The sequence below is a fragment of the Grammomys surdaster genome, unplaced genomic scaffold (genome assembly GCF_004785775.1).
Source record: "Grammomys surdaster isolate TR1022 unplaced genomic scaffold, NIH_TR_1.0 126133, whole genome shotgun sequence".
In the NCBI taxonomy this organism is placed as follows: domain Eukaryota; kingdom Metazoa; phylum Chordata; class Mammalia; order Rodentia; family Muridae; genus Grammomys; species Grammomys surdaster.
In genome coordinates this window covers 6,788,050-6,850,737 of record NW_021620941.1, presented here as the reverse complement: position 1 = coordinate 6,850,737, position 62,688 = coordinate 6,788,050, and the positions used below count along the sequence as shown (strand labels likewise).

At 49.5% G+C, this 62,688-nt stretch overlaps 2 protein-coding genes across 4 annotated transcripts; one reads left to right on the top strand and one right to left on the bottom strand.

The window, feature by feature from the left end:
- Nucleotides 1-3,412: 3,412 nt before the first annotated feature.
- Nucleotides 3,413-3,984, top strand: Brd3os (BRD3 opposite strand). Its single transcript, XM_028756867.1, has one exon. The coding sequence runs from the start codon at nt 3,550-3,552 to the stop codon at nt 3,802-3,804; it is 255 nt and encodes an 84-aa protein (XP_028612700.1). The 5' UTR covers nt 3,413-3,549; the 3' UTR covers nt 3,805-3,984.
- A 1,734-nt stretch (nt 3,985-5,718) lies between these two features.
- On the bottom strand, nt 5,719-36,482 carry Brd3 (bromodomain containing 3). Of its 3 annotated transcripts, none has more exons than XM_028756999.1 (13): nt 36,415-36,482; nt 25,179-25,486; nt 24,151-24,288; nt 23,284-23,431; nt 22,338-22,552; nt 20,263-20,634; nt 17,659-17,787; nt 14,557-14,748; nt 13,681-13,731; nt 13,092-13,333; nt 10,551-10,843; nt 9,778-9,903; nt 5,719-8,650 (listed from the first exon to the last, which is right to left on the bottom strand). In XM_028756999.1, exons 2-13 carry the CDS (start codon nt 25,389-25,391, stop codon nt 8,535-8,537), a joined length of 2,235 nt encoding a protein of 744 aa, XP_028612832.1. In that variant the 5' UTR covers nt 25,392-25,486; nt 36,415-36,482; the 3' UTR covers nt 5,719-8,534. The 3 variants fall into 3 exon arrangements, with proteins under 3 accessions (XP_028612832.1, XP_028612833.1, XP_028612835.1); XM_028757000.1 differs by lacking the exon at nt 36,415-36,482 and adding an exon at nt 35,973-35,989; XM_028757002.1 differs by lacking the exon at nt 13,681-13,731.
- Nucleotides 36,483-62,688: the final 26,206 nt, after the last annotated feature.

The following is a 62,688-nucleotide window of genomic DNA, read 5'->3' as shown; positions in this document are numbered from 1 at the left end:
AAAAAAAAAAAAAAAAAAAAGAAAGAAAGAAAGAAAGAAAGGAAGAAAGAAAGAGAAAGAAAAATGAAAAACGGCAGGTACACAGAGAAACTCTGTCTGGAACTCCTCCTCAAAGAACTCAAGGAGGACATGGGCTCTCTGGGCTACACAGTGAAGCATTGTGAAGGAGGGACACTAGGGTGCTAGGAAAATGGTCCCATCAGTAATGGGTTTGCTACACAATCATAAGGATCTGGGTTTGTTCAATAATAATAAAGCCTGGCATGGTAGCATGCATCCATTACTGAGGAGGTAGGGACAGGACTATCCCTGACTAACTTGTTTTGCCAAATTGGTATGCTCTAAGTTCAGTGGAAGACATTGTTTCAAAAAGTAAGGTGCAGGGAATGTGAAGATGGTTCCCCAGGTACAGCTTTGCACAACCAAGCCTATCTAAGCGTGATCTCTAGAACTCATGTGGTAGAAGGAATCACCTCCTGCACATTGTTTTCTGACTTCCATATCTTCCATATGCACATGTGCCACCCCCTCCCCCCACACACACACAAATGAACACAGTGGAGGCCCAGGGACAAGACTCAGTAGGTGACATGGGTCAGTAAGTAAGGGAATGTGCCACCAATACTGACAACCTAAGTTTTATCCTTCAAGCTGTACTCTCATCTTCACATGTGTACCAATGGCATGTATATGACCACACATATGCACACACAAATAAACAGAAAGTCGGACAGACAGGCAAACAGATAAATGCCCACGTAAAGAATTAGTATTCCAAGTAGGGGAATGGTGGTACATGCCTTTAATCCCAGTGCTCAGGAGGCACAAGGCAGGTAGATCTCTGTGAGTTCAAGGACAGCCTGGTCAACAAAGCGAGTCCAGGACAGTCAGGGCTGTTACAGCAAGAAACCCTATCTTGAAAAACAAAACAACAACAACAAAATGGTATTCTGCAAGTTGATTCTGTTTTGGGGATGTTCATGGTGTCAATATTCTTTTTTCTTTTCTCTCTCTTATCTCTTTGAGACAAGGTCTCGATACATAGCCTTGGTTGACCTGAAACTCACGGCCTAGACTAAGCTGGTCTCAAATTCAGAGATCTGCCTTCCTCCGCCTCGCAAGTTCTGATCACCACCATTACATGCTGTTCCCTCTCCACCACTCACTGACGTCAATATTCTTTTTTTTTTTTTTTTTTTTTTTTTTTTTTTTGGTTTTTCAAGACAGGGTTTCTCTGTGTAGCCCTGGCTGTCCTGGAACTCACTCTGTAGACCAGGCTGGCCTCGAACTCAGAAATCCTCCTGCCTCTGCCTCCCAAGTGCTGGGATTAAAGGCGTGCGCCACCACCGCCCGGCGACGTCAATATTCTTTAAAGGAAATCTTTTTTTTTTTTTTAAGATTTATTTATTTATTATATGAATACACTGTAGCTGTCTTCAGACACCAGAAGAGAGCATCAGATCTCATTACAGATGGTTGTGAGCCACCATGTGGTTGCTGGGATATGAACTCAGGACCTCTGGAAGTGCAGTCATTGCTCTTAACCACTGAGCCATCTCTCCAGCCCGACGTCAATATTCTTAACTGGCATCGGACTAAACTATGAAAATAAAACCTTATGAAGAAAAACAATAGACAGGGCGTCAAAGTGTTTGGTCGGGTCTGCTGAATTTTCCTGGGGCTTTAGAACAATTCAAATGAACAGTATGTGGAATGGCGGAGTTTCATGGCTATTTTTGAAATGATGCATCCCACGACGCATTAAATAAGTTGAAAACAAGTGCGCTCATCATCTGAGTGGGATGTCAATAGTAACAGCAATAGGTCTGACAAGGAAACCGCACAAAGGGAATAATAAGGACTCAGGACAAAGCTTCGCCTTAGAGCACTTGCCTAACATGCCCAAGGCCGTGGAGTCAAACTCCAGACCACAGAATTCCCAACCCAAACATAAAAGCCTCAGGAACCATGTCAGGATCGAGAATTGGGAAGGTGCCTTAATGCTAACTCCTACTCCCTCTTCAGCATCTCCTTCAGGAGGCCTCCTAGCCGCTCCTCACTCTCCAGGCTCCCCCTCACACCTGCCCCCAAGCTCTTCTCCCCCAGCTCTTCACGCCCAAACCTGACTCCCGTGCGTCTTCCTAGGCTCCTTCTCTATCCTGGCTTCCACCTTTGTCTTTACCATCCCCTCCACCGACTCCGGCAATGCACCTTCTGCTCCCCCTAAACGCCTCTTCTTCCTCCGCCTCTTCAAGGCTCCTCCTCTCAATCCTCATCCTCTCCTCCCCAGCTCTTTCTTCTCCGGCTCCTTCCCAGCTTCTCCATTCCTCTCATGCTCCCCACTCCAGAGCCTCCCCATCTCCTAGATTCTTCCCCCACTACACACTCCCTATTTTCTCGGGATCCTCCTCTCTCCACTCTTTCCTTATCCTGGTTCTTGCTCTTCCTGACCTCTCTTGCCACTTTCTGCGGCTCCTCCCCTCTCCATTTTCTCTCGATCTCCTCCTCTCCCTCTTCTCTCCCGCCCCCTAAGTTCCTCCTCTCTCCCAGCTCCTCCTCCCTCCCAGTCCCTCCCCTTTCCTTCCTCACCGCTCTCTGGCCGCTCCTCCTCTCCGAGTCTTTGGCTCCGCCCCACAGAATGATCGATGGGTCCGTCCGCAGGCGGGTCCTCGGCGCTCGGCTCGCCACGCCTGCGACGCTGCCATGGAGACGTAGCCGCGGCCTCCTGGCTCTACCCGGGACCTGGATCCCTTGCGTCAGCAGGCCCACGCGTGTCCGCGAGCGCCGATGGCAAAGTCTGCTTCGCTGGAGCATCCGGGCAAGCGGTGACTTTGCCGGGCGCAGGGGCGTTGTGGCTCTCATTCTTCTTCCTCTCTGATCCATAGCTGAGGAACGCTTCTCTCACCAGCCGGGAGAAGACAACCATCCGTGGATTATTAAGGGACCTGAGATTGTCCAACCGCCTCATCCTTCCACTCAGCTCAGCTAGCTGCATCCGTGAGTAGCCTCGCTGAACTCTCTGACCCATAGAGGCTGCTCCTAGTGGCGAGGCCCATACTGGGCCTGTCCCTGTCTCCCTTCCCGACAGTTTCTCCCCTTTGCAATGTCACCCTTGGTAAGAGTGGAAGACTAGCTGGAAGAAAGGATCTGAATCAACGCTTAGTCCACATCCCCACTGTTTTGAGTGTCATCCCCTGCTGCAGGAACCCTGGATACATCTCTTTGAGCTCAGCAGTATTGCAGGGGCAGTGGACACCTGACAGGCTTCCCAGGAGTGGTGTGGCGTCACTGTCAACACTATAGCACTTTCTGTCTGGAATGGCTCTCACATGGCTTCTGAATGGTCAGAGATGTGTCTTGGATTCTCCTGCCTTCCTGAGGAGCTTTCCTATGGGAGGTCTGAGTCACCTACTTTCACTATTAAGTTGAACAAGGACTCCCAAACACAACACCTATCAAGGTTGTTGGCCAACTAGTTAACAAAGCAAAGCAGCCAGCTGTTTCTGGCCTTGGAGGGAAGTCAGGTGTGCAGGATCCTGGGCCTGTGGGATGAGTGGGCGAGTCCCGCTGGCAGAGAAGGCCCTGTCAGAATCCTATGCCCGCCTTCGGTACAGGGACACATCCTTGCTCATTTGGCAACAGCAGCAGCAGAAGTTGGAGTCTGTACCACCCAGTACATACCTGAGCAGAAGCCGCAGCATGTGGTACTCCCAGTATGGAAATGAGGCCATCTTAGTCCGAGACAAGAACCAGCTTGGAGTCTCTAGGGACACCGGACAGTCTAAGTTTTGCTCGATCATGTAATTCCAGGGAGAAGACCCTTCTTTGATGGCCATGAAGATCAAACCGTGGGTATAAAAGTCAACACCCAAGAATGTCATCCAACCCTTTATTAGTGGCACAGTGGGCACCTGGACGCTCCCCTCACTGCTCAGGCCCAGGAAATGCTTCTAAACAAAAGGGAAGCAAGAGAGACGTCCCACCCCCCACCCCTGCTCCTATGAGCTGCTGCCTGTTATAGAATGGGTCAAGTCCAGCGTAAGAAGACTCTCTTCTTGCAGGGTCCCAAATCTGTCAATTCACTGCAGTGACATGTGAAAGGAGGCCAGTGCTGGTAGTGACATTCCAGAACCAAGAGTTTTAGCGACCAGTTGGTCTGTATGTTGCTGCATCATGGTAGCATCCACACTGGCCACCAGATGTGGTCTCATATATAGGCATATCCTTAAGCAAAATGTGCCCTCGAAGTGATTCCAAGCCTAATCAAGTGTGGAAAAATCGGATTGTGATGGTGAAGCATTGGAGCCTCTCTTCTACCAGGTTGCAAAGGCACTCATTTAGAGGCTAGCACAGTCCACCCCATAGCTATGCAAATGCAAAACAGAGCTTTCTAAATAAACATCTTAAGACTCTTCTCTTTCTTTTTTTCTTGTGTGAAACCTTACCTAGCTTTCTTAAGTAACAGTAGTGGTGACGTGATTGCTAAGAGCCACCATCAGAGGGTTTGCATGTCTCCTCATTCTGCACTGTGCTGTCACTGCTCCAGAGGCACCAGCCCTCTCCGTGCACCTGGCTTGTGATGGATGCAAAAGGCAAGTCTCACCCATGGCTGTGTTCACTGTCCTGTGCATGTCTTTGCAGATGTGCACATTTGTGCTAGAACTATCAAGACACTGTGCATTCCTCATTACTTCACCCAGCCTGACTAGCTGCAGCCTCCTGAGGAGCCTAGGTCCTTTGGCTCAATCCCTGCTGAAATCCAGGGCATGGGTTGGACTTTTGTAGTATATCCCTGTAAATGTAGAGGAAACTCACCATACACTATGGGATGGTTGGCCTGACCTGGAAGCCTAACACTTGGAAATTGTTCCATGTTCATTACATTTTCAAGCCTTTCAGTTCAACTGCAGTCCTACAAGCAAACTGCATTATCTGGAATTCCCACCACCTGCTTACACATCACCCTAACCCAAGGCCGTCTGCATCCAGCAAAGCACATTGACTTGGAGACGGATCACGGACTGTGTTAGGAGTGTAAGCACTTGTGGGACAGCTGTCTTCAGGTGGCTAGCAGATATGGGTAGCACAAAGGCGTCATGCTCCATGTAGGACACTGGGAAGCCACTAAGCTACTTACACTACAGGAAGATGCCATCTGTGCTTAGGCCAGACCAGTGCTGGAAGACACTAGTCTGAGAAGGGTTAGAGTCAGCAAGAGTCCAAAGTAGCCTGATCCACTCTGGACGGGACAAACATCCGCTAGGACCCAACATGAACCTCCTCTCCAGGACTGATGCTAATGGCTGTGGCCACCTGGAATGTCTCATCCCTCCTTCGCTGTGTCTAAGCCACTCCACAGCCCACTTTTAGTGAGTAGTATAGGCTCTTTATATGTTCTAACCCACATTTCCACTGGGCCCACTACACTTGGAGGCCTATACTGCATCAAGGGGCAGGTGGAATGGACATAGTGAGACAACCTAAGGAGAGGCTTGACCTCACTTGGATGGCAGGCAGTGTAAATGAGGACTGCAAAGGACTCCCTGTACCTCAGCACCACGAGCACTCTGTGTGTTCTGGGAGGGCACCACCCTTACTGTGTTGTGTGGTCCTTAAAGAACTCAGTCCTCCCTGAGCTGCAGGAGGTGAGGTGTAAGGACCCTGCCATGTGCCCTTCTTACCAAGAGGCATTGCAGAAAAGAGCTCCACACAGACATAGTCTTTTTTCCCTTTCTTTTTATTATGAAAACAAAACAAACACCCTAGGAGAAAGGTTCATGATTACCAGAGACACCAGAGTACTTCCTAACACTTTTACTCTGTGGTGTTGAGGCCGGCATTGCAAAAAACAAGCTAAACTACTTACAATGGACTCATTTTCAGTAACTGACATTTACAGGAATATACTAGAAACGGCACTAAAAAGTTTAAGAAAAGTTACGGTAAACTTGCATGCACATCATACAGAAAAGAAACGTTTTAAATATATATATATATAGATATAGATATAGATATAAAAAAGGAAAGCTTCTGGAAGTGTTATGCCAGGAGCAGGGACAGTGATGAACAGGACAAAGCTTTAACAGTGGGCTTGCATTTCCCAGGTGACTATAAAGCCATGACAGCTGCAGAAAGACAAAACCCAGAAAACCACACAAGAAAATGTCTCCAGTCTGTAAGCAAACTGAGCTACCCAGCCTGCGGAGGTCTGAACCCCAAAGATTGCCAAGTGCCCACCCCAGCCCTGGATGTGACCCTTAAGGAAGCCTGTAGACAGCTGCCCTCCCACCTCTGCATAGGACAGTCTAAGTCCCTGTAACTCACAAGAAGGGAATGACAGTTACCCTGCAGCCTGGCATTGTGGGGACTGGGGTCCTCCAAAATTCTGAAGACAAAACAATTTAAGTCTGGACAGAAAGAAAAAAAAAAAAAGTTAAAAGCACCAATGACCAAGGCTGATCAGTAGGGACCACAGCCATAGGAATGCCAGACTCTCCACCCCATGCCCAGCTCTGTACCACCGCCCTGTTGTGGGGACATGACCCCAGGGCCAGGCTCTGCTTGCCTAACAGCTCACAGGGGCACTCGCTCTACACATACCCAGGCACTGTGTCTTGCCTAAGCACGCTGGCTAAGCTGTTATGGTAGGCCATCACTGAGACCTCACGTGAAGGCCTGTCAGTTTACTCTTATTTCTTTCAGTCACAGCTTAAATATTCTATTAAAGATCTGTTTAAAAAATACCTTTGAAAAACAAGGGTAACTTTTAAAAAATGGAACCTTAAAATCCACTTATATCTTTATTATAAACAAAACTGGCTTACACGTTTAACTGGCTGATAACTCACCAGGCGTCTAGACATGCCAGCCAGCCAGCCACTTCCCGAGCTGACACCCACCGCCTGTCTGCATCCAAGGCTGGTGGGATCGACTTTAGAAATTTTTTTAAATATGTCCCATGTAGGGATGGTGAGGCCGAGTCCTTGCCTCTGCCTAGAAGCAATGGAAGAAGCTGCAGGAACCAGCCCCAACCCAAGGAAAACCATACAACACAAGGCTCTGCACTTCGTGCTCTTAGGCGGGGGTCAGGAGAACCAGTCTTCTGAGCTAACTGAAAATTCTTGAACAGGGACCCATGTCAAAAGTAGACAGGTCAAGGAGAGCCTCTACAGACTACAGTGGCTGGTGCTTCCAGGCCTGGGAGGCTGGCCTGTGCGCTCCTGGCTGAGGCCACAATGCTCAGAACTAATCCAGGCTGACCCTGCATTCCTAAACCATTCAGCAGCCTCAAAAACAACAAACCGAACAGGACTTTCTGTTAAACTCTGTATATTATTACTTTTTACAATAGAAAATTAAATGTCAAGACCTTGGCCTGATATACATCACTTTTCTCTCAGCTTACACACAAAGCTCGTGTTGAAGAACCGAGGTTCCCTCCGTTGATGTCTTTTAAAAGACCAGAAATTAGTAAGAAAAAACTGAATAGATAACATAAGATGAAGATGCGCTGCAGCTGAAGGGTGTCTAAGTCCCCAAATTTCATTAAAAAAAAAAAAAAAAAAAAAAGGCAATGAGCCCAGAGAGGCCAGCTGTGATGAGCGCCTGCACTGAGGGCGCCACCATGGGATAGTCTCCTTGTCGCCAGAGGCCTACATCCTCAATGTTTCTCTCAATGCACTTATTTATGGTTTCTCTTCTTTTTTTTTTTTCTTTTTCATTTTTTAAAAAATGATCAATGATGTTAATAAATAAAGTATTTATATATACATAAAGCTGGGAGGTGGTTCAGAGTGTCAAGGGCGGCAGCCGGGCAGCGCAGGCAGAGTGGGGACGCTGGGCTGGAATTCTGTAGAAAATGGATGAACTTACAAAAAAGTGGTTTTTTTTAATCTTTTTTTGTTTGTTTTTATTCCCGTAAGTTGAGGTAAAAGTTTCGGTGTCCCGAAATCTGCACGCTGTACACACAGCCAAAGGACCAGAGAACTCAGCACCCCCTTTTCCTCCACACCCAACCCAGAGGTGTGAGGCTCTGGTCTGCAGCTACCAGGACCCTCCACTAGGGCCCAGGCTGGTTCCCATGGGCTGACACATCTGTCTTCAGCCCCTGTGGAGAGAAGTAACCTGCTGGTTAGTGTTCTAACAACTTTGAAACTCAGAACCCATTCCAGAGAAATACCCTTGAAAAGCTTCCTTCAAGTTACTGAGGGAGAGGCTGGGCCTGTGGAGGGATTGGGCAGGTCCAGCCACGCCTCCAGCCCGCCTTGTCTATTCCATCAGGTTAGCATCCCAGGCGCAGTCTCCAAACAACTAGACCAAGCTACAAAGGCATTTCCCCACAGAACTCGGCCCTCTCGTGGGGTCTGGTGCACATGTGAGGCTCTCCACCCTACCGGAGCACAGCTGGAAGAGATCATAACACTGAAGTAAAAGAAAACCTGCACACCATGGAACGAAAGTATATTAACCATAGGAGGGGACACTGCAGTTGGCGTGCGCCACGTCCATTTGTCCAGCTCTGTTCCAGTCCGAGTTCATTCTGAGTCACTGCTGTCGGAGCTCGATCCACTGGAGCTGCTGCTTGCAGACTCTGAGGAGCTGCTGCTGCTGAGCCTTGATGGGCCTCCTGAGGGAGCTGAGCCGGACTTCTCTGCAAGGGACACAGGAGTGGGAGAGACCCTTGCTGAGCAGTGCATCATCCAAGTGTGCATGCTTGGCTGGAGAGATGGCTCAGCGGTTAAGACCATGGGTCTGCTCTTCCAGAGGTACTGAGTTAAACTCCCAGCAACTACATGGTGGCTCACAACCATCTGTAATGAGATCTGATGCCCTCTTCTGGTGTGTCTGAAGATAGCAACAATGTACTCATGCACATAAAATAAGTAAATCTTTTTTTTTTTTTTTTTTTGGTTTTTCGAGACAGGGTTTCTCTGTGTAGCCCTGGCTGTCCTGGAACTCACTCTGTAGACCAGGCTGGCCTCGAACTCAGAAATCCTCCTGCCTCTGCCTCCCAAGTGCTGGGATTAAAGGCGTGCGCCACCACCGCCCGGCCTAAATAAATCTTAAAAAAAAAAAAAAAAAAAAGTGTGCATGCTAGCTACCACACTGTCACAAGTCGTATAAATATTTGAAGAATACCCATAAAATAGCATCCAGTGTGGCCCTGTTGGGCATAGGTGGGAGAGGAGATCCTTGGTCCCATTAAGGCTGGATGCCATGTGTAGGGGAATTCGAGGGTGGAGAAGTGGGAGTTGGAGGGTAGGTGGGGGCACATCCTCATAGAAGCAGGAGGAGGGGGGATGGGATAAGGGATTCCTGGGCAGGGGGTGAGGGAGGAGGAGGGAATGGGGTAAGGGGATACCATCTGAAATGTAAATAAAATATCCTAGAAAAAAAAATAGCATCCAGTGGCCACATGGTTGCACGAAGACATTTGTCTAGATAGGATCCCAAGTGACCACTGGTCCAGACTCTGACCACTGCCTACACATTCTGCTGTTCTACAGCATCTCTGAAGATAAAGGGAAAAAGGAAACACACCACTTTCTACAAAGTGGTGGCCAATGTTTAGGAGTAAGGAGGCAGCAGGAGTAGATCTCTCTTTCTTTCTTTCTCTCTCTCTCTCTCTCTCTCTCTCTCTCTCTCTCTCTCTCTGTCTCTGTCTCTCTGTCTCTCTGTCTCTCTCTCCTCCCCCCCTCCCCGCGCGCACACACACACACAGTGTTAGGAGGTTGACCATGTTCTCCTGCCCACACGATGAAAGACCTCAACGGTTACCTTTCTTAGTGGGTTTCTTGCTGTTCAGCTGTCCACTGACATCCTGTAGCCGCTTCTCCAGCTCCTTCTTCTTCTCCTGAGCTAGCTCCTCTTTCGATTTGGCTGCCTGCTTCTTCCCACTTGTTGCTGTGGAGTAAGTAAGCAGTCAGACATTTCCCTACCAAAAGCCAGCATTCAACCAGGTGCTCAGAAAGTCCCAGTCCTACACCCTAGTGCACGCATCACCTGCCTTGCTGCAGGGTCAAGTGTATCTCTGATACAGAGCTGGAGAAGCAGGAAATGGCAGGGTGACCTGGAACCACTAACACCACGTCACATCTACTGAGTCCTCATATATCCTCATCCCTCCTGCTACCTGGAGTCCAGAGCCTGGGTTGTGACCTGTTATCTATCTTTTCCCATGGGAAGGGCACAGACCCTGTCTCAGTCCTCCCTCAGCACAGCTACTCTTTCCTGCCTGAGCCACAGAGACTGCCATGGTCACTCCCTGGCCCCTGTATCATCATCGCCCTCAAGTCTGTTGTTCTGGAGTGATCAAGGACCAAACACACCTCCAGAGCCACAGGTAGGTTGGCATGAGCCTAGGTAGTGAGGGCTGCCTTGGGACTTTTCTTCCTCCCAGCTTCTAGCACCTGCAGACCCAGGCAGTGACTGATCCTGTCTGTTCTAACCATCAAATTCAGGATGCACTTTAGCTAGGGTCAGGGATGATTCTGACATGTGATCAGTGAAGGGAATGGGATACAAGCACCATGCTCTCCCACACAACTTACATAACGGTTTCCTTTGCTTTTTCTGTAAACAAGACTTGACATATCTCTCCAGTTCCCGCAGCGTGGTTGGCTTCAGGGTCTCAAAGTCAATTTCAATCTCGTCTGGATTTGAGTCCCGAAGTGAGGGCTCTCGAGACTGAATGATGTGCACCACACGTCCTAGCTTCTCACCAGGCAGCCGGTTGATGTCTAGGCTGAGTTGCCGCTTTTCATCATAGCTCATGGGCAGGCCCTCCTCCTCTTCCTCTGAGTCATAGGATGCAGATGCCTGCTTACCACCCTTCTTGAGCTGTCTGAGGCAGAAGACAGAGCCATGTGGTGTTGAGTCTCAGTTATATGTCCCACCACCTAGCCCCTTTCTCCGTCACTAAAGATTGTTCTCTTCCCTAGAGGTTACCCAAGGTTCCTCAGGAATAAGAGCTGGGCAAACTGTCTGAGGATGTCTAGTTTGCCTGCCAGAGACAGACAAGAGCCTACCTCAAGGTCAGAACAGCTGCTTCCTGGCCCAGGGTTCAGTCAGGAACTACCTACCACCTCTCAAACCTAATAGGTCAAAACCAGATATCTACATTCATACTATTTAAAATTTGGAAGGGAAAAAAGAAGCCAGGGACAGAGTGATGACATGGTCAATGGGGCCCAAGTGTGTCGGTTATTACATTGAGTGCAAGCGGCTGAGGGAGCAATGAAAGGAAGAGACGGTCACACGAGAAGCAAGACCTTCAGTGATAAAGTTACTAAGCTGGTAAAACACACCATGCAAACTCAACAGGCAAGATGGTAGTAAGTACCCTGTCTCTGAGATGGTGGGGAAAGCCAGACATGGCTATATTATACTTTTACAAAGGAGGCTACGGGGTTGGCGAGACAGCTTGGTGGGCGAAGGCCTATAAGCCCTACTTCAATCCCAGTATGTATGTACTTCAATGGGAGAACCCCTTCTTGTAAACTGCCCTCTGACCTCCACATGTATACTGTGGTGTATACAGACACAGACACACGCACACACAAACACATGTGATTTTCTGATTATTTATTGAGCCAGGTTCTCAATACATAGCTCTAGCTGGCCTGAAATGCATTATGTACACCAGACTGGCCTTGACCTCACAGAGATCATCTCTGCCTCCTGAGTGCTTGAATTAACAATGTGTGGCACCATACCCAGCACGACAAGTAATTTTAAAGAGTTTAAAAGGGGCCAAGAGCTCTGTTCTTACAGAAGTCTGGATCTCAGCACCCACACAGCAGCTCACGACTACCTCTGACTCCAGTTCCAGGGACCTGGTGTCTTTTATTGGCTTCTGAGGGGAATGCAAATACATGGTACATAGTCATACATGTAGGCAACACATAAAATAAATACTTCTTTTTTTAAAAAAATGTAAAAGCAAGTCAGGTGTGGTGGTGCACACCTTTGATCCCAGCACCCAGGAGGGAGACAGGTAGATCTCTGTGTGAGGCCAGCCTGGTCTACACAGTGAGCTCCAGGATAGAGACCCTGTCCCCAACAAAACAAAACAAAAGATTTAAAAGCAACAACAGGGAAGACTTCATGTCAAGGACTGTTATCTGGAAGAGACTGGATACTGACAAAGAGCCTCAACCATATGCCAACTGCCTACGAAGACACCTCAGTCCTGCAAATAGATGTATGCATTAAAGCCAGGCCCCAGAATGTCAAGTAGAAATAGAGAAAAAGTTAACAGTCTTCCTAAAAACTGTCCCTAATTACTCTGGAATATTATATCTCACCATTTTGGGGGTCAGCATTACATAGATTTCAAATCCAGACAAAAACAGTATATGAAAAAAATTGATTTCTCCACCCTTTCCAAGAAAGAGAGCAAAGAGACACAAAGGTATGTAGGAACAGAGACACTGCACCCTGCATGGTTCCAGGGCCACACACACCGTTCCTTCCCAGTCCATTCTCAAGCAGCCCTGTAAGCCATCAGCCCACTGCCACCAACCCCTGAAGCACCATTCCAAGGCAGTGTCCTTGCTTTCACGACCGACTGCTGCCCAAGAACTTGTCCTCCACAATGGCCAGAATGTGACCTTCCTCTGAGGATGCCTTACCAAAGCAGGGCACTCGGCAGTCTACATGTATCCTCTCCCAGTTTCCCCCAGGACTATCAATTCCACCCAAAGAAGCATGTCTGCGAGCCTCACCCAAGGCTCTGTGCGCAGCTTCTACCACCCAGCTACAGAGAAGCCTCTTCTCCTGCTCTTTCTTAACAGGTGTACCAGAAATTAGAGTGCCTGGCTCCACCGTGAAGCTCCTTGGTCCACATCAGGAAAAGGTCCCAAATACCTAAAGCAACAGATGCCTCCTCCAATAGTGCAAATGCTTTAACATCCAGCACCAGAGTGAGCCAGACGGGTGAGGGTGACCCCCCAGAAGGCCTCACAGGCCCTCAGTTACCCCGAAGCCCTACTCCAGTTTCTATGAAGTTTCTACGGACAAGGCTCCATGCCTTAGATCTGGCAGTCCTTGTACCCTAAGGTGGTCTGAGGACCTGGCAGGTGACCACCCACCTGCTGGCTGTGGTTGTGCTATTGGCCTTCTTGGTGGGAGCCTTCTTCTGCTGGGTCTGCTTGGGTGCTGGGGCTGCCTTGGCCTTCTTCTCCTCCTCAGACTTGGCCTTGTGCTTCTCCTTCTCTTTGTCTTTGTCCTTGTCTTTCTTCTTCTTCTCCTTTTCCTTCTTCTCCTTCTTCTTCTTTGGTTTGTTCACTGGGGCCTGAGACAAGGCAGCCAGCTGTTCATGCACGGCCTTCAGCTAGAAAAGAGCAAGCAACTAAGCGGGTACTCTGGGACAGTCTGTACCCCTGTGGCTGCCTCAACTACGTGGGATGAGCCGGGGCACCTAGGCCCCGCACTGCCTCTGGAAGCCAAAGAGATGCAGGGAAGCACTTCCCAGCCCACTCTGCCCCCTCTGTGCCTGCTGGTGAGTCATGTCACCTTCTGAACCTGTTCCCTCACCTATGGGGGACAGGGACCCACCTCCCAGGGTGGTTGCTCAGAGGCTGGGCTTGGGGCAGGTGACACAGGAAGAACTTGTAATAGCAGCTAATACTTTTTCATCGTTAATGCTTATCTTTCAGATGAGCGGACTAGTGTAAGCACCTGCACAGAGGAGACATTCAACAGCTGATCCTGGAAGGCTCCGCAGCCAGTCTGCGGGATCAAAGTGAGACAATGACAGCGGCTCATCCTCCTGGGGCCCGACCAGCAGCCAGCAAGACAGAGTGCTGCACTCATGTCTTGGGAGGAGCCGCAACCCACCATGTACAGGTAAGCAGGTGGCCTGTGTGGCTCCTGGGTACCTCAGGAAAAACTACATAGCAACAGGGTAAGGTACCATGCAGTGGGAAGGACTCGTCAGCCCTAAGGCCACACATATTGTGGCCAATTCCCTGCTCCACGACCTCATCATCCCAGAATCTGACATGCAGCTCCATCTGGTGACACTCTACTCTCCTGGCCCTGTCTCCCCCTAGAGCCACCTGCTCACACACACTACTGGTTTGGTGTCTGTGCTCTGATTTTGCAGGGCTGGCTGCCACACCTGAGAAAGTAGTCAGACTGTTCCTCAGAATAAGCAGGTCTCCTCATTCTGCACAGCAGGGAGACTGAGGTAGAGGTAGGCATAAGAGGCACAGATCTGAGCCAGGCTTCGAGGGGTTCTTGAAGCCTGGAGCACACCCACTGTAGCTGCTACTTAAAAGCCATTATTGTGGCCTGTGTATGACTCCCAGGCCTTTCTGGAGAGCCCCACCCCCAGGGACCCAAGAATAACTCAGGCATACAAGTGCTGTCAGCCACCTGTGTGCTCTTGGGTGTCAGCCTCCTCAGACCCACCAGAAACTGCTCCATCAGCACAGACAAGGGCTGCAGCAAGTCAAGGAAGGGAAAAGGGACAGCTGGCAAGGGGCCAGCTCAGGCAGCTAGTCTTGGTGGCCCATGCCCAGTGGGAAGCAGCACAGAGGTGGTTATCCTCACCTGCTCCTGCAGCTCGGCCAGCCGAGTGGCTCGCTCCTCTTCTGAGTCTGAGCTGCCTGAATCTGAAGAGCTCTCCTCGCTACTGCGGCTGCTCTCAGCCCCTTTGCTCACGATGGGGGCTGTGGGAGCCGGCAGAGAGGGCACCTCCATGGGCTCATCAGGCATCTTGGCAAACCTCATCTCAAACACATCCTGGGTTTGAAAAAGAGGGACATGTCAAAACCTGCACACCTGCAAGATAGCCAGCCCCCTGTAGTAGATAAGATGCCCCTGGGCAGCACTACACCGCTCAGGCCTGAGTGCTCTACAAAGGAACAAGCGATTCCCCAGTGCAGGCCTAGAATGGGAAAAGAGGTCGGCCAATCACAGATCTGGCACACAGCTCCCTTTGACTAAACCTGCAAGTCTTCTACAGGAGACAAAAACAGCCCTGCAGCCCTGGGTGCCCACGCTCCTTAGGAATGCTGTCTGTAAACAAGAGTGCCTTTCCTTCAGCCCTAAAGACCAGCAGGGACCCCAGGCACAGGGCCACCTGATCTCCTCCCTGGGCTTTTACTGCAGTGACACACCTCACACCAGAGTGCCAAAATGGGCAAAGCTGCATTCTAGCAGAGCCAAATTTAGAAAGTCCCTTGCAGCTGCTGTAGGACCAAACCCTTGGAAAACCTTGATGAAAAATACTCTATCCTGAGGCTTTTGGAAATGTATGAGGGGGCCATGTGGAAAAGAAGGAGGTGTTTCCATTGCCTGCCTCACATACTGGACCTACCCAGACATGTGTGAGCATGTGTGAAGGTCCTCTTATGTGCAGAGGTAATTGTAGATGTTCTGTTGTATGATGTTCTCCACCCATCATGCTGGAGCCCAGCTTCTGAAAGTGCCTACTCTGAGTGTGCCCTTAAGACTCCTCCCAACTGGCCGGGCACATGCCTTTAATCCCAGCACTTGGGAGGCAGAGGCAGGCGGATTTCTGAGTTTGAGGCCAGCCTGGTCTACAGAGTGAGTTCCAGGACAGCCAGGACTACACAGAGAAACCCTCTCCCTCTCTCGAAAAACAACAACAACAACAACAAAACAAAAAAAAAAAAAAAAGACTCCTCCCAACCCTTAAATCCTGAACTAACAAGTCAGAGGTATGGGAGGCTACTCCCGACCCCAGAGCACAACCCATAAAATTAACAGTGGTGACTACTGAACAGCACCAATAACAAAGCTCCTCTACCCTCCATGACTGGGTGGCTACCAATCACCTTCTGCAGGAAAACTGGCCTTCGTTTTGTTTTTTGAGATAGCATTTCTCAATCCCTACCTTTCCTGGAACTCACTCCATAGACCAGGCTGGCCTTGATCTCAGAGATCAACCTGCCTCTGCTTCCGTCAAGGTGTATACCACTGCCTGGCTGATAGCAACACAGTGTCCTTTGAGGTTGTATGACAATGCCTTTGGAGTCCACAGAGATCAAGTGGACAGAACATCTACAATTACCTCTGCACATAAGAGGACCTTCACAACTACTGTGCCTGGTTTCCCATCAGGGCCTGTCTAGAAGGAACAAGGCACAGCCAGCACTGAAGAGACCTTATGCTTCACAGGGCCCACTTTCCCCCACAGAGGTCCACTTTCCCCCACAGAGGCCCACTTTCCCCCACAGAGGCCCAGTTTCCCCCCCACAGAGGCCCACTTCCCCCCCACAGAGGCCCACTTTCCCCCACAGAGGCCCACTTTCCCTCACAGAGGCCCACTTTCCCCCACAGAGGCCCACTTTCCCCCACAGAGGTCCACTTTCCCTCACAGAGGTCCACTTTCCCCCACAGAGGTCCACTTTCCCTCACAGAGGCCCACTTTCCCTCACAGAGGCCCACTTTCCCCCACAGAGGCCTATTTTCCCTCACAGAGGCCCACTTTCAAAGGGAGGTGAGAAACATTAGGAGGACCCACAAGTGGGATAAAAGGTTTGTCCACCAACCCTCATTTCCCAAGATGACTGTTAGGGAGCTAAGAAATGTTCACAGAATATTCTGGGTCCCCAAGTCAGGTGTAGTTGGATACCTGTAATACAAAACTCAGGAAGCTGAGAAAGCTATGAATTCAAGACAAGCCTAAGTTACAGAACCAGAATCTATTTTAAAGACTTTTTAAAATTTGTATTTTATGTGTGTTTTGCCTGCACGTATGTGTATGAACGACATGCATATGAACAGAGCCCAGAAAAGTGTCAGATCCCCTGGAACTGGAGTTATAGATGGTTGTGAGTCACCATGCAGGTGCTGGGAACCAAACTCAGGTCCTATACAAGAGTAACAACTGCTCTTAACCATCTTTCCAGCCCCTCAGATTCAGTTAAAAACAGCAACATAACATAAAAAAACCAACCAACAAACAAAAAAAAATTACAAAATAAAGTGTTCAGGTGCTGAAAAACTTCATAAACTTTACCTTTGTCACCAAAAAGAAAGTCTTTTGATAACTTCCTCCAAACCAATAACCAATCATTAGGAGCAGAGAAATCCTGGTGTTCTATGCAGCACCTTGTCCTTGGCAGTTCACCACACACACATACAAGTATTCACACACCCTGGGTGAGACTATGTGGATTGCTCACACTTGCACTGAAGGCTATGCAGAAGACTCTGGTCTCTCCTTAAGACAGTCTGTGGTTTTTCTCTAACAGAGTTGCTGTCGCTGACTGTGAACCAACCCAGCCCTGCTCTAACACCTCAGTAGAGCAGACACACCCATCAGCCCCACTAAGGTACACCAACCCCAAACAGACAGGCAGTGATACTTTATAGGACAGCTAGGCATGGGCTTCTGCAGCCACAGAGGCCACTGCCTACTTCCTACCTTCCCATCCCGGCCTACAGCTTGCAGAATCAGAGGCCAGTCTGTTTATGTATCCTGGAATCTACTCTACGATTAGCAGGATCTCATCGCCATACAGGTAAAATGGGCTGTGGAAGTGAAGGTCCTCAGAGGCCTGCCTGCTGGGGATGCTTTGGAGACTTGCTTCATTGCCCCGTGTGCCCAGACTATATCTAAGGGCCTCAATACCCACAGCATAATGCAGCTGTTAGTCACACTTACACCCAGCCCTGGGTTACCTGGAGCTTCCTGGCCATGGCCACCACTTCATGGTCTGGAGGGTTGTACTTATAACAATTTGAGAACATTAATCGGATATCAGCAGCGAAGCCCTGTGCATCTGGGTACTCGCGGCTATCCATCTTCCTCTGTAACAAGCAACAAGGTGTGAGTAGACCATGTAGGGGACAGATTTAGATCCTCAGAACATCCCATGGCAACCAAGCCAACTGCCAGTCGGCGCATCTGGCAATTAGCTTGGAGTCCTTAGAGGAAGGAGCCCTCAGGAAAGGGCTAAGAAATTCAACAAGAAACATCTGGGCTTCAAGGTCAGAGCCACAGAATGGAAGAAAGAGTGGGAGATAAGGCCCACACAAACCTCATCCTCATTTAGAGTTTTCAGTTCCACGTGGCATGTGTCACATAAGGTTCTGGTGTTGGGAGCTTTAGGGGAATTTCAATCCCAATCTTGGGAAGCCCACTCAGTTTACAGAAGACTTTGCTTTTCCTGGGAGGAATCCAGGAGCTATTACCAACCCACTTCCTACATCTTGGGCCCAGAGGCAGCTCTGAGTTTGTGCAGGGGCGGAGGGCAGGGCAGTACAGGTCTGTGGAGCCAATGCTGACAGTCACAGAAACCACCCTGGAGCAAAGCCTTTCAAACTCCACTGAAGCCTAGCCCAAGCAGTCCCAGCAGACGTAGGTTGGGCAAGGTCACACGGGGAAACAATGCTGGGTAGGGCAGACTGGTGGGGACTGGGTTGGCATACTTAAAGCTGCTTATAAGGGTGTGGGGTTCCTGTCTTGTGTAGACAGCAGAAGAGTCAGTGATGTAGGGGCTGACCCCAACTCCTAACTGGATATTAGTTCCTACACAGTGCAGGGATCTCATAACAGGCCTGGCCCTTGTGCCCAAAGACACTCATGTCTGAGCAGATGGCTCCTTCCTGGAGCTAGTGTGATACATGCCGGGGCAATTCCTGGAGCTGGTCTAATACATTCCAGGACAATTTCCCCCCCCTAGGCTTTATCATTAAAATCTATACTGTACTAGGTGCTAGAGAGCTGGTTAAGTGCTTAAGGGCAATTGTTGCTCTTGCAGAGGAACAGGGTTCAGTTCCCATCACCCACATGGTCGCTGACAGCTTCTGTAACTCGAGTTCCAGCGTGGTCAAAACACCTAACCTCAATGGGTACCAGACATGTACATGGTGCACATACACACAAATCTAAAACAAAAATGAAATCCGTAACACATTCAGTGCTTGCTCCTTTACTGCACAGCACTTAGTCCTTCAGCCTGTAGTCTCAGACTCTTCTGCGTAAGTCTTTTCACAGGCTGTGCCAGTCAGGTTCAACCACGTACCTGTCACCTGGGTAAGCACACAGCCTCTCTGTAAGCCTGAACAAAGCACATGGTGACTTCCCAGTAAACTCAACACCCAAAGCTGCCTCATCTTGGACAGGGCAACCAAAGGAATTATCCTATCCCAGTGCAGCCAAAACACTGCAAGTGCCAGCAAAGTTCCAGAACTCCACACAAGCGCACAGCAGTGGCCAGGCAGAGTAAACCAAGGCCTCCGGCAGCTGTGGCCTCCGACAGCCGTGTCACAGTGTGGTTCCTGGGACCCTTCTCCTCACTCTAGCTCTCCTGGACAGGCAGGCCCAGCTGCTTACTTCATTTTTTACTCAAATGAGCACAGACATAAACACTTTTTAGATGGCCAGACCTACCTGTCCCTGATACTCACTACTAGCTAGGACAAAAGGCTTCAACTGAGAGATTCTGCTTCGGGCACAATGAGATAGACCAACTGAAGGCACTGCCTTTGAAAGGATGCCTGGATGAAACAAGCAACTATCGGGCTGCCTCACCTGGAGAGGGGCTACCTTGGGAGTCAGCACACAGAGAGATTCCTTCTAGGAAGAGCCAAGCCCAGTTCTGGGTCTATCATCATCTCCCAGGACCTTCTCACAAAAACTCAAGTCCACCTGCATACCCATCAGGCCCTGACTTGCCTGGACACTACAAAAAACAGAACAAGGCACAGTCTCTAGGAAATGCTGGCATGGGAATGGCACGGCTGAGCTTGTGGCCTCAGTTCTTTGTCCATCTATCTATATATAATTCCCTCTGTCTGGGTGAAGGCCAACATCAAAGATGGCTACCCCGCTGGCCACCAGACTCCCCATCTCTGCTGTGACATACTCACACATCAGGGGTTTGAGACAGGGCCTCTGTCTGTAGACCTGAATGTCCTGGAACTTGTTTTACAAGTTTATAAGTTTGAGACTTACAGCCTCTGCATTACCCGCCAAAGCAGACACCATTAAGAGCCACCTTCTGGTGACACAGAACTAGGGGATAGAAAGAACCAAACCACTCATCTATGCTCCCCCAGAATAAATGACAATGGAGGTGCAGACTCGGAGACTAATAGGTCCTGGTCCCTGCAGGCCACGGTGTGGGCAGGTCCAGCTCTCAAGGGGCAAGAGGCACCAGCAGAACAGGACCAGGAGGAGGTCACAGAGTACAGCTCAGCCAAGCAGAGCTACCAGGGCCATAGAGAGCCTACTGACCTTGGCCATACGCGCCACCCTGCCCTGCATGTCACCCCACTTACTTTGACTGTGCTGAGGTCCATGGGGTGCTTGATGATGTCATGATAGTCATGCAGCTCCAGTGCCTCAGCGTCCACTGGCTTGTAAAAGGGCCACGCATAGGCAGCATGCTTCTTGGACAGCATCTCCCGGAGGATGCTGTCACAGTGCCGCAAGTGCTCAGACAATTTTCCCTTTTTACCCGCGTGCTGTGGGACCTCACCATCTTCCAGGTCCTTCTTGGGAGGTTTGATGGGGCGGCCCCCGCTCTCCCTTCGGGCCACTACCTTGGCTTGCTTGGGCTCTGAAAGTGGTGGGGGAGACTCACTCCGACTGGCAGTGATGGCTGACGTCGTGGGTGTGGTTGTGTCTGCTTTCCGCTTCACGCCCTTTTTCTATGACAACAAAGTGCCAGTGAACGCCAGCAACAAGGAAGTGCACAAGGAGATGTGTCACATGACTGCCACACCTCTGGAGTGCAGACTGCCTGCCAGGTGTCAAGCTAGCGACCACATGCAGGGTCTTGTTTCCTTCTCAGCTGTCTCCACAGTACTGAAGACACCGAGGCTCAGAGGGGCCAGGCCCAGGGCCCAAGGTCACACAGCTGGCCATGGTGAGGCTCGGACTCTCCCCGTCAGCCCTGAGGATTCAGCCATCCAGGTGGGTGAGCGTGCCACTGACCTGAGCAGCATGAGGTGCTACAGGGAATTCACCCAACATCTAAGAAGCACCACAGACTGGTGCCAGAGACAGAGACTCCCTGCTTTAAAGACCAAGAAAGTGCCAGACCAGGCCCTGAGCAGGTGCTTCAAGGACAGACACAAATCGAGCAGAAGGAGGGGAGGCAGGAGGAGCATTCCAGGCTAGATGGGTAGGGGCAGCCTGACCAGGAGACATGAAGCAGCCACAGCAGTTAGAGGCCAAGAGACTCCAAGGGCTGTAGGCATGACCAGGACTCTATCTGGAAGGCACAGGCATTGCAGAGGGCCCAGATGGTGTCACAGCCTTCCACAGGTGCACATGGAATTGACTGCTCATAGCAGACACACATATAATCTCCGCCAAGGGACCTGAGGGGATAAGGAGTCTCTGCCACAGCCTGAAGAGCCCAACTAATAGGTATCACCACTGAATTAGGACCAGGACTCAGCATATACTGAGACCTGCTCAGTGGGTTCCTCTCAGTTGCTTGGCCACAAACTCACAGGCCAGATGACAGCAACAGGACCTGCCGTGGACAGCCCCCTAGTTAACTTCCCCAGCCAAACTGCCACCCTCAGGCTGACAGGGGAACAAGCTGGCCATCCAGAAACATTTGATGGACACCTACAGGACGGCAAGCACCAAGCACGAGCCGCAAAGGACCTGGGGTGGAAGGGCAGACTCGCTGTGGCAAACAGCCTGGCCAGGCGCCACCGGGAAGTGCAGGCAGTGAAGGCCACAGGGGGAGGAAAGGCAACGGAGGTGGCATTTTACCTTGGGAGAGCCATTTAACCCCTGAGCGCCCGTTTCCTCATCTGTAAGAGGGGGGGACTACTGCCTGCCCCAGAGGGTCGCTGTGAGAATCAAATTGAAGAAGATAACACACATGAGTGCCTGTTATGGGCCCTATTCAAAGCTGGAGACTTAAGAGGCCTTGCCAACCCCATGCCTCACAGAGAGCCCCCATTCCATCGATGCCCAAGTAGGGCCTGGCCAGAACAGGATGGTGAAAACTCCCAGCAAACAAGGGACGAATCCAGGCTGGTGTCACTGACCATCACTCTCCCAGAGACGACCAGAGATGATCTGACCCGTCTTGCTCTCACTAGGGCCCCCACACCTTCTCCACCTTCCCCAATGGCTTGTAAAGACCAGGACAACCAGGCCAAAGAAGCTGAGGTTCAAGTCCAGCTCGGCCAGCACCAGCCATGTGACCTCCACCCCTGAGCCTCGGTCTTCTTGTCTGTGCAGAAAATCTTTCCAAATAGCTGTACCTGGAAAGGCAGCAGAGCTCCCACCTGCCCCAGAGCTGCCCCTGCTTCAGAAACTTTATGGGGCTTGGACCCTCCAAATGACTTCCTCACCAAATAGCCATGCAGGCCTCAGGGAAGCTCACCTTGACTACAGGCGGTGTGGGAGGGACCACAGGGACGATGGGTGTTGCAGGAGGAGGCGGTGCAGCGGGTGGGGGGACTGGAACGGACGTGACGTTTGCAGTGATGGTTGGTACAGGGGTGGCGGCAATGACAGGTGTCTGGGATACAGTGGGGGGTATGTTCTGGAAAGGGGCTGCTGGGGAGACTGAAGATACAGTTGCCACTTGTTGTGTACCTTCAAGGCAAGGACAGGGAGCTCAATTCAGTAGGCTCTGTATTTCCAGAAGCACCTAAGATCAGGCCATCCAGCCATACCTCTAGGGCCTTCTGGGATGGACTAAGACCCCCTAGCTAGAAGAGTCTGTCTATCCTTGGGATAGGGCTTGGCCCTGCTGCATGAACAATGTTCAATGAGTAAGCCAGCTCTGGGTCCACAGACAGCTAACTAACTGACAACCCAGGACTAAGCCTTCCTCACACCTAGCTCCATTTCAGCCACACCCTGCCCAGTCAGTCATTCTATCTGACACATCTCTAATCAATACCCATTCTCAGACATGGTTGGACCCCCATATTTGCCCCGCGCTCTGGATAATGATCACCTCAACTCTCCAGCTGAGAGAGCAACTCCTTTAAATCAGGCAGCAAGACAAGACAAGCCAATGCTAAGATCAATAAAAACAGGAGTAAAATGTGGGGGGACAGACTGACATGTGACAGCAGCTTCAGAAATGTCTCTCTGGCCCAGGCAGGCCACCTCCCTGATACCACTAGGACCCACGGCCTGCCAAGCTCATCACACCTGTCCTACGTGGCCTACTGGGACCAAGGAAGTCACAGCAATCCCCTCCACTCAGAGCCTCAGCAGGGAATGCCTGTGCTCCCTCCCTCCCTCCCTCTTTCCCTCTCTCCCTCCCTTCCTGCCTCCCTGCCTCCTTGCCTGCCTGCCTGCCTGCCTCCTTTTACCTGCATTCTGGGCTCCTGCAGCTGGCTTCCGGCCTTTGCCCTTTGGAGCAGGGGGCAATAATTCAACTTCCTCCTGAGGCATCTGGGCCACTTTCTGCAGAAAGATTTTCTCTAAGGCCTGGGCCATTAGCACTATGTCATCTGTGGGCTGAAGACAGAGAACACAGGTCACTTGCCGGGAAAGGAGGTGTGCACTTGCAAAAAACCCACTGTGGGTTGTAGTTCAAGAAAGCACTAAATTTTGTTAAGAAACTTGTTGTGGAGGGAGAACAAGATTATTTTTCAATGTGGAAAATCTCAGAAGAATGCAAAGTACAACACTAGCCTTCCCCTAGCAGAGAGAAGGAGCTTCCACAGCTCAGCACTAACGCTTTTCCTGTATTCACAAAGCTAAAAGACCAAATCCCCAAGTGGGGTCCCCGGTGACTCCAGCCAGCCATCCCAACACTGACCACTCGGCAGCAGTCCCAAGTCACAGTGCTCTATGTAACAGTGTGGGTGGCTGCCCACAGGCCACAGCCTACTTGACTGCCTCTCCTCTTGATGGCAGGCTAGGCCCCTACTTACACACCTTTAGGCTTTCTAAGGTTGGGGGCCTAGGCCCCAAGACAGAGCCTGTGGACCATGTCAGTGTCCTCGGAAAGCTGCTCAGTTTCCACTGACCCTCCCCCCAACCCCCCGGCAGACCATTAAAATGGCTCAGAACTCACTGACCGCAAGAATGCCAGAGTTTGCCTGCTGTGAGCCCAAGAACCGAGGCAGAGGGCCAGGGCTCACAAGGCATCACAGTCATGCCATGGACCTGAGCCTCCCGGTGCTAAGACTGCTCCCTCAAGAAGCTTTGGGGCCCCACGTCTTGTGTCTCACCTTATTATAAATATAACAGTTTGTAAACATGGTGTTGAAGTCCTGCATACATTCACTGGCACTCCAATAATAATTATTTTCTAGTCTCTTCTTGATAGTCCCCATGTCCATTGGGTTTTTTATTATTTTATGATAATCCTAGGAAAGAGATGTTCAGAAGTGTTACTCATATAGCCAATGTTATTCTCACACTTCCCAAGAACAGAAAAGTCCTCCCATGTCACCTGGGTCCCGGGGGCCTGAGAGCAGGTGGGCCATGTGGTTTGAGGAGACTCTTGGGAAACTCTTGACAAACCTGTCCTCCCACAGGTGTCTCTAGCTGGGGCAAAACCTGAGCTGGTGCACATTCAAAGAGAACCAAACTCCCTCTCATTCTAAACCTACAGGTGTCCAGGGACCAAAGTGTGCACTGAAGCAAAGGTACAAAGTACCTCTACAGGGCTTCTCATTACTGTCCAGATATGTCCATTAGTATCCAGATAAATGTGCGCTGAAGGGACCATCATCTGGAAGATACCCGAACACCTGGCATCTGACTGTAAGTAAGCATGACAAGTGGCCAGGGGAAAGACCCTAGAGCATGAAGACTTGAGTGGCCCTCTGCCTCAGGCTCCAGCATCCATCCTCCGTCTAGTGGTTCTCAATCTTCCTAACGCTGTGAGTCTTTAATACAATGCCTCATACTGTGGTGATCCTCAACCATAAAATTATTTTCCTTGCTATCTCATAGCTAAAATTTTGCTACTGTTATGAACCATAGTGTGAATTTCTGTGTATTCTGGCGACCCCTGTGAAAAGGGTCATTCACCCCCCAAAAAGGGTTGAGGCTTTTTCTCACAGACTGAGAACCGCTGCTCTGGCCTCTTCCCTGTGTTCTTTCACCATGGAGGCCATAGATTTTCCCCATTTCCTGTACCAGGGGCAACCACCTTGCCAGACCGATGGCTTCTGAGGCACTGGCAGCATCTGTTCTATCTCAGACACCACCTTTGGGCAGGATTTCCAGGAGTGGGCTAAGGGCCACTCACAGGCAGGTTCAGCTTGATTGCATCCACAGGCTGGTAGAAAGGCCAGGCAAACTGATGTTTCCAGAGTGTCTTCACCACTACATTCTGCATGTACTGCAGTTGGTTAGTCTTTCGGCCGGGCTTGCTGGGGTTGGAGACCTCAGGTGGGGGAGGGTTCACGGGGCCCGGGACTGCCGGGATCCCCGTGGGGGCAGCCGCTGTAGTAGTGGACATCCTCTGGCAGCTTAGTCACTTGCTGTCACAGCAGCAGGTCAAAGAGGCGCTCCTCGTGGAGGCTTGGCATCCCATTTCTGGGCCCAATCAGGCACCTGCAGAAGAAGAAAGTAGAGAAGCTCTCTATCATTCCAGGAGCTTCCACATGAGCAAGGACACAGCCTTCCCTACCATCTTGATCTATAGCTGTGACATTCCTCAGAGCCATCCTAGCCAAGGCTCTTCTACCTGGGAAAAATGCAAACATGAGACACCAGCTCCCAGACAAGGGGGTGGGGAGAATACGAAGAACCTAGTCACGTTCAGCTCCCAGCTGGCCTAGGGGACTGGGACTGGGTCGATTCTACCAGACCCTCAACTACTTGGCTGTGGCAATGTTTTGAACAATTCAGGCTCGGAGAACAACATGTATCCAACAGCTTAGCTGAGAGATGAGCAACACATGAAGTTTGCAAACTTAAACCTAGCATAAAGAGCTGGGGCCCTGAACAGGGCATGGCATAGTTCTAACATAACCAGGAGAACCAGCAGGGGTCTGTGATGGCTGCCTGTGACATGCCTGCTCCTCATCCAATCAGAATGGAGAAACAAGGTGACCCCTACCTGCAGTCCTCTTCTGTATCCCACCCGTGTGTTCGGTCCCTGAACATGATACATTCTGCCACTTCACAATCACCTAGCTTAGATGTCAGAAATGTTGGCCACATACGGAGCTGTCCATGACAGTTCTGCTATTCCTGAAAAGCCAGGATCATCAGAAAAGCAAGGGCAATGTGCAATACTGGTAGCATGCAGGGTGTCCCTGCTCCACAGAGCCTCCACTACAACTTTCCCATTGCATCTCCACTGCATGGTGTCCCTGCTGCACAGCACCAATGTGGAAACACCACGCGGCACAGACTCTACAATGAGGGTGCTGTAAAGCAGAGGCAACATGAAGAAAGACTACAGCGTACTATATGGTAAGGACACCCTGTAAGGGGTACAGCAGGGGGTGTCATCCAGGAGAGACATATGCAGGACCATATGACGTTACTCCAACACTCAAACCCCTTACAGTCTGTGGGAAGTAGTAGAAGCCCTGAGTAAATGTGTACTGTTGACACAGGCACAACCACAGCCTAAGACTCTGAAGGAATGGTAAAGCCCTACCACTCCCCGGGGGTGGGGGGGTAGGGGGGTGAGGGGTGGGGGAGGGTGAGATTTGGAAAGGAATATCAAAGCCTTCTTCTGGCTCATGTGTGCAGCAATTCGAGAGATCTAAAGCCACTCTCTTACGGCAACACTAAACCTGTCTCCCTGACCCAGCCAAACACCATAAACCCTGCCTCCTCGTTGAGCTGTATGGAATAACCCCACCTGCCTGTTCAACTGTAGATAACAAATATGCTGACCTTCCAGGGTGCTACAGCTTTTCCTTCAGAGAGCCCAACCCACCTGACTTCCAGCTATTTTTCTGTATCTGCCTGTCCTGTCGTCATTCCTTTGACACCCTCAGTCAGGTCTGTTCCTAAGACAGTTGCAAGGGCTTAGCAGTTATCTCCCTAGGAGGAAGCTGGGCAGCCCTGTGTGTGCACTATGGACCCACTTCCACTGATAAAGGCCGAGCACAGGCTCCATACTGCATTTGGGGCCTCGTGCCTATCTGTGAACCTGGTGTCTTCCCAACTTTTCTATGTGCTTCTGTTTATCACACTGCATAGGTTCAAAGAGACACCCAGGGGTAAGATGTCCACTCTACTCTAGGACCAGTGGTTCTCAGAGCACTTCAGGGACCCTTAGAGTCTCACCACGAAGACTGTAAATGCTGCAATCTGAAGCTCTTTTGGAGAAGGCTGGCTGCTAAAAATCTGGTGTCATCTACTCTCAGCAGGTCCCACTCACTGCACTGCAGCTCAGGCACATCAGACATGTGTCAGCAGCCAAGCCACTCTCACTGCCCACCCTGCATCACAAAGTGCTGCTGAGCATCTGGGGTGCCAGCTGCGTCTGCACTGAGGTTCTCTCCAGGTATCCTGGGCACCCATAGTATGCCACTTTACAGGCCCTAGCATCTCCACGCCTGGCACACACAGCCCCTGGGGACAAGCAACCTCAGGAGGCAAGCAGCCCCTTCAACCTGTGCCAACAGCCATGAAGCTGTGTCCTCCCTCCCCTGTAGACCAAAGGCTACTAAGGCATAAGCCTGGGCTGTCTACTCACCAGGATGTCAGTTTCTCCCTCTATACTTCAGTGAGAAGTATAGAGGGACAGACATCATCAGACAGTCCTGCCCTACACAAAGGAAGGAACCCTGTTAAAATATTAGATCAAGTCACTTGTAGATTCAAAACCCTCCGAACTCCACACTAACCAGCAGAGCCTGAGGTGACAGGGCCCTGGAATGTGTAGCTGCTATAGCCCCACTGGCCTTCATTAGACTCATGTGCTCGCAAGGCCTCCTTGGATCTTACTGAAACCTAAACAGTATGAGGTTGCAGGGTGGATTTTGGAATCCATCCTTGCTACCTGAAAGCTTCATGGTGTGTCCTTTAGCTCCCATGGGGCTGTCAGCCTGGAGTTAAGCACTCAGGGCTCAGGCAGCACAAGCTGTTGTAGGAGTGGAAGCTGATGCTCTCATACAGTTTATGAGATGCCTAGGAATGAAGGCTGGTCCTGCTACTGTGTCGGTCTGGGGAGCTAGGACATGAGACTGAATCTGACCTGGGGGACCCATAACACTGAAAGGGGTGAAGGGGGTCTGAGGTTGCAGAAAGACCTCCTCTGAGGAAGGCAGATGGTCAGAGTCCTGTCCATACCCAGGTCCTGGAACCCACCTCCTGAAAATGTCCTGATGCCTGGGATGGAGGCAAGCAGGGTGACACCAGGATGTGTGTTAGTGACGGTGGGAAAGCCCAGCTGTCTAGCTCCCAGGACCACCAGAGATAGGGGCTAAGAGGTAGGATCCCATCCATTAAGCACCTAAGCTCCCTAGCATACTACCATCCCTAGGGACTAAGTCAGATATCCACATACTCCCCTTCAAAGCATACTCAGACTGGCATACCTGGGCAGCAGGGACCACTGTAAGCTTGGCCTGACCGTCCCCCATCAATGCCTAGCAACCCTCAACCAATCAGACAGCAGTGCTGAGTGAACCAGACACCAGAACCAGAGAAGAAAGGAGAGTCATGGACTTCCTTGAAAGCCATCTCCCATGGGAGAAGCAACTTGCTTACTTAAGATCTCTCCCACTCCCCCCTCCCTCTCCCCACCCCCTCTCTCTGTATGTTTTTTTTTGAGACATGACTTCTCTGTGCAGCCCTGAGTGTCCTAGAAGTGGCTCTATAAGTGAGGTCAGCCTCTGTCTACCAAATGCTGGGATTAAAGGTGTGAGTAAAGATCACGACCCAGAAGAGAAGCAGTCTTCTGACCCATGGTGGGCCCAAGCTGCTTATCAGGGTGAAGGCTTGGAAAGAAACTGAGGCTTCCAGAAAGTACCACAGAGACAGATCATCAGGCAGGGCCTGCTGCAGGCAGTCAGAGACACACCGGAGTACTCAAATATGCAGACTGCCATCAAGGAGGAGGAGCTGCAGTAGAACCCTAAAAGCCCAGTCTCTAAGGCTGGCAGGGAGGGGAGTCATGGCAACCAGAAATGTCAGCAGGCAGACCATGTCTGGGGTCTTCTTCTCACTGATGGACATATCTCTGCAATGCTCACAAGCCTGTAGGTCAGAGGCGTCCCTCCCTTCCTTTTTTGTTCTGGCTCAAGATAGTCTCACTCTACAGCTCATGCTGATCTGGAACTCACTGTGTAGCTCAGGCTGGTGGATCCTATGACCCACCTCTTGTTGACCTCTTGTTGGGTCACATGCTTTGACTGCCACACCAGTGGACACAACACTATAGGAAGAGACTCCTCCCTCTTATGCAGATCCCTAGCCCCAGGCCTCAGGGACACCCCAATCCAACATCACCTTCAGTGGCTGGGGAAGGTCAAATGGCCAAGGGCCTACCGCTAAGAGCTTTTGAATAAGGACAGTGATCTTGCAAGAGGAAGGTTGTGATACCCAGGGCTGACTTCCAGGCTTCAATTCAGGAAGCAGGCTTGGGTTAAGGTGTGCCACTCAGGATTGATGCCTCTAGGACTGAGCATGTGCCTGGGATATGTTTGCTGAAAACCCTTACTGGAGAGGCACATCCTCCTTATCTTTTAGGGGACTTGCACTGCACATTCCATGAATGAAAGTGTCTGAAGTCTGATAGCATAATGGGAGAGACAGAAGGCAAATGGAGGTCTGGACAAATCAGACTTCCCCAACCTACAAATCTGTACAGATACAGCCTCCTTCCCCACCAGCAATAGTAAGACCTGAGGACCACATCCTTCAAAAAGCTGAGGCAGGGACCAATGGCCTCAAGTAGGCTAGCTAGGATTAGAGCTAAAGAAGGGTACCAAAGGGACTCCAGGGCTTCACACATTTCTAACCCACAAAATCTCCCCTGAGCCCCACCTGCCTCCAGAAAAGGCATGAGGCTCTGGGCTGCCTTGGGGTTGCTGTTTGGGTGAGGTGCACACATAGGATGGCAGAACCTCACACAATAAAGGAGCTAGCCGATGGGGCATGGCATTGACCACCCAGCCCCACTGACAGCCAATGAATGTCAAACAGCTCTGGACTGCAGCAATCCACCCTCCTGTCTGCTGCTGATGCCGACTAAGCCAGGACACAGAAGCTGCAAGCCCTCTAAGGACTGGCCTTCAGAAGCTACAGTGTCACTAATACTCATAGCAACTGCTTCAGCCAGGCATGACAGAAGTGGAGCCTCTATCTCATGTCCAAAACAAGGGTTAGGCCCTCACTGAGGTCCACTTCCCCAGGCCCACCACTCAGCAGAATCTGAGTTCTCTATAGAGCCCTGGAATCCCTTCACTTGGGCTTCCAGGACAGCACAAGATTCCCACCATGAGCAAGACCTCAGGCAAGTATGTGTGAAAGTCTATCTGAGGAGGTATTAGCCTCAAGAGGATGTGAAACCACCCAGTGCGGAAACTCAAGACAAACCACAGAGGCCCACAAACACCAGAGAAAACCTGGAGCAAGTCGCTATTGAGATTATGGAGAAGCACCTGAATGCTGCAGGGGACCACCCAGAGTGTGGGGCTAATTTATCCCCTACACTGATGACAGCCTCCTCCTCACCACACCAAGGAAATGCAACAAAGACCTATAACATCCCAAGTCCCCACTCACTCTCCCTACAAACCCATTCAGGACAGAGAACAAGAAGGGAAGGCCTAAATCCTGCAGATTTTCCAGCCTCACTGCATGGCTTCAGGCAGGCCACCTCCCCCCTCCCCAGGCCTAAGAATGAAAGCAGAAATCCACCCTTTCAGTCCAAAGGACAAGTCACCAAAGGTGAAAGGCCAAGGCTCAGGGGCCCTGGACAGACACGGAGGGGGTAGGAGGAACCTGCAATTTTATCACCATGGAAAACACCCAGTAAGTTCAATGCAACTTCAGAGCCTTCTCTTGTCAACCTACAAGCTATGGGGCTCAGGTCTCCCCCCTCTCCCTGTGCCAGCAAGCACTACTAGACAGAAGGGACATGAGGGCCAGCACCTACTACAACCCAGCCTTCAGGCTTGGCAAAGGTCAGCTCCACAGCTACTCACCCAAGCACACAGTACCTTTCTCTATGCTAACCCTGGGTCAGACCAGCCACTGGACAGTTGCCAGACTTTGGAAGCGTATCTAGCCTGGAAAGCCTTTCTTGGGACCCAGGGAAGAAGTCTCTACTCTGAGCTTCAAGGCAAGCTGCAAGGGCTATCTCATAGGGAAGGGAAGGCTGCCCTAGCCATATGTGTGGGAATCAGGAAGGAACAGGGCTAGTCCAGCTCGCAGAGACTCCAGAAGGCCTAAGTTGTGGAGAGGCAGGGGCCATGTTCAGGGAGGAGGCAGCACAGATACAGATAATGGAGGGGTTGAGGTGGCTGCATGGGTCATCAGAATAGAAGAGAAAGCAATGCAGAGTATGCCCACATCTCCATAGGGGACTTAAAAGTATAGTGCCTGAGCTGGCCACATACTGCTCCAGCCTCAAGATCCCTTAAAGAGGCTTTCTCACTCAGGAGACAGGGGCAGAGGCAGGAGGAGCTCTGTGAGTCTGAGGCCAGCCTGGACTACATAGCAGGTTCCAAGGCGGCTAGGGCTCTGAATAGTCTGTCTCCATCCCTACCCACAAAAAGAGGCTGTTTTTTGTAAAAAGCAAGAGCTCACTTTTAAGCTCACCATACCTCCATGCCTAGTCTTCTCATTCCCCTGGAGTCACCATAGCTCTAGAGGACCCTATATTGGTAAGTCCCTCCTTCCCTTGGGTTTCTGAGTCCCTAGAACCCTAGTAGTCCAAGTTTAGCTCCAGGACCTTGCCGGTACTCCCAATACACTGGTGGGTATCTCATGAACTCCACCTCTAAGGTAGGCAAGGAGCCACTCAGATGTGGACAACAGAGACCTAGCCCAGGCAGGAGGAGCCAGAGCCAGGGCCCAATCGAACGAACCATCTACCTAGATTCACCACAGTCCCCACAGAACTCTTGACAATGCTGCAGGCCGCTGCCTTCACCCTGGCATACCTACCAGCTGAGTGCCCTGGGAAGGGTCACCCTAGTGTTGGCCCTCCAAGCCTGGGGAAACAGATCTGTTAGGGCTGGGCCAGCTTCTGTGACAGACAGAGGCAACTGCTCATTGCTGTGAGGCCTGGAGAAGAACATGGCTTGGGGCCTCAAGGCAGACAGGGGCCTATATGGGGCCTCCCTATCTACTGGGGACTCTCCTGAGTGGCACTGCCTGTCCTTCACTGCTAGGGAGCCCTAGCAGCACCCTAAGCTCACCCTGGTCATATCACACCTGCTTCTAACAGCTGCCTGGCCCTGTCTGGCTGGAGACTTAGCTCTGATAGAACATGCCCCACCCTGGGAAGGGTCAGCCGTGTTGAACCCATGGCTGTGCTATGGAAAGGCACACAAGGCACAGTGGCTGCAGCTGTCACCAGTCACCACACCTCTGACTTCCAACTGTCACCATGGCCCCAGGCTCTTAGTGCCTCATACCCCAGCAGTCCACCCAAGGAAACTAAGCTTCTCTTCGCCTGGAGACTGTAGCCTCCAGAACAGCTCTAAAGCACCACAGCATAGCCACCCTACACTCTTCTAAGGACATTTAACCTGTAGAGGGAAGGTGAATCATGCACCTTGTACTTACAGTGAGTCCCAGTACCTTTGCAGGGAGCCCCTCAAGCCTGAGAGTAACTACAAGAACATCAGAACATTTGGCAGAACAAAGCTGGGCAGCAGGCCCACCTGTCACGGCACAGAAGAAACACTCTCTGGTTGAGCCGCATGACAAAAGGCCATCTCAAGGCCTGATATACAGGTGGGTCAACAGAAGTTCCCAAGGGTTGCCACCTTGTCTTTTTCACCTCCTCTCTGAACACCCCCAGCACAAGATCAGGGGCCAGAATAGGAAGGTCAACACAACTACTCACAGCCCAGAAGCCCAACTACCACCTCTTCTCACTTACCACCCACCCAGCAGGTGTCAGTCAGCCAAGAGCAAGAGAAGGCCACCACCTCAATCAGCCATTACTCTCAAGTGTCTCTCCAAGTGCCTCCCTCATCCAATCTGGAAGCCCTGAGGAACCCGTTCCATTAGACCACACAGGAAAGCTGAGAAACATGGTGACCTGGGAGACCACAAGGACAAGAAACACAGGATCAGGTGGTCAGAGGGCCAGGATCTCAGGGGCACCACCCTGCCCTGTCTTCAGACCACTAAAGACAGGCTCCACACCTACTAAAACCAGACTAGGGCAGAGCTAAGAATGCTAAGCACCACAAGGGCACCTGCTTCCTGTGTCCAGTGTTCTGCATCTGACCTGGCTCCAGTAACCTGGGTCAGCTCTCCAGAGCTCTATTTAGTGGGTACTGGAGGCCAAGTAGTAACCCACCTTACCTTTAGTCTGCCAGGCTGCACCGTCCAGGGGAGGACATTACCTGCAGAGCTTAGTCAACTGCGTTTCTTTCTTGCCATATGCTACAGGACATACCAGAGACATAGTAAAGCCCGATGGCAGTAGCTACTGCCAACTGCACCCAAGCAGATTATCACAGGTAGAAGTATACAAGCAGAACTCACACAATGTGCATAAGAAGCTGAGGTCATCCTACACTTAAGACCTGTGGTTTAATGCCTGTGACCCAAATGTCCCCTCCACCTCTGACTTCAGGTCCCACCAGGAGCCTCCACTATAGGTCACACACAGTGTCTGGGTATGACTTCTGGAAATGCCCAGACATGGGTCAGGAAGCCCAACTTCCAATGCCACTGGGAGTTGACTAGGGACCCTTGGACATCTCAGCATCCATGTGACACTTCTGAGCAGCTGGAAGCCCCTCCTCCTCCAGTCCTCAACATCCTGTTAGGATCTGATAGCCTCTGTGGGGTTCTGGGCCTGATGCAGGGCAGGGGGTGGGGTGGGGTGCTTCCCCAAAACATATCTCCAGTTCAAGGAGACACCAAAACAAATCCCCAGTTCAAGGAGACACTAAGACATCAGAGTCAACAGTACTGAACTGCCAGAACCACATACACAACATGGACTCAGATCTACTTCAACCAAGAAGCCTACAAAGAGACTACCAACTTGTGAGCACTCACAACGGGACACTTTCCCCTGCAAAAGAACCCACCAATACACATAGGGCAGCAGTGACCATAAATAAACTGAAGAGGGCACCATATGTCACAATGGAGTGTAAACAGCAGCCCCCAGGTACAGGGAGAGCTCTGTGAGGACTCCGTAAGCTTCAAGGCTGTCCCACAGGAGGGAGAACTATTCTTCATATTACCTTCTGAACCATGGTGAGGGCTCCACTGGATCCTGTTTTCCCAATAGTTCCCTGTGGCTCTTCCTTTTGAGATGAGATCTGGGTACTCTGCACTTATTTGAACAGTGGGTAGCATGGCTCCACTTGTGGCCTTGCACCACCCTCCCCCTGGGCAGGCTCTGCCACAGTAAAACCAGGAAGTGGACAAGGTAACCCTGAAAGCCCCTGGGGCCACAGCTCCAGGTTTACAGGAGCCAGGGCAGAAGTCAGCCAGGCCTGCCTTTCCTTTCAGCACTCCCCCATTTTCACCCTCTGTCTAAGGGAAGGAGGGAGGGTGCCTTTACAAGCTCCATCCCTTATTCAAAGCTTATTTCCAAAACAGGATACTGCACTGTGGAAAGAAAGCAGTTACTCTTTGTGAAAATAAACCTGGCACCTCCTAAAAGTAAAATAAAGTAAATATATAGGTAGAGAAATGAATGACCTGGCACACCTTCCGGTTATCCACCCTGCAAAAGCGTCTCTCTCCTGAATTCCACAGATGTAGGGCTAGAACTGGATCTCCACAGATTCCTGAGTCAGAGTTTATAAGCAAGATCAGAAGAAATTATCCTGAACTGTCAAGCTTGTACCTCATCTCTCCTGATCCATAGCCAACAGTGCACATCAAGGCCTCAGACAGAACAAACAACAAACAGGCCTTTATTTGCGAATGAGAGGCCACACTCAGGGCCACCCAAAAAGGTCACTGGGGCTTGGGGGTTGATCCCTGCAGGAGTCCTTCCTTTCCTTAACTGTGGAAAGCTGGTGAGAAACTCACTTCAAGCAGCAGCAGAGATCTCAGCTCTCTTCGCCGACACCTCCCTCCCCACACCCCCAACCATAATGCAAGTGTGCAAAACAAAAGGGGGGGGGGGACAACCAGCTTTTCCTGGGAGGATGGGGGTGGACAGGAGCTGAGCCCTTGCAATTCCTTCATTCATTTCTCTTCTTGCATCCAACCCCATGGTAGCCACTGAAGAACACATGAATGATCTCAGAGACACAAACTTCTACAGTTAAGTTTAAGGTACAGAGGAAAACACCAGCGATACACTTATTTCAGGCAGAAAGCTCTCGATCAAAATTGTAAAGGCCAAAACCTTAGGACTGAGCCCTAAAGAATGAACTCACAGAAGCCTCCACCCGGCTCCCAGTGAGCCCCCTTCCCGCTCCTTACACCCCAGAGCAAGGAAGCTGTTTATGGCTTCCTCATCAGCCCTGCCCCCGTCGAAGCAACTGGTGGAGAGAACTTCCCCAAGCCGCCAGGATTTTTCACCGACAATCCTCAAGAACCTTACATACGAGGCTTTGGGGTGCGCATTCCTCACCCAACTAGTTTGCGTGTTATACACGAAATAAGGAAAAGATGTGCAACCCAGCCCTCCCACCTCAATCCGACTCGACCTCGCCCGGATTAAGTACTCGTTCAGGCTGACTTCAAAATGCGAACTGGGTTTTCTCCTGGCCTGGCTGCAATAATCCAGTAACTCGCGGGCGCGCAAAGTCGTCTCCTGGACCATAACTCTGCAAAGGCAGCCGCCGCCCCCCAAGCCACGCCGCCGCAGCCCCACTTGCAAGGCTCGTGCAGTGTCCAGGCCCAGCCTGGCCTGCCCCGCGACGATCCGCCCTAAGTGGCGCCGGAGCGACCCAGAGCACAACGCGCGCACCTTCCCGCGCCGCGCGTCCTCCGGGCAGTCCCCTTCGGAAGATGGCGGGCAGAGGAAAAGGGGAAAGGAAAAAAAAAAAAATCCCTTCCGTGAGGGAGGGCTGGCGCGCAGAGCGCGGACTGTGCCAAGTCCAGGCTGGGCGCTCTGACCAAGGCGACGCCTCCCAGTCCGGCCCGAGGCGACCGGCAAGCCGCGAGCGCAGAGCGCAAGGCGGAGGGCAGCGGAGCCCGCGCAGTCGCCGCGAACCCGGGCAGACGGCCGCCGTGCTTTGTTGCATCGCGGTCGCGCACAAAGGCGGCGGCCCGGGGCTCTGGGCTTCAAGACGCGCGAGAGGCCTGCACCATGCGCTCCGAGCCGCGTTCTTTCAGCCAGGCCCGCCGCCGCCGCCGGCCCCGCCGCCGCCGCCGCCCCGACTGTACAAGGATGCAAGAAAAAGACGTACTTGGCCTAGGCGGCTCCAGCGCCGTCTCCTCCCGGCCCGCGCGGCCGGCTCCTCTTTGGCTCGCCGGCCCCGGCAGCATAATAGACGCGCCGGAGCTGTACAGGGCTCATGCGCTACGCCGCGGCGCCTGGCGGGAGTCGTAGTCCGCGCCCGGGCTCGCGCCAGGGCCGCCCAGGGGAGGCCGAGGCGCACGGACTACATGTCCCGGCCCCGCCGGCGCCACGCCGTGCCCCGCCCCGCGCGCCCCCAGCCGCCCGCCCCGCCGACCTGGCCGCCAGCGGGCCCGGCCTAGGGGCGCGTGGAGGCGGGGCTGGGAGGTTGCCCGCCAGGACCCGAGGGGACGCTGGAACCCTGGCCCGCCCGCGTGCCTTTACTCCTGCGTTCTCAACCACACGCAGGGAATAAACTGGTGGACGGATTTCCAGAAGCCTAGGAAAGCGTGGGAAAGGCGGGAACGCAGTTACCACCCTGGGGTCACTCCCCGGGCACCCCGAGGCCTCCCTCAAACCCCGAAACGCGCACAAACAGAGCGGCGCGCACCGGCTCCGAGCCCGTGTTTGTAAACAAACCGCGTGCCTAATTAGCCTAGCGAGGGCGCGCGCAGGGCGGTCCTTGCCAGGGAGGAGCCGCGATCAATCCCGCCCCGACGCCCCGGGGCGGGTTAAAGACCTGGGAACTCCGCGAGAGACTTGGCCGGTGGTACAGAAGAAACGCCAATTCTTCAGAGCTAGACACCAGTAAGGGATGCTCCAGGCTGTGCCAGCCGACTTTCCCTCTCCGGAGCCTCAGTGTGCCATGTGCCTATGAAAAGACATGAACGAGATAAGTCTCGCCCCCTTTCTGCGTTTTGAAAGGGTTAGATAGCGGTCACGGTTCAGATCTTGGTTTTGGTGAAAATTACAACGGTGCCTAAGATAGTCAATTTTTATCCAGCTGTAACTTAAAGTGAGTGCGTGTTAGACCCCAACAACAACATCACAAAACAAATTTTTCCATCAGTGCCCGCTGAACCTGCCAGTGCAGGGTTCCAATTCCTGATGTGAGCTGGACCCATTCCAAGACCCTGGTGTCACTGAGTTTATTTCTGGTTGAGCAGGCACTTTACTGCATGCAGGAAATGCACAGGTGGTTATAGCATTAAATAACACACACACACAGAGCAAATATGTCTGTCCCTGGAAACAAAACAGACTCAAGAAGGCAAAGTGACTTATCCTAGGTTTCAGACCTCATATGCAAGAGGTCCCAACCTCAAAGTCCAGGGTCCTTAGAAAGAGATTTGAGGACAAGCTGGAACCTCTCCAGGCTTCCCTTGTTGCCTCTTTGGCCTACAACATGGGTGCTCCTCACAGCCTGGGGAAAGGTGGCCAATGCAAGAAAGCCCTGCGTTTTAGTTGCAGACTGGACACAGGGTAGGAGAGTGCGACCTGGGAGGTTCTAAGTTAGAGTCCTTAGACTCTTGACCCCAGGCTCCCCAGGCCAAAGCCATGACTGGGTCCCTGCAGAACTGCAGTCACCTTGGAGGCTCTATTTTCACTTCTGCCGTCTGGGGCTCACCCTTCTGGACACACTGAGCACTCTGGCTACTAGGACAAAGGACTTGCCACTTAACTTTTTAAAACAAAAACCGTGTGTGTGTGTGTGTGTGTGTGTGTGTGCATGCATATGGAAATTAGAGAACAATTTGTGAGAGCTGGCATTCTTCCTCTACCACACGAGTCCTGGAGATTGAACTGGGATCACCAGGCTTAGACACAAGTTTCTTGACTGCCTGAGGGATCTCTCACCTAGTGACTCACCAGTTTAACTCCTTGAGGCAGAAGAGGTGGCAGTGACCTTAAGAGAGCCTATTGCTGCTCTTGCAGAGGACCTGGGTTCAATTCCCAGTACCTACATATTAGTTTCCAGTTCCATGGTGTCTAGGACCCTCTTCTGAAGTCCATGATACCAGGTATGTACATTCTTACATAAACTCAGGTAAAAGTAAAACACCCACATAACATGAAGTAAGTCTTTGAAATAAATTTTAAAGATTCTATCAAACCCCACCCCAAAAGATCTGCAATCAGGCTTGGTCTTATAGGACAATGGGCCATGTGCCAGGCTTCTTGAGGCTACCTGCCATGTCCATGCTGGCTTCCGACCTCTCATTGAGATGTTCCTAGGAATTCACAAACATCGGGGTGTCTCCAAGGCCCAGTATCCCCTTCTCATAGCTCTACCCTCATGTCTGAGTATCCCAAAGGCCTTAACGAGCACCTCTCCTGGGCCATCTGGGTCTGTAAGAGGTTAAGCTGTGTGAAAATGGAAAAGAGCTTGTCTGAGTTTCCGAGTCCTAAGCTGGCCGTTCCCAGAGCCAATGCTGCTGCCACTTCCTGGACTCCCATGAGCATGGGGAGGGAGGGAGGGATTCTGGGTTCTCTGGCTGTCCCCACCAACAAAATTGAGCCTTAAGTGAGACCACTCAATCTCACTGGCATGATTCCTCCTCAGTCAAGAGTATAAAAATAGGCCCTGACTTTCCGGCTTCTGGAGGGTTTGGGTGGGGCAAAGGCTTGAGGCACAGAGGGCCTTTGCCTGCCCTCTCCCCTGTCCTATCTCTCTACCTCCTTGTCTCATCCCTTGTGGCCTTGGTCTATCCTCTAAGGCCTTCAACAGCTCATGACACCTAGCAGGTACTCTTAGCTGTTGGAAGAATTAATATGCATTTCTGTATCCTAGCATCCACCTTCATACCTTATCCACCCAGCTCTTGCCATACTCGGTAAGTTCCACAGGGCTTCAGAGCCAAGCTCTAGCTTCTGCCCCCTACTTCAGTCAGCCTGCCCTTACATTACATTATCTGGAGAGGAGCTGAGAGCTCCTCACAGTTTGGTCATTCCTGGGGAGCTTGAGGTATGCCAGGCACTATGTGAATCTTAGAGCCATTTTGGTTTTTTTTTTTATTTTATTTATTTATTTTGGTTTTTCAAGACAGGGTTTCTCTGTGTAGCCATGGCTGTCCTGGAACTCACTCTGTAGACCAGGCTAGCCTCGAACTCTTGAACTCAGAAATCCTCCTGCCTCTGCCTCCCAAGTGCTGGGATTAAAGGCGTCCGCCACCACTGCCCGGCTGGTTTTTTATTTTTAACATTGATTTTCTGATCAGGCATGGTGGTGCATGCCTTCGATGCCAGCACTTGGAGGCAGAGGCTGGTGCATCTGAGTTCAAGGCCAGCCTGTGTGGGGGGTGTTTTGCCTGCTTGTGTATATGCACAGCATGCGCATGTCTGGTGCCCAGAGAACCCAGAGGAGAGCAGCTGATCCCCTAGAACTGAAGTTACAGATGATTGTGAGCCAGCATGTGGGTGCTAGAAACCCAAACTTAATCCTCTTCAAGAGCATTAAGCTTTCTTAACTGCTGAGCCTTCTCTGCAGGCCCCATTGGACCAGTTTTCTGAGGTGGTGATCACTGTACGTATGTAACAGTGGAAGCAAATGGGACAGTGAGGTGACATTGGCAGCTTGAGCCATGGTGGGAGTGAGTGCCCATTTCATCTGCAAAACCCACTTGCAGTCTGACCTTGAGATAAACTGTCACCAGGAGGAAACAAATGGTTCTTTCATAAAAGGGAGCCCCAAGGGAATGGACCTGGGAAGGGAGCTGGGAACAGAGTTGTATCGCTTTACCCTTTCCTGTCCCCAAAATAGAAAGCCATTCATACAGACCCAATACCAAAGGTCCTTCCTTTAAAAACACAGAATCAAGCTCAGCTCAGCCTATAGTGTGACCCTGTCATCCTCCCACCAGGAAAGCCGAGGCAGGAAGATTGCAAGACTCTGGGCTGCAGAGTTCAGGGCCAAACTGCATAACCTAGGAAGACTTTGTCTCAAAAAATAAAAAGAGCCGGGTAGTGTTGGCACTCAGGAGGCAGAGGCAGGAGGATCTCTGAGTTGGAGGCCAGCCTGGTATAGAGTAAGTTCCAGGACAGCCAGGGATACAGGAGAGAAACCCTATATAAAAACAAACAAACAAAAGGAAGCTGGAGAGATGGCTCAGTGGTTAAAAGCACTATAGCTCTTCCAGGGAACCTGGGTCTACATCTCAGTACCCACGTGGCAGCTCACAACTATCTCATGCCCTCTTCTGGCCTCTGTGGGTACCAGACATGTGCAAGATGCACAGACATACATGCAAACAAAACACCCATACACAAAAAATAAAAATAAATAAAAATGAAAACTGAATGGGGGGGGGTTGGCAACGGGCCAGCTCTGGGGTAGAACACGTGTCTAGTGTGTTTAGGCTCTAGGGCCAACACCAGCACACCACACATGTTCACTGCCTACAGGAAAGAGAGGAAAGGATTCAAGGGCTCTTACTCTCTTAGCCTCTCTGTCCCTTCTCTCACCATCCTCCTCCCCCTCCAAGTGTTCCTGGCCAGCCCCACCCCCCTTTCTCTGTCTCTACTCCCTCAACTCTTCTTCTCATGCCCTAAATTTTCCATACTAAAAAAAAAAAAAAAAGAAAGAAAGAACTCAGGGAAGTGCTGAATAAGTTTAGACAACCAGGGTTGTTACACAGAAAAACCAGAGAAACCGTGTCTGTCTTGGAGAGAGAAGAGGGGAGTAGAGAGGGAAGAGAGAGAAAGACAGACAGACAGACAGAGAGACAGACAGACATATTGTCAGGGTTCAATCTCCAATACCACACAAAAGATGGGAAAAAATAGATTTTCAACTAAAGATAAATAAACCCCATCCACTAATATATTAACAGGATCACAGAGGTGGCCCAATGGGGCTTACTCAGGAATGATAGACAGTTCAACATATTAAATGTAACCAATGCCACATTCCATAATCAAGGAATGAAAGAAATAAAACCTACATAATCAAGTTACTGTGAACCTCAAAATTCCTGTATTGATGTCTTAGCCCTTAATACATCAGATGTAAGTAAATTGGAAGATGGGATCTTTAAAGATCTGAATTAGTCAGTCAGCCAGGCTTTGTGGCATATGCCTTTAATCCCAGCATTCAGGAGGGAAAGGGAGTGGAAGTCTGTGAGCTCCAGGCCAGCCTGGTCTACATAGGGAGACACTAGAAAAGCAAGCAAGCAAGAAGAGAGGGAGGGAAGGAAAACAGGCCACAGGCTGGCAGGCCAAAGAGATGACCCAGTGCTGAAGAGTGCACACAGCTCTTGCAAACAAGCAGGGTTCCATTCCCAGTACCTGTCAGGCGCCACCCTACCAAACCGCATGTAACACTAGCTACAAGGGGAGCTTGTGCCTCTGACCTCTGTGTGCATCTGAATTCACATGTACATGTCCACATACAGGCACACGTAAACATAACTAGAAAATAAACAAGTTTAAAAGCCATAAAATAGGAAAAAAGGAAATTATCAAAAACAAAGGATTTACAAATCACGCAAATGATAAAATTATAATGTCCAGCCCAACACCTGAAGTCTTACACTAAAGAGTCTTTACTAAGAGTCAAGACTGAAGTCTTGCTTTTTTTATGAGGCAGCTCAGCTGAGTGGAAGTGGTCTGTGCCAACTCCAGGAAGCGCCCTAGCTACAACCATGTCCACTGCCTCAAGTGTATTCAAGAATATAGCAGGAATGTTAAACAATCTGAGAGCACGATCATTAAGCCCTGCCCCAGAGATCCAGATTGACCTGTCATTCCCAGTGAGTACAGGGTGAGGAAAGAAGAAGAGAAGCAGAAACCAGTTCATCCCGAGAGGCCTTGAGCAAGAGGCACAGGTGTATTGATGGAAGACTCGGGAGCTGCCCCTTTAGAGGGAACTGCTTTTACAAGAGGAGCCACAATAACAGAAAAGGGGGATGGATCATCCAGACACTGCCAATGAGCCAGCCACTCTGGGATCTCACTGAGAAAGAGCAGCAACCCCTCTGATGTGAAGAGGAGGAGGTAGCCACCTTTGAACTGGGAAGTTTTTTTCATGCTTTAGGTTGCAGGTACCAGGAGCTGTCAGGCTCTGAGGACCACTGGAACTTGGCTTTAGGAAAAGCTGGAGGTTTTGTTGTTTGTCTGTTTGTTTGCTTTGTTTTGTTTTTTTTTTAGACAGGGTTTCTCAATGTAGCCCTGGCTGTCCTGGAACTCACTGTGTAGATCCTGTTGGCCTCACTCACTCCCAACCTCAAAAAAAGTAAATCTTTTTCTTTCTTTTTTTTTCTCTTTTCTTCCTTTTTTTTTTTTTGTTTTTTGAGACAGGGTTTCTCTGTGTAGCCCTGGCTGTCCTGGAACTCACTCTGTAGACCAGACTGGCCTCGAACTCAGAAATCCGCCTGCCTCTGCCTCCCAAGTGCTGGGATAAAAGGCGTGCGCCAGCACCGCCTGGCATTTTTGGTTTTTCAAGACAAGATTTCTCTGTGTGGGTCTAGCTGTTTGACCTCAAGAGACTCACTTATCTCTGCCCTCAACTGCCCAGCACAAAAAGAAATCTTAAAGCTAGGGTTTTGTTTTGCTTTCTGTAAATGAATGAAACTCTCAGTCAGCGCAGCTTGTTGCATCACCTGACCTCAGCCAGGTTGTGTCCATGGACTTTGCACACTCCTTTGAGGACCCCAGGTTCAAAGGTGAAAGCGTGGGGCTGGGCTTTGGAATCAGGCATAGGCTTGATGTGGAAAAGGGATTCCAAGTTAGCAAGACGCTCTCTGTTGGACATTGTGGGGTGGAACCTCTGGGTTCTAATGAGATCTACCTCTGTAAGCATGGGTTTTTGCTTTTTGTTTTATGTATTTATTGGTTTTTTGTTTGTTTTCTGGACAGGGTTTCTCTGTGTATCCCTGGCTGTTCTGAAATTCTCTCTGTAGACCAGGCTGGGATCAAACTCAGGGATCTGCCTGCCTCTGCCTCCCCAGCACTGGAATTAAAGGTGTAGGCCACCATGCCCAGGCCAGCTGCGAATGAGTATTTTGCTTGTATACTTGTCTGTGCACCACATGTGTACCTGGTTCCTGTGAATGAGGTCAGAAGAGAGCATTGGATTCCTTGTTTGTCAACATGTGGGTGCTAGAAATTAAACCCAAGTCCTCTAGAAAAGCAGCCAGTGCTCTCCTAACCACTGAGCCATCTCTCCAACCCTGTGTGTTGTGGGTTGGTTTTGTGTGTGTTTGTGTGTGTGTATGTGTGTGTGTGTGTGTGTGTATGGTATTTGTTTTGGTTTTTGTTGTACTTGTTTTTGTCTTTTTTTTTTTGACAGGATTTCAGTTGGGCAGATGTGTGGCACGCTTTTGATCCCAGCACTTGGGAGGAGGCAGAGGCAAAAGGATCTGAGCTCAGGCCAGCCTTAGTCTGCAGAGCAAGTTTCAGGGACAGCCAGGGCTACACAAAAAGAAACTGTCTCAAAAACAAACAAACAAAGGAATACCACTAGGTGGCCAGAACCAATGTAAGCATGCTGAAGTTTATGTAAAATCTTTGTTATTTTTTCTTCTGGAGCTAAGGATGGAACCCAGAGCCTTGAGCCTTCACCTTACTAGGCAAATATTCTGTCACTGAGCTAAATTCCCAATCCCAAAGTAGGAAACCCTTTTTGGTTTTGGTTTTTCGAGACAGGGTTTCTCTGTGTAGCCCTGGCTGTCCTGGAACTCACTCTGTAGACCAGGCTGGCCTCGAACTCAGAAATCTGCCTGCCTCTGCCTCCCAAGTGCTGGGATTAAAGGCGTGCGCCACCACCGCCCGGCAATGAGCTTCTTTTCATCCAGGCACCTTGTCCTCATTTGAGGGGTTCTGTTGTGAGGTGGGATTCTGTCTCTGTGGACCTCATTTTGTCCCTGAGCTCTGTAGCTAGACAGATGGACTCAGAACTGTCCTGAGATCTTCACTGGAGCAGAACAGTTTGTAATAAACCCCTTTCCTATGAAAGGCAGCTGTGACAACCCACAAAACAGGCAAAAGAGAAACTGCTAGAATTCTTTGATGGAGAATCATATATTTAGTTTTGCTGCTCTGTTTCCAAAAAATGCCATGGGAGATACTCAGTACATCCTTCTACCCCAGGCATATCTGTTCTTTCACTGAAGAAGAAAGAGCTGGGGCTGGAGCGATGGCTCACTGGGTAAGAGCACTGGCTGCTATTGTAGAGGACCTGAGTTTGGTTCCAGCACCCACGTGATGGCTCCAAGGGACCCGGAGCCCTCTCCTGGATGCTGTGGGCATTGGCATGAATTGTAGTGCACTTAACATATATGTAGGCAAACACTCATACATACTAATAGAAAAGTAATCTTTAAAAAAATCACTGAGTGTTGTGATGCATACATTTATTCTCTGCACTCAGGAAGCAGAGGCAGGTGGTTCTCTGAGTTTGAGGTCAGCCTGGACTATATAGTGAGTTCCAGGACAATCAATGAGACCTGTCTTGAAAAAAAAAATAGAGAAAAGAAACATCAAATAACTGTTGCAAGGGGCTCTGTATTTTGTTGTGTCCTTTTCTAAAAAACACTTTTCTGAAATAAAATAATTATATGTACAGTGCCCAAACTATGAATAAAAAAAATTCAACATCACTCCAGGGAATAATGGCATACACCTTTAATCCCAACATTCAGGAGACTGAAGCAGGCAGATGTCCTAGTTTAAGGTCAGCCTGGTCTACCTAGTGTGAGTTCCAGGATAGCCAGGGCTACACAGAGAAATCCTGTCTGGAAGAAACAAAATTAAAAATAAAAAAATAATTCAACAGCAAAAGACCAGGGGACACGGACACACACACACACTTTTTAAGTTAATTTTTCCTCTGTTGTACATTCTCATGAGGATCTTACAGCCCACATGTGGAGGTCAAAGGACAATCTGTGGGACTTGGTTCTCTCCGTCCAGCCTGTGGGGTCCAGGGATAAAACCTGAGGCGGCTGGGCACACTACATCCACAGTCAGGAAGCAGAGAGAGATGAGTTGGGCCTCTGTGCTCTCCTTCTTGTTTTTATTTAGCCTGTGGACTAGTCCCACCCACAGTCAGTGTGGGTCTTCCCTCCTCAGCTAACCCAGTTTAGAAACTCCTTCACAGACATGCCTAAAGGTGTCCCCTCAGAGGTTCTACATATCAAGTTGACATCTGGATTTGTGTTATGGGAAACGATGGGCTCCTACTGGGAAGCATTTGGGATCTCTGGTGGTAAGGCCTAGTCGAAGGAAGTATGTTGCCTGGGGCGGGAGGGAGAATTGTTCTCCTAGGCTCTTCCTGTCTCTCTGGTCTGTCTCATCTTAGGCTTAGTGTGACAGGACTAAGCCATCACAGTTAAACCATAAGCCAGACAAGTCGCTCCTTGTTTCTCCTGTATTGTCATTGATGAAAGCTTGACTCGCTCACCAGCCTGCAGTTTGCACACACCCCACCTTCCCAAAGCTCATCCACTGCAGATACCTGCATCCATAGGTATGGGGTTCTGACATGTGTTGCTCCCTAGGCTCAACTCCAAGGCAGCTGCAGGCTCTGTGGCCTGCCCTGTCTCTGTCTGTCATCCCCAAGTCCTTGATACAGGTGTGGTCAACTGTCAGACTCAGTGGGCCAGGCTGGAAGGGAAGTATCAAAAGTAGCTGAAGCCAGCCTTGGGCTAGGGTACATGAGTGTAGCTTTTAGAGGCATGATCACTGACAGCCCTGTTGATCTATGCAGTCTAACCCTGAGGTCCAGCAACACTTCTGCTGGTGTGGAAACCACTGTTGCTCAAGTTCCTTAAAACTCAGAGAGTCTGCATTTTCAGAGGTGGAGAAATGATGCCTAGTTATAGCTTTTCTGAGGTAATTAGGGGGTTGAGACAGTTAAGACTCCCCCTACCCCGTGTGTGTGTTTGTGTGTGTGTGTGTGTATGTGTGTATGTGTGCTTGTGTGCATGTACATGTGACAGATAAGACTGATAGGCATTTGAGATGCTAACTTCCCGAGACCCTACCTTCCTGAGACCCTTGGCTAGACCAGAGTGCAGGTGTGTATAGGGAACCTGCATCACAACTGGCTGTCCTTCCTCCCTGGGCCTCCATTCTCATCCCGCTTGTTCTGTTCTCTGCTTTAGTTCTCATCTTATCAACAGCAGAGGGGATTTTATGTCTTCCTAACAGTTTGGAGCCCACCTGCGTTCTCTCTCTCTCTCTCTCTCTCTCTCTCTCTCTCTTTTTCCTCTTCCTCCTCTTCTTCCTCCTCTTCCTCCTCTTCCTCTTCTTCTTCTCTTCTCCCCTCCCCCCTTTTTTTTGAGACAAGGTCTCAAACATGTAGGCTTGGCTGTCCTGGAATTCACTATGTAGACTACAAATCACAGAGATTCACCTGTCTCTGCCTCCCAAGCATTAGGATCCAAGGCTTGCACTGCTATACCCACTTTAGGTTTCTTTCTTTTCTGTTTTCTTTTATCTGATGGTTAGTTAGTACTTTCTGGTACTATATTAGACAGAAGCACTTTGTTCTTGATTTTATTTTTGAGATAGGATCTCCTTGTTCCTGATTTTAGGGAACAAAATAACCAACCTTTGTGTTTCTTCCACGTTAGTCACTCTCATCTGTTGTGCTGAGGGAATTTACTTACAGTCCTGATTGTGGGACTGTTTATCAAGAAAGAATGTTGGGCAGAGTTGGGAGTGTTGGAGAGAAAGCTCAGCAGTTAAGAGCATATACTGGTTCGAGGCCAGCCTGGTCTACAGAGTGAGCTCCAGGACAGCCAGGACTACACAGAGACACCCCGTCTCAAAAAAAAAAAAAAAAGAAAAACCAAACCAAAAAAAAAAAAAAAAAAAAGAATGAACAAAGAACCTGAATAGACATTTTTTCAGAGCTACAAGAATGAACAACAGGGCAAGAGAACAGTGGCTAAGAGCACTTGTTGCTCTTTCATAGGACCGTATTGGGTGGTGGAAACCACTTGTAACTCCAGTTCCAGAGAATCACCGTCTTCTCAACTCACAGACACCTTTTTTTTTTTTTTTTTTAATGGGCACTAGTGGACAGGCGGTGTTGGCCCACACCTTTAGTCCCAGCACTTTGAGGCCAGCCTGGTCTACAGAGTGAGTTCCAGGACAGCCAGGGCTACTCAGAGAAACCCTGTCTCGAAAAACCAACAAATCAATCAATCAATCAACCAATCAATCGTGGGCTGTAGGTTGGGCATGGGGTGTGCGCCTGTCACCCCAGCACTAGGACTGAGGACAGAGGTTCAGAAGTTCAGGAGAGAGAGAATGCTTGCACTCTGCACTTTCAGGTTCTCTCTCTTTACTCCTTTTATTCTGAGTTCCCAGGCATGGCATGGTGCTACTCTCACAGACACTCAGGAGTGTGTGTGCATGTGTGTGTGTGTGTGTGTGTGCGTGCATGTGGTGCACGTATATCCATCCTGCTGCTCCTAACAGGCCAGAGTTTGACATGGAGTATCTTCCACTATCACTCTTCCTTCTTTTTAGACAGGGCCTTACAGCGTATCCCTGGCTGGCCTGGAACTCACTGCTAGACCAGGTTGCTCTGGAACTCAAAAGATCCACTTGCCTCTGTTCACCACCACACCCTTAATTTCTGCCTTAATTTCTTTTCCCTTTTCTTTTTGGTTTTTGGAGACAAGGTTTCTCCTGGAACTTACTCTGTAGACCAGGCTGGCCTCGAAACTCAGAGAGATCTGCTTGTCTTTGCCTTCTGAACACTGCGATTAAAGACATTCACCAGCACCATCCAGCTCATTTTTAGAGCAGAGTATATCACTGAACCTGGAACTGGTAACCCAGACCTAGCCAGTCTAGTTAGCCAGTTTGTTCCACAGACTTTGTCCTCTGAGCTCAGATTATTCATGGCTCAGCATTTATATGGGGGATAGGGATTTGAACTCTGGTCTTCACTCTTGTAGAACAAGTATTTTATCTATTGAGCCATCTTATGGCTCCTCTTACACTCTTCTCCACCTAATCACATTGGCACTCAAAATTAATCCTCCATCTCACTAGTCATTTGTGGGACTGCATAAGGGTATCTTGGCTCTTGGCTGGGCATTGGTCTGGAGCCCCGAGACTCCAAGGGAGAAACAGCAGATGTTTGGCCACGTCCCCAGAACCCAGGGTCCTGACATGCAGTCTAGTCTCCATGGACCTACATTGTTCAGTCACATAGGCCATTACAGCCCCTCCCAAAGTGCACAGGTAGAGGTTGTGACTACAGGCCTCAGGCCCTAGAGATTTACATACTAATGAAGGCCAGAGGGCAGAGCCAATTAAACATTCTTCCCCAGACCCTCCCCTTTTCTCCCTCCCTATTTAACTCAGGTCTGCCCTGAGTTTCAGGGGGGTACATCCAGATCCATCTACCATCCACCATGAAAATAAACCCTTTTGGAACCAAGGACTTTTTCGTGTGTTTGGGGCCTGCTGTCGCCAAAGCCTCCAGCCTTTGGAACCATATATATATATATATATATATATATATATATATATATATATATACATATACATATACATATACATATACATATACATATACATATACACATATTCTGCTCTCCCCCAAGCCCAGGCCTTGTGTAGCCCCAGACTGGTCTTGAACTGGATATACAATAGAAGCTGCTTTAAACTCCTGACCTTCCTGTCTAAAGCACCTCCCAAGTGCTAAAATACTGGCACATAGGGTCACACACAGCCTTCTTTGTTTCAAAAGTTGTTTTGTTTTTGGGTTTGTTTTTTTTTTTTTGGTTTTGGTTTTTCGAGACAGGGTTTCTCTGTGTAGTCCTGGCTGTCCTGGAACTCACCCTGTAGATCAGGCTGGCCTCGAACTCAGAAATCCGCCTGCCTCTGCCTCCCAAGTGCTGGGATTAAAGGCGGGTGCCACCACCGCCGGCTCAAAAGTTTAAAAATGACATTTCTCATGCCACATCATACTTGTGGAGGTGAGAGAACAACTTGTGGGAATCCATTCTCAGCTTTGAGGGTGGGACCTAGGGATTGAATTAGGTTGTTGGGTTTAGTAGGAAGCTTTCTTACTGCTGAAGCTATCTATCTCTCTGGTACATCTGCTTTGTGAGATAGGTCTTGACCTGTAGCCCAGGCTGACTGTAAACTTTTGGCAACCTTCCTGCCTAGCACTCTAAATTTTTAGATTATAGGCACACCCTACATGCTCAGCAATTTTTATATTTATATATATTTATTTATTATGTGTGCATGTGTGTATATGTGTGTACATGCATATGTATGTATGTATGCATGAGTGCATGTGTGTGTGTACACTAAGGTAAAGTCAAAGGACAACTTGCAGCAATTTCTTTTCTCTTTCCATAATGGAACAAGGGTCTCAGGAATAAAATGCTGGTCATTAGGCTTGTTAGCAAGCACATTTACCTGCTGAGCTGTTCTTCAGGTCCACTATATCTATTTAAAATGCTATATGTAATGAATGTTTTGCCTGTGTGGATGTATGTGTCCTCAAAGTGTCTGGGGTTCTGGTGTCTGATCCCCAGAACCTGTAGTTACAGATGGTTGTGAGCCAACACATGGGTGCTGGGAAGTGAACTCTGGTCCTCTGCAACAAGTGCTCTAAACCACTGAGCTATCTCTCCAGGCCCCAATATATGTATATTAGTTTTTGGAGAAAGGGTTTTTCTGTGTAGCCCTGGCTGTCCTGGAACTTCATAGACCAGACTGGCCTTGAACTCAAAGATCTCCTGCCTCTGCCTCCTAAATTCTGGGATTAAAGGTGTGCAAACCAGCCACTCCCACCCCAACGTAATTTTGTAGTTTCACTATCTGGTCTATATAGCAAGCTCCAGGAACCTGTTTCAAAATGAAACAAAAGTAAAAAGATGGGGCTAGGGAGACAGCTCAGTAACTAGATCTCTCGCCATGCAGGAAAGAGGAATGAGAGTTCAGATCCCTCAAACCCATGTGAAAACCAAGTGGACCTGCAGGCTTGCTGGTAATTCTAGCTATTGAAAAATGGAGACAGGAGATCCTGAGAACAGGCTGAGGACTAGCCTTATCAGTGAGCTCTGGGTTTGATTGAGAGACCCTCCCTCCTCGAATAAGGTAGGAAGTGTGGTTCAAAAGACTTCCAACATTAACCTATGGCCTCTACATGTGTGCCCCCACACACTGAGACATGTTCCCAGATACATGCACACACCATATACATAGAATGGGAAGTTAAAGAAATAGGGGTAGGGGAACACAAGTCATGGGAAATCCCACTGCCCATAACCCTGCCCCTCCAAAGTGCCGGAGGATGCTCATGTGTAGTTGCAGTGAAGTGACAAAACAGCTTTGCAGATCCTCTTCTGTTTTTTTTTTTTTGTTTTGCTTTTGTTTTTGTTTTTGGAGACAAGGTTTCTCTGTGTAGCCCTGGCCATCCTGAAACTCACTCTGTAGACCAGGCTGGCCTCGAACACAGAAATCCGCCTGCCTCCGCCTCCCAAGTGCTGGAATTAAAGGCATGTGCCATCACTGCCCGGCAGCTTATGAAGATTTAAATGCGATTGTTCTGGAGTCTGACCACAGGTTTGGGGTTGCTGAGTCTTGGAGAAGGGTTTAACTGTTTAAGAATCTGCAAAACTGCCAGGTGGTGATGGCGCATGCCTTTAATCCCAGCACTTGGGAGGCGGAGGCAGGCGGATTTCTGTGTTCGAGGCCAGCCTGGTCTACAGAGTGAGTTCCAGGATAGCCAGGGCTATATATAGAAATCCTGTCTCGAAAAACCACAAAATAAATAAATAAATAAATAAATAAATAAATAAATAAATAAATAAATAAATCTGCATAAGCACCCTCTATGCAGAGGTGAGCAGTATGGTTCTGATCCGGAGCTGTTGTAACTGGAAACAAGACACAGCACACACTAATAATAAGACCCACAAGTCCTTCACTGAGACGTTAAACAAGTCATGTTACAGCAACCAGGCTGAATGCTCCCCAGCAAGGAAAAACAAGCTTGGAGCATGTGACTCCCTGGGTGAAAGTCAAGAGCTTGACTGGACAGCTACATCACCCAATTCCCAAAGTTTGCAGACAGACAACTGCCTTCAGATGTCACAGGTTGGGCTGGAGAACATGTTGTTAGTGACTTCCAGGGTTAAGGAGGAGGAGGGGAAAATGAGGATGGCCCCTACCCTTTCCACCTTTCCACTTCCCCTTCTTGGGCCGTCATAGTCCACCTGGTAGTAACACACATCTACTGGTATTTAAGACTCAGAACTGTATGACCCCAATTTGTCTTAGGGTTTGTATTGCTGTGAAGAGACACCATGATCACAGCAACTCTTGTAAAGGACAACATTTAGTTGGGTTACAGTTTTTTGTTTGTTTTGTTTGGTTGTTTGGTTGCTTTTGGTTTTGTTTTTTGGTTTTTCGAGACAGGGTTTCTCTGTGTAGCCCTGGCTGTCCTGGAACTCATTCTGTAGACCAGGCTGGCCTCGAACTCAGAAATCCTCCTGCCTCTGCCTCCCAAGTGCTGGGATTAAAGGCGTGTGCCACCTAGCGCCCGGCGGGTTACAGTATTTTAATTGGGAAAATTAGTTTATAGTTTCAGAGGTTTAGTCTATTATCATCATGGTGGGAAGCATGGTGTGGGCAAGCAGACATAGTGCTGAAGGCGTTGAGAGTTTTACATCTGGATTGCTGGGCAGCAGGAGGAGAATGTCACACTAGGTGTGGCTTGCATGCAAATTTGAAACCTCAAGCCCACTCACAGTGACACACATCTGTCTAACAAAGCCCCACTTCCTCCAACAAGCCCAAACCTCCTAATAGTGCCACTCTCTATGAGTCTCTAGGGGCCATTTTTTTAAGCCTCATTCCACTCCCAAGCGCCCATAGGCTTGTAGCCATATCATAATGTAGAAATTCATTTAGGCCAATTTCAAAAGTCCTCATAGTCTACAGCAGTCTCAAACTCATTCAAAAGTCTAAAGTTCAAAGTCTCTTCTGAGACTCATGTCAATCTCTTAACTGTAATCCCCTATAAAATCAAAATGAAAAAGCAGATCACATACTTCTAACATGCAATGGCACAGGATATACATTACCATTCCAAAGGGAAGGAAGAGGAGCGTAGTGAGGGAATACGGGACCAAAGCAAGACCAAAATCCAGCAAACGCCAACCTCTGCAGCTCCATGTCTGATGTCAAAGCACTCTTCAGATATCCAGCTCTCAGCTTTGTTGACTGTGACACACATCTTTCTTTCAGGCTGGTTCCACTCCTTGGTAGCAACTTTCATCAGCAAGCATCCCGTGACTCTGGCATCTCCAACATCTTGGAGTCTCAAAGGCAATCCAGGCTTCACCTTCACAGCTTCACACAATGACCTCCTGTCTAGGCCCTGCAGGGACATTCCTGCCACACACCTTTAGTGGTTCCCTTAGTTGTGGGGAGAGATTTCATAACTCCTTTCTTCTCTCCTTGATGCTAATGCCAAAACCACATGGCGAAGCTGCCAAGTTATGCTGCTTGAAGGGGCTGGAACTATGGCCCCTTCGTTCGACTGTGTCTTCATAGCTTTCTGTTTTCAACGGTCTCATTCAATTCCTAAAGCTTGGCTGTCCTGGAATTCCCTCTGTAGACCACACTGGTCTCAAACTCAGAGATCCTCTGCCTCTGCCTCTGCCTCGCCTCTGTTTCTCTGCCTTTCCTCTGCGCCCCGCCCCCTCTGCTTTCTCTGCCTCTCCTCTACCCTCTTTGCCTTTCTTTCCTCCTCTCCTCTGCCCCTCTGCCTCTGCAGTGCTGGGATTAAAGGTGTACAATAGCACACCCAACTTTTCTTTAGTCCTTTTCACAAGTTGGAAGCTTAGCTGGGTGGGGTCTTTCCAGGAGGTCACCACTCCCTTCCCTCCACTTAAAATCAGGCTTCTCTTCAATCTGTTTGTCTCCTTGAACTTGGGATTTGACTCCAACTCAGTTCCTGGTACCCCTTTTCTCTTCCATCTGTACATTTTGTATTTCCTTGCTCAGCTTGCCCCGTTTCATCATAGACCTGTCTAAGAGTAAATACTAACAACAGGACAGTTGGTAACTAGGCTGTTTTGAGATTTACTCTGCCAGGAGGTGGCAGCACACACCTTTAGTCCCTAGGAAGCAGAGGCAGGCAGATCTCTTTGGGTCTGAGGCCAGCCATAGCCACTCTTATAAACTATTTAAATGGGGCTTGGCTTACAATCTCAGAGGTTTAATCCATCATCATGGTGGGAAGCATGACAGCCCACAGGCAGACATGGTGCTGGAGAAGAACTGCAAGTTCTACATCCAAATGACCAGGCATTGGGAAGAAAAAGTCACACTAGCCCTGGCTTGAGTATTTGAGACATCAAACCCCACCCCACAGTGACATACTTCCTCCAACAAAGCTGTATCTACTCTAACAAGGCCACACCTCCTAAGAGTGCCACTTCCTATTAGCCTGTGAGAGACATTTTCTTTCAAACCACCACACAATTCAACTTCAATTTATTTTCTGTAACTTAAATTTCAGGCCCCTGTATGTGTTAGGTAAGTGTTTTAAACAACCATGCTGGCCGGGCAGTGGTGGCGCACGCCTTTAATCCCAGCACTTGGGAGGCAGAGGCAGGAGGATCTCTGAGTTTGAGAGTTCGAGGCTAGCCTGGTCTACAGAGTGAGTTCCAGGACAGCCAGGGCTACACACAGAGGAAACCCTGTCTCGGAAAAAACAAAAAACAAAAAAACAAACAAAATAAATAAATAAATAAATAAACAAACAAACAACCATTCTATGCCCCTAACCCTGCATTTAAGAAATTTAAGAAAAAAAATTAGTGTGTGTGTGTGTGTGTGTGTGAAGAATGTTTCCTGATATGTAGGCATATCAGTGTTTTTGTAGTTGTTGTTTTTGAGACAATGTCTCTTTATGTTGTCTTTGTTTACATGGTGCTGGGAAGGAAGTTCAAGCTAGGTAAGTACTTCCAACTAAGTCATGTCCCCAATCCATGGTGTCTTAGATTGTCCTACAGGAAACCTCAAGCAGGAGGGTATACTCAAAATAGCTTCAGGAAGTCCCTGAAATGGACAAGATTCACTAGGTCCTTCTCTCCAAAGTAAGCAATAAAGACTGACTTTCAGACAGGCCAAACTACAAAGAAGACCCTGAGACCAGACTAGTTTCCTTGAAGATGCATAAACTAGCTACCTGGAAGAGGTTTAGACCAACCAACACACTTGGAAAGGGTACTCTTAAAATTGTTGAGATGCCTGTAGGCTGCTCAGTGTGTTCACAGTGAGACTGTGAGCAGTTAACCATGGGGTCTTGGTGATGCAAACTGTCTTTGAGTCTTTCTGCTCCTGTAAGTAAGCCCTAAGTCACCCCAATAAAACTCATTGGTTAGCTGGGCAGTGGTGGTGCACGCCTTTAATCCCAGCACTTTTGGATTTCTGAGTTCGAGGCCAGCCTGGTCTACAGAGTGAGTTCCAGGACAGCCAGGGCTACACAGAAAAACCCTGTCTCGAAAAACCAAAAAACAAACAAACAAAAAAAACCCAAAAAACAAAAAAAACACCTCATTGGTTCATTAGTTAGACTTCCGTGGTATCCATACTTTGATCTGTCTTAAATTCTCTATCTTGAGTGAACAGATGTGTGTGGTGTCTCCCTAGAAAAAGTCTTGTCACACAACACATGGCAACACAGTTTCTATTAGTTGAATAATGACACTCTCTGTGAACTCTAATCCTCAACAGTTAAACACGGCCCAGAAACTCAGGCACAACCCAAGACCTTGCCACCTAAGGTGTCACATCTTCATTGACCTGACTTTGGGCTAGTCTTCTTGTCCTACACCAAGGAGCTGTGTGTTGAGGTTTGATCCTTTGCTATGTATTATCACGCTAAATACTGCCCCCCCCCCCCAAGGCCTGGCTGCTCCCAAGGATGAGAGAGTCTGCATGTAGACCCAAGTGACCACACCCCCTAAGTTATCCCTGATTGGTGGGTAAAAATGCCTATAGACTATATCTGGGCAGAACTGAGACAGGCAGGGCTTGGCTTGGAGTCAGACAAGAGCCATGAGGGAGGGAGTAGAAGGCAGAGAAAGGAGGAAGCTGCCAGGTGAATCATGAAATCATGGCCACGAGGGCTGGCTAAGTGGATTTAAGAGCTGCCCAGATGGAGTGTGATTGAGCATAGCTTGGGGTTATAGATGGGGAAATAGATTATAATAGCATAGAGGGTAAACGTCTGCCCGGCTCTAGTGCTGATTAGGCTTATAATAAATATAAAGGTCCTGTCTTTTATCCAGGAACTGAATTGTAACAAGCCAAGTAGAAGCCCCAGATTGAGATGAACTATTTCTACAACAGATGTGTTCCATTGGCAATGGGGTGCTGGCCACTGGTCTAGGTGTTGGTGGGGTGCTGTCCCACTTCTGGTGCTGCCCCCAAGGGCCTGGTCTCAGCTACCAGTGAGACACAGACTGAGCCACTCATATTCCCTTATTTGTTCCAGCCTAAGCTGTTGTGTGTGTTGTAACCTCAGAGGATGCGAAGAAGGTATAGAGAGAGTTTGCTTACAGTGCTAGGCCCCAGAGTCCAGCACTGGTCTGGGCCTCTGGCCCTGTGCACTTCCTGTGTCAGTGTTTCTATTTTAGGCTACTTGCTCCTCCCTAGGGATTCTCTTCGAGCCTGTGGGAAACCCAGGAAGGCAAGCACTATATCTATTTTCCTTGTTTCAGTCCTCTGGTTTCCTACTGTGCATGTAGGGGGTTGGGAGATGCAGCACATGCCAGCATGCCCCAAATACAGCTCATCCCTCCCCTCTATATGCCTCTGATTGGCAGGGCAAACCCTATTGCTTCATAATCCCAAAGAGTAGAACCCTGCAGTTTCCAAGAGTACCCAAGAGGCAGCAAGAGCAGAGGAAGTGGGGCTGGAAAAGAAACGCCCGTATGAGGGCAACCTGAGACAGTAGTCACTGCTGTGGGAACAGTAGTAAGAGAATGACATTTGACTCCTGTCCCACCAGAGCTGGTATGCTTCCAGCTAAGGAGGCCGAAGAGCAGGGTGAAGCCCTAGCATGCGGTTGCTTGCTCACTGATGCTTTCTCTGAGCCTCATTTTTATCATCTGTACGCAGCAGAAAGTTGGCTGAGATTAAAGTTCTCCTATGAGTGAAAGTAGGTGCTCAGTCAAATAAATAGTTAACACTAGGTACTTAGAAAGGAACATGGATAGATGAACAGACCCTGACATGATTGACAGAACAGGTAAGCATAGACAGTACAGTGCCTGCCAAATTCACATTTCACAAAAGATGGTCTTGTGTGCTGGGGAGACAGCTCAGTGAGTGAAGTACCTGCTTGTGCTAGCTTAGGTTTGTATGCCCAATGTCCTTATAAAAGCCAGGCACTGTGACATCCATATGCAACCCCAGCACTGGGCAGGTGGAGATGGTGGCCCATGCCTTTAATCCTAGCACTACAAAGGCAGAGGCCGGAAGATCTCTGTTAATCCTAGGCCAACCTAGCCTATGTAATTCTAGGCTAGTTAGGATTACATGTGAGACCCTGTCTCAAACAAAACAGAACAATAGTAATAAAGATAATATTAATAGTAAAAATAGCCTGGTGGTGGGTGGTGGTGGTGGCGGCGGCACAAGCTTTAATCTCAGCATTTGGAAGGCAGGAGGATGGCCAACCTGGTCTACAGAGCCAGTTCTAGGACAGCAAACGCTGAACTCAAAAACCCTGTCTCAAAAAAAAAAAAAAAAAAAGAAAGAAAGAAAGAAAGAAAGAAAGAAAGAAAAGAAAAGAAAAAGAAAGAAACAAAGAAAATATCCCCTAGGCCTCACAGCCTTTGAGCACCTCAGGGCTGCCACATCTGCCTTTCTTCGTCAGGCCCTTTCTAGTCTAGGGAGCTCAACCTGAACCCAGGTGGAAGGAGCCACTGAGACAGTTAGGTGCGGCCTGACTTTGGAAGGAGGGTCACATTCCTGAGATTCCTCCTCTGCGACCCAGCCCCGCAAGGTCTAGGGCCAGATGGTCTTGAGACACATCCGGTGCTGTGTCTGAACTCCCAGCACCACCTGGAGGCAAGAAGAGAACTCCCAGGAACTTTGCCCTGCAGTTTACTGGAAAGAGTAGTCTAGGGCTTCAACCCAGCAAGCAGTGCAAGCAGACATTCCATGGTTGTTTGTCGAGCGCTTTTATCTTCCTTCAGCAGGTACCCGGATGATGAGCAGATGGACCTTAATACTTCAGGAATGGTGGTGCCAGGAGGAGAGGCAGTCTGCTTTACTGGAACAGGGACTCTTTCAAGCTAGGTGGGTGCTGAGCAACTGGGCAGTGGCCATTCTAGAAGTATAGGGAAGTGTTGGGCAGTGGCGGCGCACGCCTTTAATCCCAGGACTAGGGAGGCAGAGGCAGGCGGATCTCTGTGAGTTGGAGGCTAGCTTGGTCAACAGAGTGAGTTCGAGGACAGTCAGGGCTACAGAGAAACTTTATCTAGAAAAATGACAGGCTGCATATGGAAGGATTGGCTGCCAGAAAGAAGGAATCCAAAGAGGCTCTGTGCATCTGGTTGACTCTCCTGTGCCTATGGAACCTGCCGTGGGAAGCAGGATAGAAAGATGGGAAATTATGGGATGTAGGAAGGGAGAGAGCCCCTCACCTGGGAATCCAGTTGAACCCTGTGGCCAGCAGGGAACCAAAACTTTCAGAGAAATGAGCAACATCCACAACTAACAGCAGCACGCCATTAGGTAGAACCCCCATCCTTTCCCTAAGCAGTTTTCGGGAATCTTAAGCAAGGGTGTTGACTTTGTAATGGAAATACCCTACTTTCCTGCATTCCCTTTAACCTACAGATGTGTCTATTTAGATTAGTCTATACCTATATCATCTATCTATCTATCTATCTATCTATCTATCTATCTATCTGTGAGATTTTTTAAAAATATATCTTAAATTATTGGGTTTTTTTGGGGGGGAGGGGATGTTGACACAGAATTTCTCTGTGTAGCTCTGGCTATTCTGGAACTTATTCTATAAATCAAGGTGGCCTCAAACTCAGAGATTCAATCTGCCTTCCTCGGTCTCCTAAGTACACACTTGGCCATTTTTATTTATTTTTGAGACAGGGCCTCACTGTATAGCTTTGGCTGGCCAAGAACTCACTCTATATACCAAGCTTTTCGCATAGATACCCTGCTTATGATTTCAGAGTGCTAGGATTAAAGATGTATACTGTCATCCCCGGCTGAAGATATACTTTTATTATTTTAATCATGTGTCTGTGTGTTTCTGTGTGTATGTGCACATGAATGAAGGTGCCTGCTGAAGCTCGAAGCACTGGGTACATACAGCTAGAAGCTGGACTTACATGCAGTTGTGAGACCTGACATGGGTGGGTGCTGACTTGGGTCCTCTACAAGGTGGTATATGCTCTTAACCTCTGAGCCATCTCTTAGCTCCTGATCTGGAATTTTGTTTGTTTCTTGCTTGTTTTTTAAATTTATCAACTGTAATCTTGTTAGGTGCCCTCCAGGAACCACCCTGTAGTCTCCTTTAGTTCTTAGTGGCTCTTGGAAGATAATTAATTTCCTAGACCTTCTCCTAAATTCTTTATATATAAGCATTGCAGAGACAATAAAGTATGGCTTTAATGGACGCCCACACAGCTCTTAGGTGTGTCCTTCTTACTTTCTAAGATCCTTTCTCTTAACCCTTCTGCTTAAAAGGTTATTTTAAAATATCTTCAATGAATCCTGACTCTGCTTCACACTGGCTCATTCTGAAATCCTTTTTGATGTTAAAGCCAAGGATCTAGCTTTATCTCTAATTGGAGTCCCTAAAAGCTTCAGGGACATTCCCCAGGTAACTGCAAGTGACAACATGGAGCTCTGTTTCTGTCCCTGTCACTTGTTATCTGGACACCTGAGTCCTCAACCAACAGCAGGGCAGAACTGCTGGCTCTGGGTACACAGTGCACAGGGAACAAAAAGACATGGCGGCAGGAAGGTGTTAAGGACAGGAAAGAGGTCCAAGATATACAATCCTACAAACATGCTAGCTGCCCCCAGAGAGTTGCCAGGGAAAAGAATTTCTACACTAAAAAAGCCCAATCTTTGCCTACCTGGGCGGGCATTCAGCATCAGGTTCTTCTGTCAAGGGCTGGAGCACCTGGAATGAGTGGAGCCTGCTATCCAGTTAGGGAATCTGGGGGCAGGGGCAGCTCCTGGAACCCCTGGGCCCTAGGGTCCCTTGGTTTCCAGACCCGCCCTCTTTAACTGCCATCCTTCGGAATCTACCCTGCCCCAAAGCTCTGGGCTCAGTTAAAGGGCCAGAGGTTTCTCTGCCCCTGTTGCAGGCCATAGCGTTCCCACTACAGGCTGCTCCTCAGCCCTTGCACAGCACGTTCTCTTTGAGTTGCATGGTTTACTGTTGCTAAGGAAATAGTCTTCACTAGGCAACAGAATGAGGATTCCCTAAAATCTTAAGTCCTGTAGCAGGTGATGGGTTTTAATTTCAGCTCTGCCATAACTAGACTCCCTAGCTCTATGCCTGTTCGTTTGGGATGTTCCCTTCCTTGAAAAGTCAAACACTTTGCTTTTTACATTCTACTGGTTCTTTGTGAATTTCGTTCACAGCATGCATCCCACTCCCACTCATCTCCCCCTCTGCTTGTACCCACTCTCCACTCTTGAAACCTACCCCTCAACAGAGAAAACAAAACCCTCGGTGTCCAAGCTTTTTTTTGTTTTTGTTTTTTTCAAGAACTGTAGCCCTGGCTGTCCTGAAACTCACTCTGTAGACCAGGCTGGCCTCTAACTCAGAAATCTGCCTGCCTCTGCCTCCCAAGGCCTGGGATTAAAGGCATGCGCCACCACTGCACACCTTGTTGTTCAAGCTTTAGTGTGTCACATATACCCTTTCGTCCACACTTCTTTGCTTGCATACGTTCATTGCAAAGACTTGTTGGTCTAGTAAGAGGCCTCTGGCTTCTGCTACTCTGTGAATGTTGGAACCTCACTGGGACTCCTCTCGCTATCCTGTTGTTGCCCTGTCTCAGGGAGATCACTGATGGGGTAGATGTTGGGGTGGGGCAACTCAAAGCCCTGGACTTGGGCCTGAGAGGTATCTGAGCTGGTCAGGTCTCCCACTCTCACACTCTAGGGGCTGGCTCACCAGCAAGCCTTGACCAGGGCCAGCTCTACCTGCTGCCCAGGCAAGCTGCAGGGCCCACTCTCATGAGTATTGCAGCTAGTGAGCACATGGCCACTTCTCCCAGTCTCAGGACCCCAGCTCTCCCACCTGCACAGGTGTTGAGGGACAAGGGAGGGGAAGAAGTCATCTGTCCTCCCTTGTGTGCACTACCACACACGACAAGAGGCAGGGCCTGCTCTCCAGAGTGCTGCAGCAGGTGAGGGGCGGGGCCAGTTCTCCTAGGCTCTCAAGACAGGATTGGGATCAACTCTCCCACCCACTGACGGTGGCAAGGGACAAACACTTTCTCATCACTTATTCATCCACCTACCCACCTGCTTCCTTCCCACTCACCTGCAGGAGTCCCTAAAAGTGTGATTGCATGCTGGATAATAAACCTTGAGGTGGGAATGAACTTTGTCTGTCTGGATCAAACTTCAGAAGTCTGATGCCAGGGAGTTTATTGTAAGCATACTGAAACAGTTACAATTTGGAAAAAAAGTTTCTGGGAACAATCATTCCAATTCCGGGTGCACAATAAAGCACCCCTGCATGTTTAACAGCCCTGGTTTCCCAAGTGCTTATTTGTGAGTACAAGGACCTGGTGCACTTTGCATCCATCCACTCACCTACCTATATACACCCATCTATTCCTCTGTCTGTTCAGATAACCGCTGGACATCTACCCATCCTTCCATCTGGGCTCCCATTCATCCACCTATCTTTTCATCTATACACATATCCGCCCATCTGTCCAGCTACCTACTACATACCCATTCACACAATCATGTGTGGAATATCCATCCATCCATCTTCTCACCCATCTGTATAGAGAATGACCCAATCCACATGTTATCTAGGCGCCCACCATCTATCTAGAAACCCATTCGTCTACTCACCCACCATCCATCCAACAAGCATTACCATGTGCTCTGGAAGTTAGGAGTGCATACTCTGTCCTCGGCGATCCCAGACTTCAGTGGTTACATCCAAGCTGTTGGGCTTCAGGGAGCTTTTCACCCTCTCTGTGCCATTTTCCTCATTGTGAAAGGGGGTAATAAAGACACATGTTTCACCTGTGGCTTGTTATGAACATGCAAAAGATAATAAATGTAGCAAACTGTGCTAGTCAGACCTTCTGGTTGCCATGAAGACCTGAGAGAAACAATAGACAGGGGAGAGATTTGTCACCTGTCTTGTTTCTGGGCCCTTTGGGAGGTATAGCACCATGGTGGCGGGAGCCTTGGCCAAGATTACTCATCTCATGACAAGCAGGAAGCAGAGGAAGTTGGTGTCCTTTCATTCCATCGGGCTCTTGTCCTGTGCCCAGGTACCCCCACATTCACAGTAGGTCTTCCTCACCTAATTCAATTCATTCTGGAAATGCCCTCACAGAAACAAGCCAGAATGTGCCTTACTTCTCTCCCCAGGTGGTCCTCAGTTCAGTCAAATTAACAGTCACACCAGGCATGATACCAGCACAGGCCTTGAATTCTAGCACTCTGGAGGCAGAGGCAGGCAAATCTCAGTGAGTTCAAGGCCAGCCTGGTCTGCAAAGCAAGTTCTAGGACAGCCAGGGGTACACAGAGAAACCCTGTCTTGTAAAACAAAACAACATAAAAAGATGGTTCAGTGGGTAAAGGTGCTTGCTGTCACACCTAAAGACCTGAGTTCTATTCCTGGGACCACATGGTAGGTCCTCTGACTTCCACACACATATGGCATTTGAGTCCCCCTTTCCCAACAAAATAAATAAGCATGATTACAATTTTTAGAAAAGATTAACTCAGTACTGATAAATTAAATTCTATTCAGTATTTAACAGATGTCACCCCTCCAGTTTCTTCTTGCCAACTGCCAAGGACGCCGTGTAAGGATTCTGACCTACTTCAGCAGGCCCAGGGAACACCATGCCAGGACCTGTAATAAAAGAAGATCCTACTGGGCAGCAGGAGCTGGCAGCTGTGGAGCTGCAGCTGCAACTATCCCGTGTCTGGGGATCCAGATGGCAAACCCAAGTGGGTGTTGGCTGCTGCAAGTTTTCCAAGGATGGCAGCCTGGTGGATGGAACTGGAAAAATAGGAAGATGCTTGGCTGACAGGAGACCTTTGAGTGGGAGTGGAGAGGAACTTTCTAGAATTGCTAGGGGACTAAGGAGAGGGA

Coding starts and splice junctions, on each gene's coding strand:
- Brd3os (XM_028756867.1), top strand. CDS start 3,550: ATGAGTGGGCGAGTCCCGCTGGCAGAGAAGGCCCTGTCAGAATCCTAT.
- Brd3 (XM_028756999.1), bottom strand. CDS start 25,391: ATGTCCACTACTACAGCGGCTGCCCCCACGGGGATCCCGGCAGTCCCG. Junction 22,553..23,283: donor TGCAGGAGCCCAGAATGCAG/GTAAAAGGAGGC, acceptor CTTGCCTTGAAG/GTACACAACAAGTGGCAACT. Junction 17,788..20,262: donor TGGACCTCAGCACAGTCAAA/GTAAGTGGGGTG, acceptor TGCTTGTTACAG/AGGAAGATGGATAGCCGCGA.